Source organism: Neomonachus schauinslandi, chromosome 1, assembly GCF_002201575.2.
Source record: "Neomonachus schauinslandi chromosome 1, ASM220157v2, whole genome shotgun sequence".
NCBI classification, from domain to species: Eukaryota; Metazoa; Chordata; class Mammalia; order Carnivora; family Phocidae; genus Neomonachus; species Neomonachus schauinslandi.
Window position 1 is genome coordinate 105,521,038 of NC_058403.1, and position 71,492 is coordinate 105,592,529.

The window sequence follows — 71,492 nt, forward strand, 5'->3', positions numbered from 1 at the left end:
CAAAGCCCAGACCAAGGCAGAACTAGAACTTGGCAGGCCAAGTTCCGGTCCAGGGTGGTTTGTACTGAAATTCGGCCCTCCTCTCTTCTGCTGTCTCCCCGGATGGGGGGAGGAGAAGGGACTTTCTCCAGGGGGAGAAAGGAGACAGCAACTTTATTACCTATACTCTAGAGTAGTCGCAGTTTTCAGAAATCTCTAAACCCATGAGAATGTCAAGGTCCCCCCAGGTGCTCAACTACAGACAGAGATTTCACTGAATTTAATTTGTGATGCAACTTTTCTTTTTAATTGATTGAGTCATTTTTAAATCTTTTTGTTTGTTTTTGTTTTTGTTTTGACAGAGAGAGAGCACACCCACAAGCAGGGCTGGGGTGGGGAGGGGCAGAAGGAAAGAGAGAATCTTAAGCAGGCTCCATCCCCAGCACGGAGCCCAAATTGGGGCTCCATCTCACCATCCTGCGATCATGATCTGAGCCGAAATCAAGTTGGATACTTAATCGACTGAGACACCCAGGCCGCCCTAAAATCTTTCTGATGCATCCCCTAAATAATAACTGAGTTACAAAGCCACAAAGAGGAGAGAATTTATTTAAAAAATGTTGGTGGCCTCCTTTTAGAAATAATTCAGGGACAAGTAAATAAAAAGCCTTATTTCATCCACCTAATTGCATAAATCTCTCAATAGATCCTTCCATGACGCCAGTAACAAAAAACAATCTTCCATTTAATTTTTCAATGTGAAAAATAGTTTCTAAACAATACAGACCTTAAGAAATTATTTTAGCTTCAATCTAGCTTTAAAAAGAAAAAATGTTACATTGCTTCGTGATTTTGCAAATTCTTCTTAGAACACAGTCATAAATTAAAAGAATAGATTTTCATGGGTGGCAATACAAACATTTTAAAGGAAGAATAGTGGGCCTGTGTGTTCATTTCTTTATTACCTGACTTGCATGTGGATGATTCCCATTGTTTGCATGGGATAAGCTACTTCATTTTTTTTAAAGATTTTATTTATTTATTTAATTGACAGAGAGAGAGGGACAGCATGAGAGGGAACACAAACAGGGGGAGTGGGAGAGGGAGAAGCAGGCTTCTGGCCAAGCAGGGAGCCCGATGCGGGGCTCGATCCCAGGACCCTGGGATCATGACCTGAGCCGAAGGCAGTCGTTTAACCAACTGAGCCACTCAGGCGCCCCTAAGCTACTTCATTTTTATATCACATATAGAATTGCCAAATTACAAGGCTAAACAGCATGTGCATCCAAGTCTCTCACCTTGCAGATGAGAGAGAAGTGAGACACAGGGAGGTCCTGGGGCACACCCAAGGTCAAAGAGCTAATTAGCCTCAGAGTCAGAAACAGAACCCACATCTCCTGACTCCCCAGAATGTATGCTATCATTCTCACAGTTTATAAAGCCTCTTTTATTACCAGTTTCCATGAGTTTTCATTAGACATATGAAAATTATAATGGTATTATTTCTAACAAATGTTTTCTCCTCGTAGTTACATATTCAATGTATACATGTGTAACATCAGAATATATATACTTTGTCAATGACTGTCCCCGTGGGTCCTTAAAAGATCACGATTATTGTAGGGGAGGGGGGAAAGAATCCAGGTGTAGGACTCAGACGGGATGCAGTGTTCGAGCCCCAATTCTGTTGTGTATAAGATAGTAAAGTTGGTTAAGTTGTTTGATCTCCATTAGACTTTGAGACTCATCTAAAAATGGAACAATTAATGCCTACTTTAGTAACATTAATGCAAAGACCCTAAGATAGTATCTGGTTTTGGAGGCGCTGAGGAGAGAATTTCTTTTGACATTTGAAATCTACCGTATTTCCGGGCTGTCTAAATTTATTAATTCATTCATTCATAAAATACTTATTAGGCACCTTCTGTAACTAAACATTGTTCTAGATGCTGGAGATAAAAATAGTGAACCAGATGGACCATACCCTGGGGGCACCAGCCAGGATCTCTGAGGGGACACACAAGGAAGCCGGTTTTACATGTGTTAGAAACAGTGCAAAATGGACTCAGCTGCTACTAAGGGAATCACTGCTGCAAGAGTAAAGAAACTGCTGGGATGATGCTCTCCAAATCAGAAGGCAAGCAGAAAGAAAGTCCTTCTCCCGCCTCCGACCTCCAGGCTCCCTCTAGTGCCCCCTACCGACAGAGTCTTGCAGAGCGCCAGCTAGCAAAGCAGAAATGGGGTTTGCAGCCCGGACATGACAAAGCAAAGATCAAGGGTAGGTTTGGATCTTAAAGACAGTGTTTGAATAACTGACACAGATACATCGTGAGGATGCTGATCAGTTGTCTTCCTTTAATCACAGGGTAAGGTGACTGGGCCTCGGTCTTTCTCTGCAAACTTGAAAAGAACACTTGCCATCTACTGCTTAGAATTCTAAACCTCGGGGCGCCTGTGTGGCTCAGTCGTTAAGCAGCTGCCTTCGGCTCAGGTCATGATCCCAGGGTCCTGGAATCGAGCCCCGCATCGGGCTCCCTGCTCGGCGGAGAGCCTGCTTCTCCCTCTCCCTCTGTCTGCTGCTCTGCCTACTTGTGCTCTCTCTCTCTGTGTTAAACAAAATAAAATAAAAATCTTTAAAAAAAAAAAAAAGAATTCTAAACCTCAGGTTGTGAAACCAGTTACTCAAAACAGTGCACACCTGTGTGATTTCTTTTATTTCTTCCAAAGAAACATCTATGAGTTCGTTTATTTCAAAGTATTTTAATATTGCAATAAATTTAATCAAATGACATGTGGAAAAGGGGGAGGAAAGTGAAGAATTCAGAAGGTAAGAGAGACCTACAGGGAAAGAACTGGAAAAGGAATTTGGTTAAATGACAACCGAGAAAAACTTTGGCAGGAGAACTGAAGTCCCCATGGAGAATTATGGAGAATTTTTCTTCAGTTTTACCAAGTGGTGCAAACACTAGTCTAATCCATCCCCCTACAAAATCTACGATAAAATTTGCATCCCTCACAAGTGTTTGTGAACTTGGACTTTGGTGGTAGTAGTAGTAGTAGTAATATATACATTGGCACAAAAGACAAAAAGGATACAAGAGCACGTTGTAATAATTATGTCATCCTTACGTCCCTATCTCCCGACTGATAAAGAATAAGTATGATGGCAGATGTATTGGGGCTTATTTTCAGAAAACAAAATCCATCTAATTGGCACAAGGAGAATCAGTCTAGATATTATGTGCTGTACCAGATCCACTAAGAGAGTGAACAAAATGGATCCTAGGCTGAGTTTCCAGGAACACCTACTAAAACTTCAATCTAGAATTAGGCCCACCAATGGAGCAGCTGCCTCACAGAGTCAGCAAGTCACTAACTGCTTAATGCCCCACATTGGTCACAACCTACACCAGACTGTGTGACAGCCAGACCATGGCACCTCTGCTGAAATCGCTGCAGAAAAACCAAATGTGCGCTCCCCTGTGCTCATCAGCAGAGGTGGTGAAGAGTAGGCTCTAAAAGCAGTATTCCACTTTTCCTACATAATAAATTTCAAATTGAACTGCAACTGCAAGAGAATCTAGGCAATGTAGCCTTTAGCCCACTTTTGGAAAAGATTGGAATGGGAGTTGAGTCGAGCCTCTCCACAGGACTGCCTCAGTAGAATTCCTCTACACGAGAGAAAAACATATAAAAGTCTCTAGAAATAAAAATCATATGGTACTAGCAAAATTTTAGAAAAGTGGGGCAAAGGACAAAAATCGGAATCCAAAAAGACACTCATTGATATGTGAACATTTGCTGATATGAACATATTTAGTAAAAGATAAATATGGCATTTCAAAGTGATGGAGAAAATATAAGCTACTCAATTAACTGGGTATTGGAACAACTGGTTAACCATTTACACAACTATAAAGCTACATCCTTCAGACACCACACAGAAAGAAAAAATTCAGATGCATTAAAGAGCTAAGTGTTAAAGAGTATAACTATAGAAGTGTAAGAATCAATTATAAAATAATATCTGTATTGTCTTGGAATGGAAAATCTCTCTTAAGCGCGCTGTAAACTCAGAAATCATAAAAGGGAAAAAAGCCTGACACATTTTGACTCCATAACATTTAAAACTTCTATATCCCAAAGCCCACCATATTAAATTAAGATGAGCAACATCCTGGGAGAAAAAAATTATGATGTACACAAGATTAATAACCAGAATGTGTCAGAAGTATGTACAAATCAGAGAAGCTAAACAAGTGAAGGAAAAATTTACCAAGGATATATGCAGGGAATTCTCAAAGAAACACAAATAGTCAATAAATATATTAAAAGACATTCAACTTCACTAGTAAGCAGGGAATGCAAATTTTAAAAATGATACACCATGTCCATCTATACAGTAACAATAATTCAAAAGATTAAAAATATTCATATTGAGAATGCCTACTCTTACTACTCTATTGAACATTGTTCTGGAGGGTCGAGCCTGTGTGAAACAGCAAAAATGATGAAACAAAAGAAGATTGGAAATGAGGAAATAAAACTGTCTGCAAGGCAAGTCCCAGAGATTTACAAAAATGCTGACAGAATTATAAGTGGGTTTAACAAAGCTGCAAAATGCAAGGTCAGTATACAAAAGTCAATTGCATCTCTGTAAGTTAGCAATGAAAAATTGAAAACTGAAATCTTAAATAAAAAGTTGCCATTTAAAATAGCATCAAAAATCACAAAGTACTTAAGGATAAGTCTACCAATACATGTGTACAATTTGTATGTGAAAACTACAAAACAATGATAAGAGAGATCAAAAAAGACCTAAATAAATAGATGTTCTGTTTTCATAGATGGGAAGACTTGGCATTGTCAAACTATTAATTCTTCCCAATATGATCTATCAATTCAATGCAATCCCAATAAAAATTTCAGCCTGTTTATGGAAATTGACTAGTAGACTATTTATATTTATATAGAAAAGTAAAGGACTTGGAATAGCCAAAATAATTTTGGAGAAACAAAGTTAGAGGATTCACACTACCTGATTTCAAGACATCCTACAAAACTACAAGAATCAAGAGAGTATGGTATTGGCATAACAAAAGACATATAGATTCAGAGAACAGAAGAAAGTCCAGAAATGAACTTATACATATATGGCCAATTGTTTTTTTGACAAAGGTACCAGAGTAATACAATGGAGAAAGGACAGTCTTTTCAATAAATGGTGCTGGAACAATGGGTTCTCCGTGTGTGAAAATATAAGCCTTAACATACACCTTATAAAAAAAATTAACTCAAAATGGATCATACACCTAAATGTAAAACTAAAACCATAAAACTTCTGTAAGAAAACATAGAAAAAAATTATTTGCAATCTTGGGTTAGACAAAGATTTCTTAGGTATTACACAAAAATCACAAGCTGTATAAGAAAAAAAAAAACCAATAAACTGGACTTCAACAAAATTAAGAACTAGTGTTCTTTGAAAAACATTCCTAAAGTAAAAGAAAAGACAAACTACAGACTGGAAATAAATATTCACAAAACACACATGTGATAAAAGACTTGTATCCAAAATATATAAAGAGCTCTTTCAATTCAATAATAAAAAAAGTCAATTTTTTAACATCATTAAACTAAACATCATTAAAACATCTAAACATTATTAAAAATTAGAGAAGCACAAATTAAAGCCACAATGAGATCCTACTACATACCTACTAGAAAAGCTAAGATTTTTTTAAAAAGAAAAAGAGGGGCACCTGGGTGGCTCAGTCAGTTAAGCGTCCAACTCTTGATTTTGGCTCAAGGTCATGATCTCAGGGTCATGATGTCAAGCTCCATGTCAGGTTCCATGCTCAGCGTGGAGTCTGCTTGAGATTCTCTTTCTCCTTCTCCCTCTGCCCCTCCCCCCGTTCACACACTCTCTCTCTCAAATAAATAAATAAAATTAAAATCTTTAAAAAAATAAAAAATAATAAAAGAAAAATAGGAAAAGAAAAAGAAAGAAAGAAACCTGACAAACCCAGTGCTACTTCTGATGTGGAATAATTGGTACTCTCAAACATTGCTGGTGGTAATGCAAAATGGTACAGCCATTTTGGAAAACATTTTCTTTCTTTTTTTAAAGATTTTATTTATTTATTTATTTGAGAGAGAATATGAGAAAGAGAGTGAACATGAGACGGGGGCGGGGGGGGCGGGTAGGGCAGAAGGAGAGAGAGAAGCAGACTCCCCGCTGAGCAGGGAGCCAGAATTGGGTCTCAATCCCAGGACCCCGAGATCATGACCTGAGCCGAAGGCAGACACTTAACCAACTGAGCCACCAGGCGCCCGGAAAATATTTTCATATTTCTTTTAAAGTTAACCATACATGAATACTACCCAGAGACCCTACTCCTAGATATTTAATTAAGAGAAATGAAAATATATGTCCACAGAAAGAACTATATGTGAATGGCTATAGTAGCTTTGTTCATAATTGTCAAAAAACTAGAAACAACCTAAATGGTCAGCAGGCAAATGGATAAACAAATTATTGTATATCCATACAATGTAATGCTATCTAGTAATAAAAGATTGAACTACTGATAAACAACACAAATGAATCTCAAAAGCATTATGCTAAGTGAAAGAAGCCATTACATAGTATAATTTACATCACATTCTAGAAAAGGCAAAACTATAGATCGCATCAATGGCTGCCAAAGGCTGAAGGTTGGGGGGAAGAGACTGACTACAAAGGGACATGAAGAAACTGCTGGGAGTGAGCTGTGGTCTTGGTTACACGATTTTGTATGCCTTTGACAAAGACCATCAATGCACACCTAAAAAGGGTGAGTTTACTACCTATAAATTAGACTTCTGTAAACCTGACCTAAAAAAATCCATAGGGGGGCGCCTGGGTGGCTCAGTTGGTTAGGCGTCTGCCTTGGGCTCAGGTCATGATCTCGGGGTCCTGGGATTGAGCCCCGCATCGGGCTCCCCGCTCAGCTCACTCTACCAGTGAAATGGCCACTCGCCATCAATGGGCAAACAGAGGCACACTTTTTCACCACCCCTGTACTTTCTGTGGGAGTCCTGGGTAGATAAACTTGTCAGTTGGCACAGTTTTATATCATAGGTCCGAAGACTTTCTGAAGGGTCAGCTAGTCTCAGCAGTTCCCTCAGTATCGTGGTTACACTGACCCAAAACACCAGCCTCCATTTCAGCAGGCACTTGATACTGTATAGTGATAGGGACAGTGACATTATTAAGTGATCAGGCTTCTAAATCTGAGAAACATCACATGGCCCCACATCACCCTGCTTTTAAAATGCAACATTAATGTGTTAAGGTCAATGCAAGGTATCCATTTACTGACCTTTAAATTGAAGTCTAAAAGGAGGTTACAGTTTGGAAATAAATTGAGAATAATTGTTTTTTATGGATATTTTACTTCCTTTGAAGTAGCAAATAATGCAAAAAGATCATAAAAAAGGTCCCTCTTATTTTTTTTCATGCTCCAAGGCTTAGAAACATTTTCAGTTTGTGTCCTAATGGGTGGCATTAAAATACAGGCAAGAATATGACAGACATTTTCTGTGACCGCCATTGGAGTTCATGGTGAGCCGTCCATAAATGATTCACCCCATCTTCTCTGCAGAATTACCATATGTTATCCCTATGCTGTCCAGTCCAGCAGGCAAATACAGGAACAAAATACTGATATGGGACAGCAGCACCGAATATCCATTTTTACTGATTAAACCACAAAAATTATTTGAGCCCCTGTCACGTGCCAGTGCTGAATGGGAACATTTCTTCCCTACTCCTGACTCCTTTTGTATTGAGGAAGTTCAACTAGAGTAACATCCTTGGCATCTCTCCACTACTTACTCACTCCTGAGAGGAAATAGTGACATGGCTGAGCTCAGACACCTTATCTATCATTTTCTTTGGAAGTGAGATGCCCCTAGGGTGTGGGAATTTTTCCTTGTTTTCCCATGACCCCAGTCTTATCTAGGGAGTTCCTCATTCGGGGGGGCGGGGAGGGGGTTGCCTCAGTCCTGCATTGCCATTGACTAGAGGGGTCAGTCCACTTAATTTTGGGGATCAGATTTAGGAAACCCGCTTGACTCACAATAAGTTCATCCTCAATTCCGTGTTTATCCTAATAAAGATGGCATTTGGCCTCCCATTTGCTACTGTTTTAACTTATATTTTAATTTGTTATAAAACCAGAAAGGAGGATATAATTCGTTTGGTGCATTCTCGATGACTGCAACATTTCATGAACTGGGAAATGAAAATGCCCACACTAAAATTTAAGCAAAAGTATGGAATCAGGGAGGGCAATATACTCATGCAGAGAGGCTTTTGATAGAGTCAGGAAATTATGGTTGTGAGCCTTGAACTTTAGAGGGTAGGCAAGGGATTTTTATCTGAGTGCTTTAAAGAAGTTTATATTAAGGGGCACCTGGGTGGCTCAGTTGGTTAAGTGGCTGCCTTCGGCTCAGGTCATGATCCCAGGGTTCTGGGATGGAGCCCCGCATCGGGCTCCCTGCTCCACGGGAAGCTGGCTTCTCCCTCTCCCACTCCCCCTGCTTGTATTCCCTCTCTTATTGTCTCTCTCTGTCAAATAAATAAATAAAACCTTAAAAAAAAAAAAAGGAGTTTATATTAACCCCACGCTAGCTGCTGTGGCCCAGGCCAGCGGATGGAAGGCTCTAAACTGGCAGGATGCCCTGCTGACCTTGGCGGCTGACTATTGTGTACGGTGGCTTTGTCCCCAGGCTAAAGACTGTTTCTCCAGAGGCAAGTCATCTCAGATTCTGCAACGGGGTTTTAAGTACCCTTTAGCATGGCATTTAGTACAGAGCAGGGCCATGTTTGAGAAAGGGTTCATACAGCCACAAGAACAAACTACAATAGAATATAATCTGATGCCAGTGATGCTTAGGAACTTTAAAAATGAACAAAAACTTACAATGTGTAGTTCTGTCCGTATCTTGATTACACCGACACATGGAACGCTAGCTTCCCAGTGTAGCAGCCACCCAAGTAATATTCCTAAGGCATTTATTGAGCATCTATCCTGAGTCAGACACTCTACCGAGACCAAGAAATACAGAGGTTAGCAGTCCAGGTGTGGAGGTGTGCTACCAAGTGTGTGTGTGGAGTGCTACAAAGCCCTGAGAAGTTCCCTGATGCCAACTTAGAGGAGAGAGCCTGCTCAGAAAGCTCCCCCAGAGAAGTGATATGTTACCTGAAGCTTCATGGGCTGGAGAAAGATAGCTGGCAAAAGAAGAGACAGAGAAGGAAGGAATATTTGGAAAGAAGGAGTCACCTTTCCTCAGAGGGGATGAATTCAGGAAGTGTAAATAATCTAGCTAGAGGGAAGGGAAGTCCCAAAAGGTCAAGGAAGAAAGAGTTTCAGAAGACAGAAATAAATGGGGAACAAGAACATAATGGTGAAGGATTTTAGCCAGAAAGTGACGGAATTAAATACACATTTTAGAGGACTCTTGCTGCAGAGAGAAACAGGATAAGAGGGACAAAAAGTGCTCAGGCCACAAGTGTGTGATGGATGGGGTGAATAAAGAGGAAAGCACTGATCTGAGAGTCATAATGAGTTTGCCACTGACAGGAATTGGTGGATAATTGTACTGTATGTGGGACTTAGAAGGGGGATGGAGGAGGCAGTTGAAGGAAAAGAAAATGATCCCCAAGTTTCTGATTTCAGAAACTCTGTGGCCCAGAAGTGCCACTGACTCTCAAAGGAATTAGAACAGGGTGCACTGCCCCCACTGGAGTCTTAAATGCTCAGGGCATAGGGTGGGGACTAAGTGGACATCAGAGCCAACTAGCTAATAATAATATTACTATCAGTGAACAGTTCATAAAGTAACTTGTAGAACTAGCTGCTATAATCTGAATGTTTGTGACCCTCTCAAACTTCATAGGTTGAAATCCTAATCCCCAAGGTGATGGTACCAGGAGATGGGCCTTTGGGAGGTGATTAACTCATTAGGGATTAGTGCCTTTATAAAAGTGGCCCCAGAGAGATCCCTTCCACCAGGTAGAAGCAGACCTTCACCAGATACCGAATCTGCCAGTGCCATGATCCTGGGACTTCCCAGCCTCCAGAACTAGGAGAAAGAAATGGTTTTTGTTTATAAGCCACCCAGTCTGTGGCATTTTGTACAGCACCCTGACCAAACTAAGACACCAACAGTTATTGAGTGTTTACCATATGCCAGGCTTTATGCTTTGAGAAATAAAATAACTTACCTCGGATTAAACAGCAAGAAAGTGTACTATTGGTCCCAAGCCATTGTTACTCTAAACTCTTTGCTTTTAGTCATTTTGCTCTTCCATGTCCAACCAGTTCTGAGACTAGGGCACTAAAGTAAATCATGGTGTCTTTGTCTGCCCCAAGCAAGGCCTTCACTGACGAGGCTGGCTACTCTGTCAGTCTGATTAACACTGTGGGAAGACTTACTATGAAACTGAAGTTGATAGAGAAGACGAAAACAAAAACCTAAAAACAACTAATAAGAAAGTAGTAATTTGTACTTGGCCTGAGAAACCCTTATGCTTGACCTGTATATCAATAGACTCCAGCCCAAAAAAGTAGGGCACCATGGAGAGAAGATTCAAAGAGAAAGGTAGAAATCAAGTTTGGTGTCTTGGGGGAAGAGGAAAAAAGGCATCTGCTTGTTAGGCTGTAATTCTAAATTCTTTGTGTATCATCAGATGTATAAGTAACACAAAGAGATGATGTCACACATCATTTATACTAAGCGATGGTTCCATGTTGGCCCCCTTGTCTTAAGAAAACAGGAACAACGTCTGCATCTACTTTCATTCTCCTAATATCACCTAGAATACGGCTCTCTTCCCCAGCACACATGTGAAAGAATGACTATACAAAATAAAGAAGGAAAGGAGAAAACGTATGTGTTTACTCAGAGATATGTCAACTTTAAAATGGGAAAGAAGAAACAGGAAATTTTTCGTTCATGTTTTTCAATTACTAGGGAGCTCTGGCATCCAGTCTGAGAAAATAATTTTCTACCCAGGTGGCTTTATCAGCTTAAATGATTCCCTTATTAATTAGAATTGTAAAAGCCAGTACAAAATAATGGGATTATTTGGGGAATTGATGCTAAGTGCTTAAATTGTAGCCTTCTAATGTGTCCCCCTTTTCTTTTGAATATGCACTTTAAAGTGCAACTGTCAAATGTCTAAATTATATCAGGAAACTGGATGTGACAGTGTCCAACTAACCACAAATTGTTGGGAGCTCTGCTCTTGGTCCAAGCCATCATGATCTCTTGCCCAGATGACAGTAATCACTCCTAAATAGGTCTCCCGGCTCTCAAACATATCCCCCTACAGTCTTCTCCCCACAAAGCAGCCCATTCATTTTCATTGCTGCATAATATCCCTCTGTGTGAGTATATCTTGATTTATTTATCCATTCTACTGTTGATGGGCAATTGGGTGGTTTCTTGCTTGGGTAATCACAACTACCCAATTTATCTTTTTGGTAAGCATACAGACCTCATTTCATGTATACTCCTGGGAATGAATTTGCTGGGTCATAGGGTATGTATATATTCAGTTTCAGTAGATGTTGCAGATAGTTTTCTAAAGTGGTAATTAACATTGTGTTTTTGTTTTGTTCTACCCTTCTCCTTATTCCATTCAGCCTTTTACATATCTTGTTTTCCCCTTACATTTTTCTTTCAATGTTTAACAATAAATAAAAATTTTTAAAAATTATTCTGAAAAAGTAAAAATTCTTCATAAATGAGGCTATTCAAAACAATATGTTCCAAACTCCAAAGGCATTTCCATGAGGCACTCCAAAGTATTCTGAGTGATGGTGCATTGTTGGGAAAATGGGCAACCACATACCACATCATTTTGTAGCAAACACATGAAACAGCCCTGGAATGTTTATTGATACAATCAGTCATATGACAGTGATATCTTATGAGGAATTTGGGAAAATTTTTTCCATTGCTTCACCCCATTAGCAAAACTCACTATGATCATTATCCTAAAGCATCTAAAACCTCCGTTGTCGAAGAGGTTTTATATATATATATCTAATACGTATTATATATATATCTAATACATATTATATATATATCTAATACGTATTATATATATATATATATCTCAAGATGACACAGGTTTAAGTCAGATTTACTTTGATTATATGGATTTGAACATTTTCTTTCTTTGCCCCTGCTGTCCTTGTCCTGACCAGTTTGGCTCTTACTTCCAGTGTTTCCTCCTCAGTGAAGGCTTTGTCCTTGAGAGGGACTCTTGTTTCATAGTTTCAAGAGTTCCTAGGTTCCAGACCCCAGACTAGCCACCATCAGACCTTCCCATGGTCTGTTTACATTCATCCATGAATTAGAGCCTGCAAAGTACTCTTCCAGCTTGCACTAAAGATGGCATCTTAAAGCAAAATGAACTTGGATCACTGTATGAGTCAGGGTACCAGGAGGAAACGCTGATACACTCAGAAGAGAAGAGAGTTTAAAGTACAAAACAAACAAACATAGGGTGAAAAGAAAACAGAGAGAAGAAAAACCAAGAAACGGATTTTTAACTCTAGAGAACAAACTGATGATTACCAGAGGGGAGGTGGGTGGGGAGATGAGTTAAACAGGTGATGGGGATTAAGGAGGGCATGTGTGATGAGCACCAGGTGTTGTATGGATGTGTCGAATCATTAAATTGTACCCCTGAAACTAATATTACACTGTATGTTAACTAACTGGAATTTAAATAAAAATTTAAAAGAAAGAAAATAAAGGACTATTGACATGAGTGGGCAAAGTTAAAGGATCTAACAAAGGATGGGTGAACCCCCCCCGGGACTAGGAACAATGGAAAGTTGTTCTTACACTGAGGTCTGAAAGAAAAAGGGGCTAAATCAGCAAAGTGACACCTGGTGAGAATTGTAGTCTTAGAGAGGGGCCACAGAAGAAGAACGAGCCATGGCTGAAACAGCAAAGACCCTGACCTCTCCTCCCTCATTGTCTCCCATTGGTGCCTCTCATTGGCAAAAACTCGCTGGAAGCCACAGGACAAGGGAGTTTATGTGATGCAGACTATAGGAACAGAGCAGAGTGGGGAAGGCAGCGCATGGGTGTGGTGGGACAAATACACATGATCCGGCAGCATCCCTGAATCATCGCCTGGAAGGGGGCCGTCCAGGAAAGCAGTCTGACCAATAACACAGACATTAGTCTCAGTATGTGTAAAGTATTAACCTGTGAAACCACTAAGATTTAGGGGTTGTTGGCGGTACAGTTAACCTACCCTAACTACTGTATCTGGCGTATTTACATTTTACATTATGTCTTTTGTATCTGAATTGTTTTTCCAAAACTATCAGGAGAAATGTGTAACTAACCTCTCAAAATGGAAATGAGTAAATTTCACAAAGGTTTTTCACATAAATTGTTAATAATTCTATCTTGAGATTATAAATAATTACTCTGCCTTTAGATGTTCCAAACAGCTGCTTTACAATGACAGCTCAAAGGGGGAGAAATTGTAGGGGGGATAAAACAGCATTTCTTCAAAAATGAGACTATAAGGAGAAAATACCATGGGAAAATAGTCAAGTGAATACCATAGAAAAGTTCTTTTCAAGACCACCCACTCACATTTCAACTCACCTCCTTCCTTTCAGCATTGCTTTCCCTTCTCTTCCCCAGTGAAGTGCCTATTGCACTCAAACTGGCCCCTACTATTTAGAAACCCATCAGCTTTCCCCCAATAGCCTCTTTCCACCTCCTCTATCCATTCTATGCTCCAGGCCTCCTCAGTTTACCTGGAAACATCACTCCTGGGCCTTGTTACATGAGTGGTTAGCCATCAATGCTCCCGAGACCACAGCTTGATCACATGATAGGATAATTGTCAGTTTATTACCTTTCATCCCAAATGATGGCAAGTACTGGAAGTGGAGGACAATCCCTTGTCTTTGTACATCTTCTATACCTAACTCTAAGTCTGATGTACACCATCCCTTCAGTAATGGATGGATGGATGGATGGATGGATGAAGTACTATCAGAGCATTAGAGAAAAAAGGGAATAGTAAGAACAACATGAAATCAGGAAAATAGAAGGTAAGTTCCAGGAATTGCAAGCATCCAGTTGGATTGTTATAAGGATGTTGGTAGGAAGGTGGCAGGTGACAAATGTTGAAAATAGAAGATGAAAAACAGTTCACAGGGCCTTGAATGTCTGGCTAAGGCAGCTGGACTCACCCCTCAGAGAGTTGAGGAACCACAGGAACTGATGAACAGGGAAGAAATGAGATCAGATTTGTGTTTTAAGGCAATTAATCTGGCTGTTGGAATATCCTTTCCTTTTTGATAATATATTCACTTTCTATCAAGACTTTTCTTTGTCTTAACTCAAACAAATCAATCTTATGTTGTGGGTTTGAGCAGCCCCGATAAACATTTCTTTTTCCAAAACAGCTCACACCTGCTCTCTAGGTCAGTCTTGAGTGAAGTGTTGTTTTGCAATTTTTTTCTTTCAAACAATTAGTCTTTATGCTACTTCTCAAGCCACCAACTGCATTATTTTGATGCAACACCCTGAAATTAATTCTGAACTGCTCCCCAAGGCCCAGCACGTGGTTACCAGCAAATGCTCGCCCACAGCAGGGAGAGTCACGAGAGATTTCTATATGAGATTCTCTTACACGACAACATTTGCTGATAGAAATTCCAGTCATATTTTTTACTAGAAATAATTTTTAATGGCACATTTGAATGAAATCTTGCCATTTGCAATAACACGGAGAGAGCTACAGAGTATAATGCTAAGCAAAATAAGTCAATCGGAGAAAGACAAATACCATATGATTTCACTCATATGTGGAATTTAAGAAACAAAACACATGAGCAAAGAGGGAAGAAAGAGGAAAACCAAGAAATAGACAACTATAGAGAACAAACTGATGGCTACCAGAGTTAGTGGGGAGGAAGGGTGAAATAGGTGATGGGGATTAAGGAGTGCACTTGTCGTGATGAGCACCAGCTGATGTATGGAAGTGTTGAATCACAAAAATGTATACCTAAAACTAATATTACACTGTATGTTAACTAAATGGAAATTTAATTAAATAAATAAATACATAAATACATAACACATTTACTCAAGGAGAAAAATTATCTTTCAATGTTATAAGACCATTTTAATACTTGACAAGTAATTGGGGCGCCTGGGTGGCTCAGTCGTTAAGTGTCTGCCTTCGGCTCAGGTCATGACCCCAGGGTCCTGGGATCGAGCCCTGCGTTGGGCTCCCTGCTCCACGGGGAGCCTGCTTCTCCTCTCCCACTCCCCCTGCTTGTGTTCCTTCTCTCGCTGTGTCTCCCTCTGTCAAATAAATAAATAAAATCTTAAAAAAAAATACTTGACAAGTAATTGAATAGATCAATATTAAAAATTAGACCACCATCCTTTGACAATCACATATTATTTAATTTATCTGCCATAAGCCAGTCTTTGTAACAATGCATGTGGACCAAATCAACAAGTGATAACTTCAGACCATTTTAGATAAAAGTTGTATCTTAAAATTATAATGTTTTACAAGTAAACATTAAAGTTCAACATGCAAATTCAGTTGATACTTTGTTTTTAATAAACTAGAGAAATTTATTTTCTCTAGTTTCCCAAACCTATTGCTGATCAGAAAAATAAGTAATTACAAAGAACGCAAGTCCAATACAACAGTATTACGGAGCCATGTGGTATGAAAGGAGATAATGAAGGCTTTGATATTGCCCAGATGGACTTCTGGACTTACCTTTTTAGATACCTTATATTCGGTAATCAACACTTCAGAAAAGAAATGGATTACTCTGAGATTGAAATATTTCGAATATAAAAGTAAGGCAAATCACTAGACTTGAATGATCTTTCAGCATTTTTTTTTAAATTCCAAGATGGATCATTGAGAAGACTCAAGCCACATGCATAACTAAACAAGAAATCAGATTCTCATTTTCCTATTGCTTGATACTTTGACAAACCATCCTCTCTTTTCCAAAGTCCATTCCTGGGTCAAGTAGAGGGCAAAGAAAGCAATCTCCCCCCCTCTTCATGCTGTGATATAGGCTCTTCTCTAAGAATCCGAGGGCTGTGATGCAAAGCACTGTAGAAGTTTTGGGAGATGGGTGGGTGAATAGATACTGACCCAGAAAGCACTGGGTACCATTAGCCCTCCAAGAAATGAGCTCGTTTTTGAGATTTGCTGGACCTTGGTGTAAACTTCCTATTTAAATTATAGGAAACTCATCCCCTTCATCTGGTCTGGAATCATCTTTCTTTAAAAATCAATAAATAAATTCCTGACATATCTATCCTGCTAGTCATCATGGTTTCACTTTCTGCTCCAACAGCCTGTATGAATTTCTCTGCCCAATCTGATTAATTTATATTCACAAGGATTAATAAGTTCTCTTAAAAAGAGAGCTCTTTCTGATCTTGCTGGTTTCCTAAAGTCAAGTATGCACATGGGTATCTGGCTTATTAGCATTTCTACAAATTCTGTTTTTCCACACATTTAATTCATATACACATAAATACATGTAGATCATTTTTAAAGTTTTGTATCTGGAAGAAGATTGAAAATGTAACATTCCAGTTAACTCTGGATGATCAAAGAGTAAATATTTATCATTTAATGTATCCTAAAAAATTTTGCATCCTAATACCTGCTCTAGTTAAACATTTGTTTATTTCGCTTTTGGATATTTGCTATATAATCAACATAACAACTGCTTTGCTGATATCTTAATTCCCCTCATTTTTATTTTTTAAGCAGAAAAATGTTTTGAAATTCAAATATTTTACTACTATTATCTAGGAAAATCTGGAGGAGATGGGCCTTGCCTTCCCTCTGGAAGAAATTTTTCTATTCCCACTATGAATTCAAGAAGGAACTGAGCTTTGTTCACATCCTAGTTCCTTCGATATTATCTGTATGCAACAGAGTCCTTTGAAATACAAATTCTCTTACTAAATGCCCTGCTCCAAGGGAAAGTTTATGAGCTATAATTCTTACCTCAGTTGGAGAAAAGCTATCTATTCCATAGAGGCATTAACAAGATGTTTTTTAGTCCCCACAAGGTGACTTTGTTTGATGTAAATTTCTAGACCAGACACCCATGATATAAAAAGAAACATATTCAAGAGCCAGGTTTTTTATCCATCATTTTAGGTTACTTATGCCCTCTACTATACACTCCTCATACCAAAGTATTATGAAATGTTTAAATGAAGTTATTTATAATTTCAGTGGTAACAGGTACTCTAATTCATGCTAAATGGGATCTTAGAGATTTCATATCCCATGCTAGGACCATACTACTAGAACCCAAATCCTAAATATTACCCCAGAGCATGAGGCGGCAGCTGCAGGAGCAACCTGAAAGGAAATGTTGAAACATGTCACCATTGCAGCTTTGAAGGACACATGTAACTCACAACTCTATTCATCCAGAATAGTTGACACTGGAATTATTAAGCTTACTGCTCACAGAGGCTGAAATCAGTTGGATGCTCTATCTATGGTGGGGACTCTTTCACCAACAATTTCATCGGTGTTCCTTGTTGCCCTCAGCAAAATAATGAAACACTTGGGAGCAAATATACAACACAACAAACCATAGCTGGATGCCAAGATTGCAAATATTTCCACAGATACTTTGAAATTGCCTTTGATGCTCAAGTAAGCAGGGACAAAGGAGATCCAGACGATGAAAAAGACCAGCATTCCAAACGTGATTCTTCTTCCTTCATAGTAATTATCTGGCAATTGGTGAGTGACAAAGGTTGTTAGCATAGCAAGGCCAGGAAGACATGGATCCCAAGTATAGAGCATAAAAACTCTATAGAACCTTCATCACATTCCAAAATGATCTTTATATGTCAAGATTCTATGTTCTTGTACAATCTTGGGGGCTCCAATACTAAGTAGGCTGTGCATAAGCCAATCTCTACTAGAACAGAGATCAGCACAATGATTTTTTGATAAAGGGAGTGGATGGATATAAGTCAGGTTTTGAATTTAGAAATTGTGAAGGCTAAAAACAGTGAAATTGTTTTTCCAAGAATGCAAGACGGGCAAAGAGAAAAACCCATTGCCAAAGTGACCTGGCCGGTCACGCAAGACCAGTTGTATGGCTTGCCAATGAAAAGCATGGAAGACAGCAGTATGATGACAAGAGAAAGCTGAATGAGAAAGCTCAGCTCCTGGTCATTGGCGTTCACAAGTGGAGTATGCCTGTATATCACGTACACAACTGTGACTGCCAAGACCACAAGCACCCCAACGATTGTGAGAATGACAAGCACGAATCCCAGGGCCTCATCATAGGCAAGGAACTCCACCTATTTCAGCACACACTTGCTCTTTTATGCATTTGACCAATAGTCTTCACCACATTGTTCACACTCCCTTTGACCCAATGAACAAAGAACAGTGGATTGACTGCAAGAAAATCAATTGTCCCCTTCAGCTGCGAATAGCTCAGAACAGCCGAAGACCTAGTGTAGGACTCATTGAGATTCCTTTATACAGAATATACAATATCTAAAAAAAAAAAAGAAGAGAAAAAAGCAGCAATACAATGGTCTTAGAGTGTGCAACTAATACTAAAGGTTGAGAATTATTTTCAGTTGTAGGAATTCAGTCTGGCTTCTTGGTTTCTGCCTTTCCTGTATGGGCCTTTTCTGGTAAGATGCCTCTTTCTCTTCCAATTATCCAATTGAGAAGGGAGGTGTCTAGTCTATCCTCATAAACCAGAGAATAATCCACAAACAGTTTCGAATGTACGAGAAAATTAAAGCTACTAAGGTGAATCAAGAGGATTGTGATAAGGTTGATTAAAATACAAGTGGTTTTTTTTAGATTTTTATTTATTTATTTGAGAGAGAGAGAGATCACAAGCAGGGGGGAGGGGTAGAGGGAGAAGCAGACTCCCCGCTGAGCAAGGAGCCTGATGCAGGGACCCTGGATCCCAGGGCCCTGGGATCGTGACCTGAGCCGAAGGCAGATGCTTAACTGACTGAGCCAACCAGGCATCCAAAATGCAAGTATTTTCAACCTTCCATTCAACATTACTGCCACCTACTGAGGGGAATTTTGTCTTTCTCAGCTTTCTCCTCCCCATCCTCCAGATCCAGATTCCAGAGAATAGGCAGAGATGGACTGAGAATAAGAAGGGAAACAAAAATAGCAACCATGTTAACTAAAGTTGAGAAAAATTTGGGAGCCTTCAGCTGGGCAGATTCTCTAAGGGAGAATATTACAACGTAAGAAAAAACTATTTGAGATGCATTCATGGTAAATTATCAAGTGGATCTCTTTAATGTTCTCTGAAAGGTGCTAGGGAAGATCAGAATTCCCTTCCAATCACTTCGGACTGCCGGACTGGACTTCTCTTGACATAACTCAGTGACTGGGTCACGCGGGGTTCAGGCAGGTGTTCAGGTTACCTATTTTCCAATTGGGGAAAATTTTACATTTTTAAAAATCCTCCTTGAAATAAATTGTTATTGAGGGCCTTTTGGTAAAGGACAAGGACATATTATCTTTAAAGACAGAGATAAGCAGAAATAAAAGTACACCTGATCCAACATGCTTCATAAAGCTAAGCAAACCAAATCTCACTGAAATCCTGGTCATGAAGAGCAGCAGTGCAGCAGGTTGTAGAGAAGAATTCACAGAGCAGTTGTTACAGAATTCATCTGTAAAATTCATCCTGCAAACCTGAAGTAATTATGGCCTTAAGTCCATTGTCTTTAGGGATAGAATTCTTGATCTTATAATTCCAAATGAGAGATAATACAGTAGAATAGAGAACTGTAATTCACTTATTTTTCCAATTATTCACTATTTTTTACATAACTAATGTTTAATCTATTTTAGAAACTGAAATAATTTTAAGTACTTTTTATGAATCCATTTATTCACATTTCACATTTCATTTTTTAAAATTTTTTTCTCTTAAATTCACAGATGCAAATCCTTTTCCCAACTGTAGCAGCTTTAGAACTGAAACCCAATATTATGGTTTTTTTCACACTGCACAGAATATCCAACAGTTTGATGGATTATAATGATTTTTGTTATGAGTTGTTCACACCTATTTATAAAGATGGCTCCCAAAGCCCTCTTCACCGGAGCATGCTTAATCTAGTTGCATTTCAATATCATTGGAAAATATGACCATCTCTACCTGGTTCCCGTGACACGTGTCCATCAGCACATGGGATGCAGTCAAAGCAACATATCGGTTCCCCCTGACGAATCCCCTTCCGTGTCCCAGGATGACATAGATCAGTACACACCAAGTGAGGAAGCTAGCAAAGACAAATAGAATGCATGTAACAAAGCCTTTTGTCTCCACACACACAAAAAAAGTCGAGAGAGTTCACACCTGGATTTCCATGGGTTTTGTGATATCTTGGGAAACCCGGGATAGCTGGACAAGGATAACAAAGAGAATGAATGACACCTGGAGAGCCTAGAGAGGAATTTTGCTGAAGTCAGTCTTGTGGTTGATTCTAGAAATTTAGAGCTCATCTTCAAGTTAGGTCTTTCCAATTTGGGGGCCTCAGACCAGCCTCCATGCCCATGATACTCTGGAGAAGGGACAATTTGACAAATCTGTTCTTGCTTGTTGGGGGGGCAGTGACCCCAAGAATTGTCTTGAAAGCCTGAAAAAGATTTTTTCTCACAAGGTCATCCCAACAGTCTGAAAGTCAAAGATGTGTCATAAAGGCTCAGCGGAAAAGAAAAATAAAAGATCTTTTCCATGGGAAAAATTGGCAGGACAAAAAGGAAATGTGGACAAGGCATAACACTGGAATATTTTCTCACAAAAAAAAGAATTTTGAGAGCTCAATGGTAAATACAGGTCTCCCTTTACATTCTACAGGGATGTACACTTTGAAACCCAGTACAAATGCAGTGTTTGTAAATCAGTTTATATCTTAATGGAAATGAAGATTTCCATTTCCAAATGAAGATTATTTTAAAAGGCGATAAAATGTAGTTTCCATTAAGGAAATATTTATTTTGGAAAGTGAATAATCACATTTATATTTACTTTGGAAATCAGAATTTTCCTATATTGAGCTTTGTAGGTTAAATCTGAATTAGATAACAATGAAAAATATTAGAAATCTCTGAGATCAGTTATGGCATGTAACATTACTGAAGTGTGTATTGCTGTACACACCTTCTTCTTACAAGGTGTGTGCATGTGTGACCAAAGAATGAACTGGATTTCCTCTCTCCTGACCCAGTCTTCTGAAAAGAGCTCTCCATATATCTTTCTTTGAAAATCATCATAAACAATGAGCTGATGCCTCTTTGTTCCATTTCTCAGTATCCCTTCCCTTCTCAACACCAGTAACCTAGCTTCTAACCCACTCACCTCACTAAAATGTTTCCTGCAGTGTCTGCTAGCTTTTCCTCTAGCTACGTTCTCTTTTGTATCTCTTCAATATTTGGCACTCTTAATCAACCCCTCCTTGAAATGCAGGCTCCCTTGTCTTCCACTGGGCCTTTTATTTATTAATTGGTTCTACGTCCTCCACCTTCCTCACCACTGTGGGCATTTTCTTAGGTTTGGTCCTTAATCCTCTGCTTTTATCTCTTGATATAAAGCAGCTCATTCACTCTGTCTTTAAACAGCAGCTCTATTTAAGAACTCCCAAATCTTAATCTCTACCAACCTATCCCACCTGAACTCTAAGTCCATATTCTAAACTTCCAGTATGTCCCTACTTTGAGTATCTCATCTCAAATTCAACATGTCCAAAGCTATCCCCATTAACCCTATTCCTTCTCCCAAATTCCTCATTTCTGTCACAACATCACCATTCTCATCCATAACCTCCAACCTTATCTTGCATTACTTGCCTACGTATTCCCTCTCCTTCACTCAGGCCCATCTGCTCACCAACCTCCAGACTCAGTTTACCAACATGAGTTAAATCATGCCTTATACTGCCCACTAATTATTTAAGGCAGGACACTTCCAAGTCCAGTCTGTCAGCAAATCCACTGGCTTCTAACTGTAAGATATCCAGAATCTGACTATTATGTGCCACTTCCATCACATCTATCTTGGCTCAAGCACCTGAATCATTTTGGATTATTTTATTGGTCTTCTAATTGGTGTCCCTTTTTCTACTCTTATCCCCCCCCCGCCCCCACCAGCCCACCCCTTCAGTTTATTTGCAGCATGGCAAACAAATGATCCTTTAAAGATTTTATTTATTTATTTATTTATTTATTGAGAAAGAGATAGCCCAAGCAGGGGGAGGGGCAGAGGCAGAGGGAGAGAGAGAATCTCAAGCAGACTCCAAGCTGAGTCTGGAGCCCAGTGCAGGACTCAATTTCACTACCTTAAGATCATGACCTGAGCCGAAATCAAGAGTTGGTCGCTTAACTGACTGAGCCACCCAGGCACCCCAAGAGATGATCCTTTAAACCCTAAATCAGACTATTATTGTTCTCTCTCAAGGCTCTCCCGTGGCTCCCCTTTTCACTCAGTGTAAAAGCCAAAGTCCTGAAATAGCCAATAAGGCCCTATGTGATCTACCCTCTCTTGCCTTTCTTCCCTCCTCTCTCACTACTCTCCCACTCCCTCACTCTGTCCAGCCACATTGACCTCTTTGCTGTTCCTCCACATGCCAAGCACGCCCCTGCCTCAGGGCTTAGAAACTGCCATTCCTTCTGCCTGGAATGCTCCTCCCCCAGATGATGCATGGATTCACTTCCCTTTTTGTTCAAATGTCACCCTTCCCTGACCACATTATGTGAAGTTACAACACTCTCCCTATCACTCCCTATCTCAGGCCCTACTACTTTTTCCCTCCAGCACTATCACCCTTTAAGATAACATATAATTTAGCTATTTGTCTTGTTTATTGCCTATTTCCTCCCACTGAAATGTTAGCTCCATTAGTCAGGGATTTGTTCTGTTTTGTACAGTGACATATCCCCAGTTCCTAGGATGGTGTCTAGCATCAGTAATATTGTGCTCAATAAATATTGGCTCAATTAATTAATTAATTACATTGTAAGTGCTGTGAAGGCAGTGTTTTGGGGGTTGTGCGTGTGTGTGTGTTTTACTTCTTTCCCTTTATTTTGTAGTTTGTGAAATAACAGGTTGGTTCCAAAGAATCCTCCAAAGCTGGTTAATTTTGAAATAAGGAGAATGTCATTATGAACTTATGGATTTAAAAAATGTGTTTTCTTTTATTGCATTTATTTTCCTTATTGATGCTCAAGTTGTCCAATTTTTTTTTAAAGATTTTATTTATTTATTTGACAGAGACACAGCAAGAGAGGGAACACAAGCAGGGGGAGTGGGAGTGGGAGAAGCATGCTTCCTGCGGAGCAAGGAACCCAATGTGGGGCTTGATCCCAGGACGCTGGGATCATGACCTGAGCCGAAGGCAGACGCTTAATGACTGAGCCACCCAGGCACCCAAGTTGTCCAATTTTTGACCAGGGAAAACTTCTGCTTGGCTCCTGCATTCTTTTTTTTTTTTTTTTTAAGTATAGTTGACAAACTATGTGACATTAGTTTCAGATGTACAACATAGTGATTCTACAAGTCTATATGTTAACCAATGCTCACCACAAGTGTACCCACCATCTGTCACCATACAACACTACTACAGACCATTGACTGTATTCCCTATGCTGTACCTTTCATCTCCATGACTTATTCATTCCATAGCTGGAAGCCTGTACCTCCCACTCCCCTTCACCCATTTTGTCCATCCTCCCACCCCCGTTCCCTCTGACAATGATCAGTTTGTTCTATTTTTTTGGTTCATTTCTGCTTTTTGTTTATTTTGTTTTTTAGATTCCACATGTAAGTAAAATCATATGGTATTTGTCTTTCTCTCTCTGACTTATTTCACCTAGCATAATACCCTCTAGGTCAATTTATGTGGTTGTAAATGGCAAAATGTCATTCTTTTTTATGGCTGAGTAATACCCCATTATATAGATATACATACCCCTTTTCTTTATCCATTCATCTATGGATGGACACCTGGGTTGCTTCCATATCTTGGCTATTGAAATAATGCTTCAATAAACAGAGGGGAGCATATATCTTTTTGAATTACTGTTTTTGTTTTTGTTTTCTTTGGGTAAATATCCAGTAGTGGAATTATTGGAGCATATGGTATTTCTATTTTAATATTTTGAAGAAATTCCATACTATTTCCCACAGTGGCTGCACCAATTTACATTCTCACCACAAGGATTCTTCTTTCCCCAGATTCTCACCAACACTTGTTATTTCTTATCTTTTTGATTCTAATCATTCTGACAGATGTGAAGTGATATTTCACTACAGTTTTCATTTGCATTTCCTTGATGATGAATGATGTTGAGCATCTTTTCATGTGTCTGTTTCCCATCTATATATGTTTTCGGGGAAAAAAATTCTATTTAAGTCCTCTGCCCATTTTTTGTTGGATTATTTGGTTTTTGGTGTTAAGTTGTATAAATTCTGGATATTAATCCCTTATCAGATATGTCATTTGCAATATCTTCTCCTATTTAGTCAGTTGCCTTTTCATTTTGTTGATGGGTTCCTTTGTTGTGCAAAAGCTTTTTATTTTGATGAGGTCCCAATAGTTTATTTTTGCTTTTGTTTCCTTTGTCTGAGGAGACATATCTAGTAAAATGTTGCTAAGATTGATGTCAAAGAAATTACTGTCTATGTTGTCTTCTAGGAGTTTTATGGCTTCAGATCTCACATTTAGGTGTTTAATCAATTTTGAGTTGACTTTTGTATATGGTGTAAGCAAGTGGTCCAGTCTCATTCTTTTGCAGATAGCTGTCCAGTTTTCCTAGTACCATTTATTGAAGAGACTGTCTTTTCTCCATTGCATATTCTTGCCTCCTTTGTCATAGATTGTGTAGTGTGGGTTTATTTCTGGGCTCTCTATTCTGTTCCACTGATTCTATGTGTCTATTTTTGTGTCAATACAATACTGTTTTGATTAATACAGCTCTGGAGAATATCTTGAAATCTGGAATTGTAATACCTCCTGCTTTATTCTTCTTTCTCAAGATTGCTTTGGCTATTTAGGGTCTTTTGTGGTTCCATACAAATTTTAGTATTATTTGTTTTAGTTCTAAGAAAAAGGCTGATAGTATTTGGTAGGGATTGCATTGAATCTGTAGGTTGCTTTGGGTAGCATGGACATTTTAATGATATTAATTCTTCCAATCCATGAGCATGGAATATCTTTCCATTTGTTTGTGTTGTCTTCAATTTTTTTCAACAGTGTTTTATAGTTTTCAGAGTACAGGTCTTTCACCTGCTTGGTTAAGATTACTCCTAGATATTTAATTCTTTTTGATGCAATTGTAAATGGGACTGTTTTCTTACTTCTCTTTCTGCTGCTTTGTTATTCGTGTATAGAAACACAACCAATTTCTGTGTATTAATTTTGTATCCTGCAACTTTACCAAATTCTTTATTAGTTCTAATAGTTTTTGTTTTGTTTTGTTTTGTTTTGTAGTCCTCAGGGTTTTCTATGATTAGTAGCACAGCATCTGCAAATGGTAACAATTTAACTTCTTACCAGTTTGGATGCCTTTTATTTCTTTTTCTTTTCTGATGGTTGTGGCTAGAATTTCCCAGTACTATGCTGAATAAAAGCAATGAGAGTGGACATCCTTGTCTTGTTCCTGATCTTAGAAGGAAAGCTCTCAGTTATTCACCATTGAGTATGATGTTTGCTGTGGGTTTTTCATATAAGGCTTTTATTATATTGAGGTATGTTCCCTCTAAACCCACTTTGTTGAGAGTTTTTATCACAATGAATTTTGAGTTTTGTCAAATGCCATTTCTGCATCTATTGAGATGATCATATGATTTTTATCCTTCATTTTGTTGATCTGGTGTATCATGTTGACTGATTTGTGAATATTGAACCATCCTTGCATCCCCAGAATAAATCCCGCTTGATTGTGGGGAATGATCCTCTTAATGTATTGTTGACCATGGTTTGCTAATATTTTGTTGAAGATTTTTGCAAGAGATCTCTTAACCTATCCTCACTTTTAAAAATTCTTTTTTCTTTTTTCTTTTTTTAAGATTTTTTTATTTATTTGACAGAGAGAGACACAGCAAGAGCAGGAACACAAGCAGGGGGAGTGGAAGAGGGAGAAGCAGGCCTCCCGCAGAGCAGGGAGCCCAATGTGGGGCTCAATCCCAGGACTCTGGGATCATGACCTGAGCCAAAGGCAGACACTTAATGACTGAGCCACCCAGGTGCCCCCCTTTTTTCTGTTTTGCTTGGATGTTTCCATTACCCTGTCTTCCAGATGTCTAATCTGTCTTCTGCTTCTGCTAATCTACTGGTTGCTTCCCTCTAGTGTATTTTTCATTTCAGTTACTGTATTCTTCAATTCTGATTGGTTCTTTTTTACATTTTCTATCTCTTTGTTTAAGCTCTTACTGAGTTCTTCCACTTCTCTCTTCAGTCCCATGAGCATCTTTATGATCATTACTTCATACTCTTCATCAGGCATATTGCTTATCTCCATTTCCTTTAGTTCTTTTACTAAGGTTTTCTCTTATTCTTTCATTTGGAGCATAGTCCTGTCTCTCCATTTTGCTTGATTTTCTATGTTTGTTTCTATAAATTAGGTGGAACTGTGACTTCTACACTTGAAGGAATGGTCTTATGATGGCTGTCACCTATGTAGACTGTGCCTGGTGACTTTAACCATTTGGCTGGAGCTGTGTGGCCTGGGGGTCCCAAGGTCAGGGCTGGAGCTGCCCTGGTGAAATGGCCAGAGCTGAAATGGACATGGGCTGGGATGGCCCTGCGGCTCTCCATGGAGAAGGCACCCTGGCAGGACAGCTTAAACTGAAGTGAGTGCAAGGGGAGAGGCTGCTGAGCTCTCTGCACAGAGAGTGCCCTGGCAGGACAGCTGAACCTGAAGTGGGTATAAACCAGGGTGCCCTGGGGTGCTCGGCACAAGGGTTGTCCTGGCGGGGCAGCTGGGACAGAGATGGGGTGTGATCTGGGAGGTCCCAGGGTGCTCCATGCCCTGCTGGGGTGGTTAGAACTGAGGCAGGCTCAGGCCAGGTGTTCCCAGGGTGTTCTGCACAGGGGACACTTTGGCAGGGCAGCTGGAGCTAAGGCAGGCATAGCCAGGAAGTCCCAGAGTACTCTGTATCAGGGGTGCCCTAGCAAGCCATGTGGAGCTGAAGTGGGATGGGCCTGGAGTCTTCTGGGGTGCTCTGTTCCTGTGTCACCTTGGTGCAATAGCTGGAGCTGTAGTGGGCACTGCCCAGTGTACACCAAGGAGACTTGGTGGGATGGCTGGAGCTGGTGTGGGCTAGGGGCCCAGGAAATGCTGAGGCAGCAGGCCGGTAGGGTGCACAGACCCTGTTCCAATCCACTATCAAGGCAGAAGGGGAACATAAACACAGACACTCACTAGCCCCTCCAATCCAGAGAAAGTTCCAGCAACACCCTCCCTGTTTGGCAAGGTTCTAGGGCTAGTCCCTTCATATTCTAGTTGCTCTTTTAAATCTCAGCCTTTCTTTCTGTGCCCCAGGGCAAAGAAATCTGCTCAAGTTCATCTCAGGGTACTATCCCCCCCACTGCAGTTCTCAGTGTGTGTGTGGGGATGAGGGGTTCCCTTTGTTACCATGTCTCCATCTCTCTTGTCATTCTCAGAGTGGTCTCTCGATCTTTTGTTGTGTACAGGCTGTTCAGTCAGTCCTCAGTTCTTCTTTAGGAGGAAATTATCTATAAACAGGTGTAGATTTAGTGTGTCCATGAAGGAGGTGAGTTCAGTGTCTTCCTATGTCGCCATCTTGGACTGGAATTCAGGATAGTGGTTTTTTGCAGTGCTTAACAAGAGGTGTACTCAGAGATGCTTAGTAAATTTCTATCGAATTCATTTGAACCGATTTCATTGTACAAATATATCCCCGATTTTAATAAAGAAGATAAGAAAAATAAAATTACTATGCTCTTTTTTTTTTTAAAGATTCTATTTATTTATTTGACAGAGAGAGACACAGAGAGAGGGAACACAAGCAGGGGGAGTGGGAGGGGGAGAAACAGGCATGCTCTGATGAAACATCATTAAAATAGAAATCTACTATATCATTTTACTCTTCTTACATCAATTTTTAGTAGAACAGCATTCTATGAACCTTGTCTATACAAGCAATAACATCTTCTCTGTTTCATGCAAAACATTATATTGAGTACCTACTTTATGCCTAACAGTAGGAATACAAAGTGAAAAGTCTCAGGCCCCATTCATGGAGAGTTCTAGACCACAGAAGATAGTTTGTACTCTAGGCCTAGGGCAGCTCTGTCTTTCTGCAATGACAGAAGTGTTATACATCCAATATGGTGCTCCTAGCCCCAGGTGGATGTTGAACACTTGAAATGTGCCCCACTATGACTAAGGAACTGACTTTTTAATTTTATTTAATTTTAATTAATTTAAATTTTAAAAACTACATGTGAATAGGGGCTACCAATTTGGACAGAACAACTCTAGGTCAAAGAAATAAAATGCAGAAGAGAGCTGAGGCCCCTCCAGTGGCAAACACTGTAGCTTTTATTTTTATATCCTGTCATAGTGTATCCGAGTGCTGCCTAAGGATGGGCCAGGAAAGGAAGGAACTGCTATGTCTGTGTGTATGCTTTTGTGAGTTTGCATGAGTTTATATGTTTATTGCCACCCATGGAAAGTGGAGCGTAAAAAAAAGAAGAGAGATGAAAAGAGAGGTTAAAAAGAAAAAAATGGTCTTGGAGGTGTCTGGCACAGCATAGGAGCTCAGCAATCTTAATTTCCTTGTCACTTATTCTTAGATCTTTTCCCAATAGGATTTGGAAGACCGTTTGGAGATCTCAGATGTCAGATCTAAAGGGCCACACAGGAAGAGAGAAGATATAGGAATAAGAATCAAGATGAAAACAGACCCCACACCCCCCAAAAAAGTCTGCGGCAGCAGACATGATAGAATGACTTCTATCATTTTACTGTGACCTGTAGTAACCACTGAACTAGAATATCAAAGGCCCTCAAGTCCTACTCTCCTAGAACTAATATTTCATTAAGGGTAAAAAATTCAGCTGTCTGGGAAGTAATGGAGTTCCTTCGTGACTTCTGGTAAGTGATGAGGTTTCTCCTCAACTTTCTCCAATGCTTCTCCAAGTGCTGTCTTTATGTCATACCCAGGGGACCCAGTCTCTAGCTCACCAGCCACTTCTCAGTCCTGCATATCAAAGCCCTCCTGTTGCTATAGACGGAGGAGGAATAAAAATTGTAATAACAAGTAAAATAAGTAACAATAATTCTCTCTCAATAAATAATAATAATAAGGAAAATAATAGTTTTTATGTAGGATAAGTGGTTTACATCCAAAGAGAATGCAGTTAATCCTCAAATCTTATTTCTCCTACCTCTCAGAACAATTTTGAAAACAATACTTTGGAAAGAATTTTGAAGCTTATGAAACTCATCTTTCTCTCCTATAAAAGATTTCTTGAATATGGGACGCCTGGGTGGCTCAGTTGGTTAAGCAACTGCCTTCGGCTCAGGTCATGATCCTGGAGTCCCGGGATCGAGTCCCACATCGGGCTCCCTGCTCGGCAGGGAGTCTGCTTCTCCCTCTGACCCTCCCCCCTCTCATGCTCTCTCTCTCTCATTCTCTCTCTCAAATAAATAAATAAAAATATTTTAGGGGTGCCTGGGTGGCTCAGTCGTTGGGCGTCTGCCTTCGGCTCAGGTCATGATCCCAGGGTCCTGGGATCGAGTCCCACGTCGGGCTCCCTCCTTGGCGAGAAGCCTGCTCTCCCTCTCCCACTCCTGCTGCTTGTGTTCCTGCTCTCGCTGTCTCTGTCTCTGTCAAATAAATAAATAAATAAATCTAAAAAAATATATATATATATATATATTTTAAAAAGATTTCTTGAATAATAGATCAAAGCTTGTTGACATATATGTGCACCCACAAATATACTATACTGGTAGCTAGTGTTCTCTACTCCAAATTATATTATGAATTTGTAAATTCTCTCTATCATTCTTTGGCCCTGAGAACAAATAAGAAAAAAGGGAGGAACAAATGAAGCCCCTCTAGAACTACCATCAGAAAGGGAAGAAGGACTTCTGGGTTGCCCCAGGATAATGGTAGCTGCTAAATTGAGAATCTCTCCACACATCCTCTCAAAAAGACGACACAAATTTTAAAAGCAAAAAAAGTAAGTAAAACCACACATGACCCACGACGTTAGCATCATAAAGGGAATACTATAAACTTCAAAGTACTTGTATGTAGAGAAACAGCCATTAAATTCCAGCAAGGCCATCTCTAAAGTTCCTCCCTCATCCCTGGGTATGTGGAAAATGGACGGAAACTTGGAAAATTGTGCAGGAAAGAGTAAGAGGGAACTGAGAACTGAAGGCTGATGGAGAGCAGACAAATCATTCCTAGAAAGAAAATGTCCCAGCCTATGTTAAAAAAGGTCCCAAACCATGGAGAGACCGGACCAGCTCTAGGGAAAGGTCTTGAAAGCGGGACTCGAGGTGCCAGTCTCAGGATGGCACCATTTCACTGGGACTAGAAGGTATATGGAGAGGAGAAGTGCCTTTTTGAGATGTGGTAGAAAGGGAAAGAAGAGGGGAAAGTTAAGAATCCTGCAGAAACAAGAGTGAACCATAAAACCAAAAGACACATTAAGCTTTCCTTTACCACAAAAAGTCATGTCTTAAATGAACTACTACTCTTCACTCTACCTAAAGAAGAAGGCAGTCTTGAAATAGGGATCTGTAAAACACCAGAAACTCTCATCCCTGTCTATGAACAAAAATAGGTGTAAGTGCCTTGACGTAAGTTTACTATAAAAAGAAAACAGAAAATGAAAATCAAAACATTGCTGCAGATCCCATCAACACACACACACAACCACCATTACATGGAAGAATAATGTAACATAACATTTTAAATAAATATTCCAGCACAATTAAATACTCTCAGAAAAATACTTAGAGATGTGCAAAAATACTTGAGTCAGGCATTTAAAAATTAAAAACATAAATAAATATACAACTGGAAGAAATACAAAAATTCATTTTACTCAGAAAAAAAAACTAAAGATAAAATAAAGCCATTTCAGAAATTAAGATAAAAGTTACAAGACATTCAAAAACAAATATATTTTAAGTGAAACAAATATATTTTGAGTGAAAATTTAATAAGGAACATAGAATAAAGTCAGGAAAACAATGAAAAGAATAAGGATAAAATAAAGAAAAAGGCAAAAATGATCAGAGAAAGTAGATAAAACAGAAGACAGACAAAGGAAGTCAAACCCTTTGATTGGAGTATTTGAAGAAGAAAAACAAAATCATAAAACTAATATTTAAAACTATAGTCCAAAAAAAATACCAAAATATATCCAAAACAAAATACCCAAAACTGTATATAGAAAAAGTATGTACTATATTGAAAAAATTGACTTGGAATAGCCAAATCTAGATGTCTGATATTCTATAGTGCCTGAAATACAATTCTCTGTGTATATAAACGAATTTTCTGTGTACATAAATGAAACAAGATGTCCAAGTAACTAACCTTTGATGACTCAGTGTTCCAAAATATTGTCGCATTCTTTTTCATCACGAGTTCAAACTTAGAGTTTGTGAATATATATTCTCCAACCTTCACAAGGGCAATCTCTCCATTATCACCTAATTGCCAATTCAGAATATCATAGTACCCAGTCACATCTCCATTTCATCAATTTCTAGTCTCTCTCCATTATGGGTAGTAAACTTAAGTGTCTTCAAATTGTACATTAGCTAGAAAACAAGGAGAAAAAAAACAAGAGAATAAAAAAGCAATTTGTAAATACTTGATTGCCTAGAGAACAGAGCTTATGAAAAAAATAATCTCAAAACTCTTACCTATTCATGTGATTGGATTTTTTTTTTCCTTTTCCTCTATGCCTTTGTAGGTTTGCTCTACAACTTCTAGCCACATGTGACCATTGAAACTTGAAAGGTGGCTGGACAAATTGAGATGAGCTGTAAGTATAAAATATACACTGGATTGCAAAGACTTTGTTTAAAAAATGTAAACCATCATTAATAATCTTATATTATTATTTTATATTATATTATGATGATGACAACGTGTTAAAATGCTATTTCGGATCAAATAAAACAACTATATTTAATTTCATCTGTTTCTTTTTATTTTTAAATTTAGTTACTAGAAAATTTTAAATTACCTGTGTGGCTCATACATTTCTAACAAAAAGGATTGATTAGGCATAGTGGTGCTTAATATTTCCTAATACCTCCATATCTAGGGAAGAAAGGATCTTCTACCTCCCTCCTAGATTTCTTCCATATAGAGGTATGAGTCTACCTCCCCCACCATTCCCTTACCTACATGTCAAGTGGTAGAGATATGAAGATCAACCAATCCATTCCCTACCTTGCAAAGCTCACAATCCAGTGGAGAGCCTGAACAAATAAACAGGTACTAATAGTAAAATTCAGTGTACCTCTATGTTGCTGTTGTGGAAAGACTGTTGAAAAGGCATGGGTGAGGGAGTTAGCTAACTAATTGCCTTAGGAAAATTTAGGAGGTTTCCCCAGGAAGTAGCCATCTAGGCTGGGTTTTTAAAAATTTGTAGGAATTTGCCTGACAAATATGCGGGACAAGGAGATTCTAAGCCAAAGGAATAACATGTGGAACACAGGTCCCTCTCAAACCAGAGAGGCCAAACAACTTGGTAGAAAGAGTCTGAATTACAATGTCTGATGATCTGACATCATATTTTGGCTCTTTCAAACATCATGACCTTGGGCTAAGTCATATGTCTGAATAAGCACTAGTTTCCTGGTCTGTAAAACAAGGGGAATTATTCCTGCCCTATCTCTGTCATAGAGATTAATATAACTTGAAGCCTTTAGTAAGTCAATATCCCGAGTGTTCTGAAAATCACCATCCATCCTGGAGTAGGGCCACTCCAGGTCACCTGCCCTTTTGTCTCTCCTTCCTTTTACCATATGCTATTCTCAACCAACATAAAATCTGTATCAGAGTATACAACACGGTGACTTTTACTGGTGAGTCCATTGGGAAGAGGCATTCTTTCCCTTTCCATTCTTCAGAAGAGTTAAGAAAGGAAATTTTCAAAAGCTACCAGTCCCTGACCATTCTCTAGAACAACATTGCCATAATTCCATCTGTTTATCACCATTGGATGGTAGGACACAGTTCCCTACCACCCAGGTATACAAAAGAGTTTAGAGGTATGTCCAAATAAACCGTAAGAGTAAAAGGGCTTTACAAATATACATATTCTGATCAGATCTGCTAACAGGATAAGCTGAGAAGAATGAGTATGGAGTACATGGTCATTTTAGTTTTAAATAAATGAAAAATTTTACTTCAGTACATTTATGAAGCATTTTTTTTTAATGAAGCATTCTTAATGAACCTGTTAAACCTCTCGTGTGAGGTCCTGCTTTTCAGTTTTAACTTACTGATATCATACAGGGTATGTGTCAAGTACCAGGAATCCTGTCATGGACTATCCACCAACACTCACCATGACACTATGTGGTCCCTTGAACCTCACTAAAGTCTCTTCTCTGTAATTCTAATACATATTTGTTGCTCTTTGAGCAAATTTAAATTATAATATTGAAATATTCAAATAATGAATTAGGGAGTTGTTATTTACCATATAGGATCCTTTTTATTATTTAAAAATAAGTACCCAAAGGATTTCTTTTAAAATGAAGGAACTGTCCTATGACCTTTAAGAGGGGGGTGGGAGGGATGGGGAGGCTGGGTGATGGACACTGGGGAGGGTATGTGCTATGGTGAGTGCTGTGAATTGCATAAGACTGATGAATCACAGACCTGTACCCCTGAAACAAATAATATATTATATGTTATTAAAAAAATAAAATAAAATATAACAATTTCTCATTCTGAATTTACCACAACTTTTCCAGTACCAAGGAACACACCTTACACTCAGATCTTGGTTTACAAATTCCATTTTCCAGTAAATGGAAATAGGATTCCTTTGGAGAAATGGCTGACCATTTCTAGTGTGAAGTAAAGGAAGTATGAGATGAGCCCAGAACATCTTGGGATTCCAGAAAATAAGGAAGTGCTCACAAGTGATAAAGATGTGTCAAAAGGAAATGAAAACCAGCTCAAAGAGGCTCCCAACAGTCAAATCTGGGAAATTTTGAGCAACAGAATAAATAATGATAGTTGTGGATTATTCTACTCGAATAGAAATAAATATCCTTGAGTACATATTGATATAATTAAATCAGAGGGGGAGAGAAAAATTCTAGTTAATAAATGTAGAAGGAATGAGGAAAATAGAAAATCACCATTTTTTAAACAACATAATAATAGTTGTTTCAGGCAAGAATCATCATCAATGGATGCTAAAATTTGTGGCAAAGCCATAGATGAGAAATGTTATTTTCAGATCCTCAAAATATTGCCCTCACAAGATAATTGTTAATTACAAAGGGAAACATAGATACTTTTCAGCGAAAAAGCATGGTGACATCACTAAGTGATAAAAGTTAATGTCCACAATAATCATTCACAATGACATCATGTACCTCCTGATATGAGACATAAAAAGAATACATCACTTCTATGGTATTCTTGCCAAAAATGCATAATCTCAATGTAATCATGAGAAAAAAATAGAAAAACCCAAAACATTTAAAAATAACTGGCCAGTAAGTATAAAAAATATCAGTTGTGAAAAACGGGAAGAATGGAGAACTACCACAGATGGGAAGAGACTAACTAGACACAAAACTAAATGCATGGTGGGGTCCATTTGAAAATAAAAATAAAGCTGGGGTGGTTCTGACTACCGCAGACTCTATTGGGAGGGACAAGCAATTTGGTGTTGCTAGAGAAGAAAGCGCTGAGAGTCATGGAAGGAATGATTGAATCAAAGACGCTAACAGTGCCAGACCACAGACAGCATGCTTTATCCTCTGCGGATTAGAAGGGAGGTACTGAAGGATGTAAGCAAAGGAGCACTCTGGTTAGGTGTGAGATGTGCCCCTTGCTGAGATCATTTGGGCTACTGTGCCCCAATATGAGTTGCTGGGACATCAGAATTGAGACAGGAGATCAGAGAGCCATATCTCTAAGATGACCCCGTTAGTCTTCTCCTTCTGGCCCTCCCGCACTGCACAGAAGCTAAAGTTTCCCTCACTGCTAGGTATGACCATGTAACTAAATTCTGGCTAGTAGGATGTAAGGAAAATTGTATGTAATTTCCAGGAAATATCCAGAAATGGAGGGAGGTACACATCTTTGTCCTTTTTCCTTCCTGCTGGTTACAGTATGGACATGGTGGTTGAAGTTCAAGGAGCCATTTGAGATTATGAGATGAACCCACATATTGAGAACAATGAAACAAGGTAGAAGGAATCAGGATCCCTAAGCCATCTTTCAGTCCTAGAATGCTAATCTCTGAACTTCACTTATGTGAAGGGGAAAAAAAAACTATTTTGCATAAGGTACTGTTTTGGGGGAATTTTCTATTGTTCACAACAAACCTAAGAACTCTGTTAACAAATGGGAACTTAAAAATGTTCATTTAGGTCACAAAAGCAAGCTATTCTTTTAGGTAGGCGTGTGATAAAATCATATCTGTTAAATACAAAAGCAAGTCAAAGGTTTTATTAGTATGAATTCTTTTTTTTTTTTTTTTTTTTTTTTTTTTTTTTTTTAAGATTTTATTTATTTATTTGAGACAGAGAGAATGAGAGACAGAGATCATGAGAGGAAGGAGGGTCAGAGGGAGAAGCAGACTCCCTGCCGAGCAGGGAGCCCGATGTGGGACTCGATCCCAGGACTCCAGGATCATGACCTGAGCCGAAGGCAGTCGCTTAACCAACTGAGCCACCCAGGCGCCCGAGTATGAATTCTTTTAATGTCAAACTATATCATGAAGTAAAACAAACCAACAACTTACCTGCCAAGGCTCAAAGTCAGGGATATATGCCCACGTGTTTCCTGGAATGTATGGCACACGTCCTTCTTTGCATCTACTTAGACCATCCAAGCCATAGAATACACCAGCTTGTTTGACATTGTTTGTGATTCTTAGCTGAGACACATCCAGATACATATTTTTAAGATCTTCCAACTTCTCCTCTCCAGTACAGAATTTATCACACATGGCGTGGTATCTGTCATCCTTACCTGTTACATTCACTCTGTGGTCAGTGTTGTATGGAACACTGCTATTTGGCCAAGTACAGTTAGAAGCAGTTTGCCAGAATTCAATGGTCAGGACATTGTTTGTATCTTTGCCAGGATGTACATCATAAAGAAATTCTTTTAATCTTGGTATATCAGCCCTTGGTATTGTAAATCCAATGCTTCCACCAAAATATGGGAAATATTCAGGCTTTGCAATGAGTGCTGCTGTGATCCAGGCTTCACTTGCTATCCACGTTCTGTCTGTTATGTTATGGTGAACCATTTCCAACAAAAAGGACTGAGGTCAGTATCAGATGCATAAAGCACAACGACTCTGGCAGTGAAGTTCTTCATGGCATCAACAGCTTTGTGCATTTTCTCATTGGAATAGACTTTGGGAATGATTTCAGAGAATGCAATACAGAGGTTGGCACTCTCCATTCTTTCCCTAAGAGTTTTTACTCCATATTTTCCATAATCATCATCAGCTGCTATGATGCCTCTCCAGACCCAGCCAAAGTGTTGGATAAGTTGTACCATGGCATCCTACTGGATCTTATCACTGACTACTGTGCGAACATAAGATGGAAACTGGTGTTTGTCACTAAGAATTGAGAAGGTAGAGGCATAACCCATCTACAATTGAAAATATTCATGCAGTTATTAGGAAGTAATAGCCAAATCGCATATTACACAATCTCTGAATGCTTTTATCGGAGAGGGAGGGGACTTAACAGTTGTTCTCCCTTCATTCCCACATCCTTCCATAAAAGGACTTGCAGTCTGCTCCCTAGCCCATGGGTGGGGACTGTTGGAGGGAACACTTTGACCTCCCTATGTGCCCTTTTCCCACCCCACTCCAGGGGAGTCTGAGGAGCTAATTATTAAGATGATGACATTCAATGCAGCACTTTTCACAGCTGGGGTCACAGCACAGAAAAGGAGGTCATCTGCCTTTCATCTATGTTCCCGTGAGACTAGGTGTGGAAGTCAAGCCATCCAGGCGCTTTCTCAGCTCTAGCTTCTCATTCACAGGGATGATGGAGCTAGCAGACTCACAGTCTATTTGGCAGGCCAGTTCCCTCTTGTTCTTCCTCCCTCCCTCATTCCCTCGGCCCCTCCTCTGTGTGTGTTTGTGTGTCTTTCCACCACCACTCCTTTCCCTCTTTCTCTTCTCTTTCCCTGTTTCTCTCCACCAGGACTGCTGAGTGTTTAGGTCCTGAGACTCCCTGGAGGAGGGTGGTAGGAAGCTCCACTGCACCCGCAGGTCTAGCCACATTCTCCAACAAAGTTCTAGAAGCCCTCATTTTATAGGTGCTTGTGTAGAAAAATGAAAAGGTTTTTTTTTTTTTTTGCATTTTACCAGTGATTCTTGTGTGTATTTCCATCAGCACCATGAATTCTTGAGTCGTACATGCACTCCTGTTGTGCCTTACCTCTAGCCTCCCTGACTCTACAATGAGGAACATATGCTACATTCTTCCCTTACCCATTCCTTGTTATTAATATGTTACCATCAATGGGGCCTCCTATATTATAATTCCATAGCCCCATGACTGTCAATTCCTTTATAAGAGACAAAATATTCCTCTTTTCTCTTTTCTCTACCATTTGTTCTATTCTTTTTTTCTTTAAGATTTATTTATTTATTTATTTATTTAACAGAGAGAGAGAGCAAGAGAGGGAACACAAGCAGGGGGAGTGGGAGAGGGAGAAGCAAGCTCCCCACTGAGCAGGGAGCCCGATGTGGGCTCAATCCCAGGATCCTGGGATCATGACCTGAGCCGAAGGCAGACCCTTAACGACTGAGCCACCCAGGCGCCCCACCACTTGTCCTATCTTACTCTACTGGCTGAAGTTTACATTCTGCTTTTGAAACTTGCTAGCAGCAGCATCATGGAGGTCATATGTAGGAAAGAATCTCATTTAGGAAACAGAGATGCCTGGTTTTTAATTCTGGCTCCATAATTAGTGTAAGACTGTAGACAAGTTACTTAAACCCTCTGAACCTGTTTCCCCATGAGTAAAATCAGGGTAATGACATCTACATCTTAAGTACATTAAACACACCTACTATATACTCAGTATATTATAATGAATAATATACACATTATATTAATATATATGTTATAATATATAATAATTTAATATAATCAGTATATTAAGTGAAACAACCAATGTGAAAGCATCACATAGATTTCTTTTCCTTCTTTGCAAGGATTTAAACGAGAAAATCAACCTAGAGTTTTCTAGCCAGTGTCTGGACCACCGTTGGTTTTCGGTGGAAGATAGAGCTCATGGCAAGCTTTCAAATGAGCTGCATGAAACCCACGCCTAAGATGTCAGCCGTGTCACCCAACCCCTCCTCCTGGTTCAGTTTCTCAGTATTTTCCTATTCCTCCCACATTTGTATTTGCAGCTTTATAATAGAAATATGATGTAAAGTCTACTTCTTACAATTAATTCAAATTCTCCCATTACTTTAGTAACAGAAATAGGCTGAATCATCATTCACATTAATAAATCCTCACTATACTTTAATGACCCATCCTTAGAAATAATTATAGAGTTTTATTTATATTTTCTTAATAATCCATTCTTCCTAATATCATCTGTTCTTAAAGATTTTATTTATTTATTTGAGAGAGAGAATGAGATAGAGAGAGCACGAGAGGGGAGAGGGTCAGAGGGAGAAGCAGACTCCCTGCTGAGCAGGGAGCCCGATGCGGGACTCGATCCCGGGACTCCAGGATCATGACCTGAGCCGAAGGCAGTGGCTTAACCAACTGAGCCACCCAGGCGCCCCATATCATCTGTTCTTAAGTTGAAACATGTCACAAGGCTCTGAATTTAAAATAATCTGATGGTCACCGGGGGGAGGTGGGTGGGAGGATGTGTGAAATCGATGATGGGGATTAAGCAGTGCACTTGTGATGAGCACAGGGTGATGTACGGAACTGTTAAATTACTATATTATATACCCGGACCTAATATAACACTGTATGTTTACTAACTGGAATTAAAAATATTAGCGTCCCAAAATTCTAGCTATCTTGTGAAAATCGCAGGCTCATTTCAGTAGGTTAGTGTATGGAACAAAAACTCATGAGTAATAAGTTTTAATATAGGCAAAAAAAATGAGTTCCTTTTACCACCTAGCACCAACCAACCAACCAGCCAGCCAACCAACCACCCAGTATTTTTCCATCACCTCCTCTGTGCCTCACCCAGTGCTATCAAGTGTCGTGCCTAGTGAGGTGCTAACTTACAAATCAGTAACTCACAACCTCAAGGCAAAAATTAAAACAGGATCCTAAGGGATATAGGAGAGCCTGAAATGAGGGCCTGGGTAGCTCAGCTGATTAAACCTCCGACTCTTGATTTCAGCTCAGGTCATGAACACAGGGTCCTGAGATGGAGCCCATTACAGGGCTCAGCGGGCAGTCTGAGATTCTTTCCCTCTGCCCCTCCCCTCCCCAGCTCACCCGTGCTCTCTCTCTTGAATAAATAAAATTATTTTTTCTTTTTTAAAAAAGAGGCTGAAATCACCTGCAGGTAGGCATCAAGTGACACTTGCTGAGCCTAGACTGAACAGAGGAATTAGGGGCAGCAGCTTCACCATCGTCCCTGTTTGTCTCTGCATCTTATCTCAGCCTCACCTGAGCACCTTACTATCTACTGCATTTAACCCAAACATAGCTTGTGTTTCTTTACAAGCTAGCACCCAGCACACTATTCTGAGATACCTGAGTATTACCTGTGGTAAATAATATAACCCTAGAATTCTTGATACAGCAACTGATGAGGACGACCCACCTGCTCCAACAATTCCTGCCAGAAATGCTCCAGTGCTGTTTCTAAAATTGGGCTTGTTTTCTTCCTGCCCTGTAAGAAATACCACAGCCGGTTCCACAGACTTGGAGGTGGTGGAACAGGTATCAAAAATCTGATAGCCTAAAGTGATATTGGGCAAAATGTCCTTCCTCTTGTTAATCTCCTTGATTATGTGGATCATGGTTTTCATCCAGCAGAATCCCCAAAAGTTGAACCTGAAAAAGAAACAGATTTGTACGGCTTTAGTCAGGATCTTTGGGGTGGGGGAGAGCAACTGTTAGCTGGGGGTGGTGCCGAGAGTATTTTGAGAGAGTATCAGCAGGCACCTCACTGGTACTGTTTTTCATAAACAATACTGCAAACTTCAAGGGTTCACCTATGCATCATATTCATTGTTGATTGGTTTGGGCAGGGAAGCACCTTTTTGTACATTTTCTTGCTCTAAATATCTTTCATATGATATAATCTCCCAAACTGCTGATTATGTCTTTTCACAAAAATATCTTTATATTCTCTACCCTCTCTACCACACAGGGTACTAAAGAACCCCTCAATACATTTTTTCCATTCATTGGAAGTCCTTGATGCCATATGACTCTCCCTCCTTACTTTCCTATGGGTTTCTCTCGTGTTCTTCTGGACATTAATTATAATAAAAATTATGTAAATATATGAAAATACAATCAAAGTATATCAAAACAAAATACAAAATTTCTATATACTATGTAAACATGACTCCAATTTAATCATTTTTCCTGCCATTATTTAATTGTTAATATTGAGAGAATTTTTTAAATTTTTTTTTTAAGATTTTATTTATTTCTTTGACAGAGAGAGACACAGTGAGAGAAGGAACACAAGCAGGGGGAGTGGGAGAGGGAGAAGCAGACTTCCTGCGGAGCAGGGAGCCTGATGCGGGACTCTATCCCAGGACCCCGGGATCATGACCCGAGTCGAAGGCAGACGCTTAACCAACTGAGCCACCCAGGCGCCCCGAATTTTTTAAATTTTTAGTTTAAATTCAATTTAGTTAACATATAGTATATTATTAGTTTCAGGGGTAGAATTTAGCGATCCATCAGTTGCATATAACACCTAATGCTCATTCCATCAAGTGCCCTTCTTAATGTCCATCACCCAGTTACCCCATCCCCCTACCCACCTCCCCTCCAGCAACCCATGTTGAGAGATTTTTTAATTGAGAAATGTCTCCTTCCTACCATTTTCACATATAACCATGATTAAGATGCCTCCCCCTTTCCATCCCCCAGCCATTAAAGGGAAAAATATTTCTCTTATAATCCATCACCACATTTTTTTTTCAATTTATTCTCCATTGAAAAATAACTATTCTATTCCCAACTCTCGTTCCTCCCAGTTTTAACTAAGCTTTAATATATGTAAAAGCAAGGGTGGCTCAGTCAGTTAAGCATCTGACTCTTGAGCTCAGCTCAGGTCTTGATCTTAGGGTCGTGAGTTCAAGCCCCACATTGTGCTCCACGTTGGGTGTGGAGCCTACTTTAAAAAATTTTTTTTAATTAAAAAAAAATAAGGGGGCGGAGCAAGATGGCGGAGGAGTAGGAGACCTGGATTTCGTCTCCTCTCAGGAATTCAGCTGGATAGGGATCAAACCATTCTGAACACCTACAAACCCAACAGGAGATCGAAGAAAGGAATAGCAACAACTCTCTGAACAGAAAAGCGACCACTTTCTGGAAGGTAGGACGTGCGGAGAAGTGAATCCGAGGCGATATTCGGGAGGATAGACGGCGGGGGAGGGGCCTCCGGTGGCCGCTTCTGGCAAGTGATAGAACCACGGAGCACAAAATCGGAACTTTTAGAAGTCAGCTCCGCTGAGGGACGTCACTCTGGTGGCTAAGCAGGGGGTGGAACCCTCCGGAACAGTGTGGTCTCAGGACCCTCGGGGTCACAGAAAGACCGGGGGTGCCTGAGTGTGGCAGAGCTCCCAGGTATCGGAGCAGGGAAGCCGGCTGCAGAGGCGGAGCCCAGGCGCGGGCTCTCAGCTCGGGGTTGCCATAAACCGTGATCCGCGGCACAGTCGGGCCACTGCTCCTCCAGCAGGGACCCAACAAGCGGCAGATCCGGGGAGACTCACCTTCCTCCCCCGGGAGGAGCCGCGCGGGAGTGCACCGCAGGGATCTGCTGGGTTTGGAGACTCCACCCGGGGTCGGGTGCCAGAGATGGAAACGCCGGTCACAGGCCGGGTGAGCACGGACTGCGGCTGGAGACCGGGGAGACGGGAGTAACTGACTGCTTTTCTCTGGGGGCTTACTGAGAAGCAGGGCCCCGAGTTCTCGGCTCCTCCACGGCAGAGATTGGGAGGCCGCCATTTTCACTCTCCGCCTCCAAAGCTGTACGGAAAGCTCGCAGGGAACAAAAGCTCCGGAGAGCAAACCCAAGCAGATTACTTAGCCAGGAGGGGGCAAGGGTGGGGCAATCCACCTCCGGCAAAGACATTTGGAAACCACGGCAACAGGCCCCTCCCCCAGAAGATCAGCGAGAACAGCCAGCCAAGAACATGTTTACCGATCAGCGAGAACAGCCAGCCAAGACCAAGTTTACTGATCAATGAGAACGGCTGAACTCCAGCGCTAGGGGAATACTGCACATAGAATTCATGGCTTTTTTACCATGATTCTTTAGTCTTTCAAAGTTAATTTTTTTTTTAACTGTCTTTTTTTCTCTTTTTTTCTTTTTGAATTTTTCTTTTTCCCTTTTTCAACCAACATCTTATCAATCCCTTTTTTTAAAAAAAAATTTTTTATTTTTCATTTTTAGAGTCATATTCTATCCCTTCATAGTAGTAACCCATATTTTTGGCTTATATATATAAGTTGTTCTCTCTTTAAAATTTTGAGATAGTTTCTTCTAACAGATTAAAATATACCCTAAATCTCTAGTATATGGTGTTTTCTATTCCCCTGCCTGATCACATCCTCTCCCCCCCCTTTTTTTTCTCTTTTTTTTAAAATCCTCTTCTTTCTTTTTTCAAACAACTTCTTATCAATTCCTTTTATAAAATTTTTTATAATTTCCATCTTTACAGTCATATTCCATCCCTTCATCATATCAACCCTTATTTTTGTACATATATAAGTTTTTCTTTCTTTAAAATTTTGGGGGGCACTTTCTTCTAAAAGACCAAAATACACCCCAAATCTAGTGTGTGGCACTGATCTATATACCAGCCTGATCATATTTGATCACATTCTGTCTTTTTTGTTGTTGTTGTTGTTGTTTTGTTTTGTTTGTTTTTGTTTTTATCTTTATCTTTTTCTTTTTTTTCTTTCTCTTTTTTCTCTCTTTCCCTTTCTTTTCCCACTGCTTCAGGTCTTTTCTGATTTGTTTAGAGTATATTTTCTGGGGACGTTGTTACTCTGCTAGCATTTTGTTCTCTCATTAATCTATTCTCCTCTGCACAAAATGACAAGACGGAAAAAATCACCTCAACAAAAAGAACAAGAGGTAGTACCGACTGCCAGGGACCTACTCAATATGGACATTAGTACGATGTCAGATCTAGAGTTCAGAATCATCACTTTAAAGATACTAGCTGGGCTTGAAAAAAATATGGAAGTTATTAGAGAAACCCTTTCTGGAGAAGTAAAAGAACTAAAATCCAACCAAGTAGAAATCAAAAAGGCTATTAATGAGGTGCAATCAAAAATGGGGGCGCTAACCGCTAGAATAAATGAGGCAGAAGAGAGAATCAGTAATATAGAAGATGAAATGATGGAAAATAAAGAAGCTGAGAAAAAGAGAGATAAACAACTACTGGATCATGAGGGCAGAATTCGAGAGATAAGCGATACCATAAGATGAAACATTAGAATAATTGGGATCCCAGAAGAAGAAGAAAGAGAGAGGGGGGCAGAAGGTATAATGGAGCAAATTATAGCAGAGAACTTCCCTAATTTGGGGAAGGAAACAGGCATCAAAATCCAGGAAGCACAGAGAACCCCTCTCAAAATCAATAAAAATAGGTCAACACCCCGACATCTAATAGTAAAACTTACGAGTCTCATAGACAAAGAGAAAATCCTGAAAGCAGCTCGGGAGAAGAGATATGTAACCCACAAGGGTAGAAACATTAGATTGGCAACAGACCTATCCACAGAGACCTGGCAGGCCAGAAAGGACTGGCAGGATATATTCAGAGCACTAAATGAGAAAAATATGCAGCCAAGAATACTCTATCCAGCTAGGCTGTCATTGAAAAATTGAAGGAGAGATAAAAAGCTTCCAGGACAAACAAAAACTAAAGGAATTTGCAAACACAAAACCAGCCCTACAGGAAATCTTGAAAGAGGTCCTCTAAGCAAAGAGAGACCCTAAAAGCAACATAGACCAGAAAGGAACACAGACAATATACGGTAACAGTCACCTTACAGGCAATACAATGGCACTAAATTCCTATCTTTCAATAGTTACCCTGAATGTAAATGGGCTAAATGCCCCAATCAAAAGACACAGGCTATCAGACTGGATTAAAAAACAAGACCCATCGATATGCTGTCTGTAAGAGACTCATTTTAGAACCAAAGACACCCCCAGATTGAAAGTGAGGGGGTGGAAAACCATTTACCATGCTAATGGACACCAAAAGAAAGCTGGGGTGGCAATCCTTATATCAGACAAATTAGATTTTAAACCAAAGACTGTAATAAGAGATGAGGAAGGACACTATATCCTACTTAAAGGGTCTATCCAACAAGAAGATCTAACAATTGTAAATATCTATGCCCCTAACATGGGAGCAGCCAATTATATAAGGCAATTAGTAACAAAAGCAAAGAAACACATCGACAACAATACAATAATAGTGGGGGACTTTAACACCCCCCTCACTGAAATGGACAGATCGTCTAAGCAAAAGATCAACAAGGAAATAAAGACTTTAAATGACACACTGGACCAAATGGACTTCACAGATATATTCAGAACATTCCACCCCAAAGCAACGGAATACACATTCTTCTCTAGTGCCCATGGAACATTCTCCAGAATAGATCACATCCTAGGTCATAAATCAGGTCTCAACCGGTACCAAAAGATTGGGATCATTCCCTGCCTATTTTCAGAACACAATGCTTTGAAACTAGAACTCAATCACAAGAGGAAAGTCGGAAAGAACTCAAATACATGGAGGCTAAAGAGCATCCTACTGAAGAATGAATGGGTCAACCAGGAAATTAAAGAAGAATTTAAAAAATACATGGAAACCAATGAAAATGAAAACACAACTATTCAAAATCTTTGGGATGCAGCAAAGGCAGTCCTAAGAGGAAAGTATATAGCAATACAAGCCTTTCTCAAGAAACAAGAAAGGTCTCAAGTACACAACCTAACCCTACACCTAAAGGAGCTGGAGAAAAAACAGCAAATAAAGCCTAAACCCAGCAGGAGAAGAGAAATAATAAAGATCAGAGCAGAAATCAATGAAATAGAAACTAAAAGAACGGTAGAACAGATCAACGAAACTAGGAGCTGGTTCTTTGAAAGAATTAACAAGATTGATAAACCCCTGGCCAGACTTATCAAAAAGAGAAGAGAAATGACCCAAATCAACAAAATCATGAATGAAAGAGGAGAGGTCACAACCAACACCAAAGAAATACAAACAATTTTAAGAACATATTATGAGCAACTCTATGCCAGCAAATTAGATAACCTGGAAGAAATGGAGGCATTCCTAGAGATGTATCAACTACCAAAACTGAACCAGGATGAAATAGAAAACCTGAACAGACCTATAACCACTAAGGAAATTGAAGCAGTCATCAAAAATCTCCCAAAAAACAAAAGCCCAGGGCCAGATGGCTTCCCAGGGAAATTCTACCAAACATTTCAAGAAGAATTAATACCTCTTCTTCTGAAACTGTTCCAAAAAATAGAAATGGAAGGAAAACTTCCAAACTCATTTTATGAGGCCAGCATTACCTTGATCCCAAAACCAGACAAAGACCCCATCAAAAAGGAGAATTACAGACCAATATCCCTGATGAACATGGATGCAAAAATTCTCACCAAAATACTAGCCAATAGGATCCAACAGTACATTAAAAGGATTATTCACCATGACCAAGTGGGATTTATCCCTGGGCTGCAAGGTTGGTTCAACATCTGCAAATCAATCAACGTGATACAATACATTAACAAAAGAAAGAACAAGAATCATATGATCCTCTCAATAGATGCAGAAAAAGCTTTTGACAAAGTACAGCATCCTTTCTTGATCAAAACTCTTCAGAGTATAGGGATCGAGGGTACATACCTCAATATCATAAAAGCCATCTATGAAAAACCTACAGCGAATATCATTCTCAATGGGGAAAAACTGAGAGCTTTCCCCCTAAGGTCAGGAACGCGGCAGGGATGTCCACTATCACCACTGCTATTCAACATAGTATTGGAAGTCCTAGCCACAGCAATCAGACAACAAAAAGAAATCAAAGGCATCCAAATCGGCAAAGAAGAAGTCAAACTCTCACTCTTTGCAGATGATATGATACTTTATGTGGAAAACCCCAAAGACTCCACCCCAAAACTGCTAGAACTCATAGAGGAATTCAGTAAAGTGGCAGGATATAAAATCAATGCACAGAAGTCAGTGGCATTCCTATACACCAACAACAAGACAGAAGAAAGAGAAATTAAGGAGTCGATCCCATTTACAATTGCACCCAAAACCATAAGATACCTAGGAATAAATCTAACCAAAGAGACAAAGGGTCTTTACTCAGAAAACTATAAAATACTCATGAAAGAAATTGAGGAAGACACAAGGAAATGGAAAAACGTTCCATGCTCATGGATTGGAAGAACAAATATTGTGAAGATGTCAATGCTACCTAGAGCAATCTACACATTCAATGCAATCCCCATCAAAATACCATCCACTTTTTTCAAAGAAATGGAACAAATAATCCTAAAATTTGTATGGAACCAGAAAAGACCCCGAATAGCCAGAGGAATGTTCAAAAAGAAAAGCAAAGCTGGCGGCATCACAATTCCGGACTTCCAGCTCTATTACAAAGCTGTCATCATCAAGACAGTATGGTACTGGCACAAAAACAGACACATAGATCAATGGAACAGAATAGAGAGCCCAGAAATGGACCCTCAACTCTATGGTCAACTCATCTTTGACAAAGCAGGAAAGAATGTCCAATGGAACAAAGACAGTCTCTTCAACAAATGGTGTTGGGAAAATTGGACAGCCACATGCAGAAGAATGAAACTGGACCATTTCCTTACACCACACACAAAAATAGACTCAAAATGGTTGAAAGACCTCAATGTGAGACAGGAGTCCATCAAAATCCTAAAGGAGAACACAGGCAGCAACCTCTTTGACCTCAGCCGAAGCAACTTCTTCCTAGAAACATCGCCAAAGGCAAGGGAAGCAAGGGCAAAAATGAACTCTTGGGACTTCATCAAGATAAAAAGCTTTTGCAAAGCAAAGGCAACCGTCAACAAAACCAAAAGACAACCAACAGAATGGGAGAAGATATTTGCAAATGACATATCAGATAAAGGGCTAGTATCCAAAATCTATAAAGAACTCATCAAACTCAACACCCAAAGAACAAAGAATCCAATCAAGAAATGGGCAGAAGACATGAACAGACATTTTTACAAAGAAGACATCCAAATGGCCAACAGACACATGAACAAGTGCTCAATATCGCTCGGCATCAGGGAAATCCAAATCAAAACCTCAATGAGATACCACCTCACACCAGTCAGAATGGCTAAAATTAACGAGTCAGGAAACGACAGATGTTGGCGGGGATGCGGAGAAAGGGGAACCCTCCTACACTGTTGGTGGGAAGGCAAGCTGGTGCAGCCACTCTGGAAAACTGTATGGATGTTCCTCAAAAAGTTGAAAATAGAGCTACCCTATGATCCAGCAATTGCACTACTGGGTATTTACCCCAAAGATACAAAAGTAGGGATCCGAAGGGGTACGTGCACCCCGATGTTTATAGCAGCAATGTCCACAATAGCCAAACTGTGGAAAGAGCCAAGATGTCCATCGACAGATGAATGGATAAAGAAGATGTGGTATATATATACAATGGAATATTATGCAGCCATCAAAAGGAATGAGATCTTGCCATTTGCAACGACATGGATGGAACTGGAGGGTATTATGTTGAGTGAAATAAGTCAAACAGAGAAAGACATGTATCATATGATCTCACTGATATGAGGAATTCTTAATCGCAGGAAACAAACTGAGGGTTGCTGGAGTGGGGGGTGGGGTGGCAGGGATGGGGTGACTGGGTGATAGACACTGGGGAGGGTATGTGCTCTGGTAAGCGCTGTGAATTGTGCAAGACTTTTGAATCTCAGATCTGTACCTCTGAAACAAATAATGCAATATATGTTAAGGGAAAAAAAAGAAGAAGAAGAAGGTAGCGGGAGGGGAAGAATGAAGCGGGGGAAATTGGAAGGGTAGACGAACCATGCGAGACGATGGACTCTGAAAAACAAACTGAGGGTTCTAGAGGGGAGGGGGGTGGGAGGATGGGTTAGCCTGGTGGTGGGTATTGAGGAGGGCACATTCTGCATGGAGCACTGGGTGTTATGCACAAACAATGAATCATGGAACACTTCATCTAAAACTAATGATGTAATGTATGGGGATTAACATAAGAATAAAAAATAAAATAAATAAATAAATAAAATAAAAGCAAGGATCTCAAGAATTTTTGTCTTAATATTTTCTGTAGCTATAGTATCTAACTCTCTATCTTCTACTCAATAAATGTTTTTTATTAAACGTCTAATAGCAAATAACCCTGCCAGGAGATTAGATTTCTCCTCCATGTTTCTTTGGTTTGTTTGTTTTTTAGTTTAGTTTAGCTTTGTTTTTTATTTAATAAATAGTTACTGAGTTCTACTAGTGCTAGACATTATAAGTACAACACAGAACAAGATAGGCACTGTAGGATACAGGTGAAGAAACAGAAAAATAGCCAAGCAGTGCACCAAATCATAAAAAGAGTGATAGGGATGAAAGTAGGGGCCATGAAATAGAAAGGACGGACCACACTCTGGAGGACAGAACAGCCAAGCTGAGGCTTGAAGGATGCAATCCCCATCAAATCCCCATCCCACATAGTATTGAAGTATTGAACGTTTTTCTTGCTCTTGAAATATATTGCTATATTACCTTAAAAAAGATATTGCTGTATTTATTTCAAAACCATATATGCCTATTTATATTGCTCCCTGAGTAAATTTGGAAACGAGCTATCTTAGGATGATGAAGCCCTTCATGTTCTGGCACCTTCTGGTTCTCCAGTCTCCATTTCCCTGTGCCACACCCACTCCAACTTCATCCTCCCAAAGTACTGATCTGTCCATTCCTAGAATGTTTCATGTTCTCTTTTTGAGAATGTGCCTTCACACATACTGTTCCCTTTGTCTGCAGCCTATCTTGTTCTGTGTTGGAGAACAAGACTTCTCCAAACCCAACTTGAATTTCTAGATCAGGTCTAGCTAGGTTAATGGTGCCAAAATGAAAGTACTACCAGAGTAGAACCAGTTTGGCCCCTGAGCACATCCTAAGCTAGGCCAGTCCCAATGGGACGCTCCAAACAGGAGGGAAATTTGCATCACAGGGAGGAGCACTGAGGGTCTTGGAGAACACTGGGGATGAGATGGGAGAAACTTGCTGACAGGATGGGTGAAAATGAATTATAAGTTTGAAGACCATATATCAATTTTTTAAATGGAATATTAATATCCAAAATGTATAGATACATTCAAGGTGGATTAAGGTGCTGGGGCAAGTTTTAGCCTGGAATAGCATAAACATGAACAATTTGGGTTTCAGGCAAACAAGGTTCAGAGACAAGTGGAACACCCACCATGATACCTTGCATTCCTGAGCCACATTGAGAACAAGGAACTGGCTTTTTAGATGCCCTAGACTCCATGAAACAAGCTTCACACACAACATCATGAATCAGCAGCAACACTGAAAGTCAGAAGATGCTGAAGAAATCCTTTTAAAGACTCCTCGGGGTTCATATTAAAGTTAAGATGGAATAAATACACACCTTATCTCTCCCACTGATCACAATTGAAATCGCTGGACAGAACATGTAAATCAACTATCAGACTACTCTGCAAATTAAATAAGAACAGGTGGACTAGGTAGGAAAATCAAAATATCCCTGACACAGTGAATAATTTTTTAAATACTTACTTCTCATGCACATGCATGCATGCGCACGCCCCCACACATACACACACAAATTTTAGCTATGAAAAGAATGCCAAGATTTCAACCACAGTGGAAATCATTTCTTTTAGTGAAAGGGGTGGATTTTTATTAAAAACTTATCTGTTGGCTTTTTTCCGGTTAGCCTTGCTAGGAAGATAACCTTCAGAAATTCTGATGGAAGGTGAGGAACAAATTAAGTGTATTTACAAAATGTAAGTGTACTATGATAAACTCTAGTGTTCATTCTATATTTCAGAGACTGAATGTGTAAACTTCTGTGATAAATAATGAACTGACCCTAGAACAGTGTAGCTGTGAGCAAAAGCCCTTCTCATCTCTCTTTCTTTTGCTTCCCTGTAAGAATGGAAAAGAATCAGGAGGTCCAGGAAAGAGGTCAGTGAGACTGATTGGAATCCTTTCATTTTGCCAACAACATTACTGTTTATCCATCCCTCTAATGATATTTCAAATATGTGGCATGAGATAAGACCAAAGGAAAAGAGTTGTGATCAGTAAAGATTTAATTGTATAATAAGTTGCTAAGGAGCACCTGGGTAGCTCAGTAAGTTAAGCATCTGCCTTTAGCTCAGGTCATGATCTTGGGGTCCTGGGATGGAGCCCCAGGTAGGGCTCTCTGCTTGGTGGGAAGTCGGCTTCTCCCTCTCCTTCTATATGCTCTCTCTCTCTCACTCTCTCAAATAAATAAATAAATCTTTAAAAAAAAAAGGAAGTTGCTAAAATTCACAGCATGCATTTTTTTTTAAAGATTTTATTTATTTATTTGACAGAGAGAGAGACAGTGAGAGAGGGAACACAAGCAGGGGAGAGTGGGAGAGGGGAAGCAGGCTTCCCGCGGAGCAGGAAGCCCGATGTGGGGCTCGATCCCAGGACCCTGGGATCATGACCTGAGCCGAAGGCAGACAGCCAATGACTGAGCCACCCAGGTGCCCCTCACAGCATGCATTTATAATCATAATTACCATGAAGCATCATAGAAATGCTTACTATATAATGTAAAATGCCCAATATAAAACTGTGTCCATACTGTGTTCACAGCTATGCAAAAATTATGGTTGCACTTATATACAGGGCTGAGAAAATAAAGGGAAAAGAGCTGCTTTGTTATGGTAGTAAAGTAGTGGATAGTTGTTTTCCTTTGTTTTAATTTCTGGCATTCTTTGTAGCTAAAGTGTGTGTGTGTGCGCGCCCAGGACCATGCTCGCACACACAAATCTAAGCCTTGTTTACCTTTCTTAAAATGCGTTGTTAGTAAATTCAGATTATCAGTCATGGATCCCATGTCCTCACGTGACAATTTTGGCATGAGCAGGGCAGAAACCTTCCAGGGGAAGGAATCTTACTATGAATATTAGCTCAGAAATAAATGGGCATCCCCACACCTTGTATTTTCACTTGAGGAGAGCTTAGTGTAATTAACAATTCACAATAAAGCTGCAACACTGCATAATTCTACATTGGTGCTTCTCAAACTTTAATGTACACATGAATTACAGGGAGGTCTTATCAAAATGCTGATTCTGGTTCAGCAGATGTGGGAAGCAGCCTGAGATTCCACATTTTTAACAAGCTTTTAGGTGCTGCTGATGCTGCTGGTCCAGAGACCACCGTCTGAAGGGCACTGTGCTCTATTGTACAAAACCTGTCTTTTTTCTTTCTGAGGTACAAAAGTGGGAAAGGACCCACCTGAGACCAAGCTTTTCTCGCTTCTAAGCAATCCTAGAGTGTCTGCCTTGGAGAAACCGAGGCTCAGAAACAGGAAGTACCTTTCCTACATCAAATAACTAGTGTCAGAGTCAGTGTCATGGCCCCAGTTCCAGACTCTGACTCCCACACCCCATACTCTTTCATCCCCACCACTTGGGCCTGATGTAAAAAGAAGACAAGAAGAGCAGCTTACCCTTCGCATTTTGCAAATACTGGCTCCAAAACAGACTCATTTGCTGGGATGGTCCTGTAGTGAACAGGAAACAGTCCTCCAATAACAAGTGAGTGATTTTTGGCATCTACATACCCGTTCAGATCAAACTGGCCCAGCAAATGACAGGTGTGTTCTTTCGCTTCTTTGCCTTCAATGCCAAATTCAGCCCATAGAAAAGCAAGAAATCCTAGAACCAAGCATTTCTTTCTGCGAGCCATCTTAATAAGGTAAGTTCAGGAAAAATGACCAAGTGTTATCAAGGCACCCCGATAGAGTGTTACAGTGAGTGTGTGCATGCTACCTCCCAGTGGAGTTGGCTTGCCATGACCTGCTGCATAATTGTCATGCCTCAATCAAAGAGCCTCACACTCACCTGCAATTTATGAATCTGGGCTAGAAGCTGAGTAATCCTTTTGAAAAGAGCCTCATAAAAATCTTTTTTATGCTTCGCAATAATATATAAATGACAAAATAGTGGGTTCTGAGTTTAAAAGAGTCATTTCATTTTGTAGAAATGTCCTTTCTTTTTATTATATTATATATTTTTATTTTTTATTTTTATAACATTTTTATATTATATATTATATATATATTTTTTATTATATGTCAGCCTCATTCATTCTCATGTCAGCCTCCCTTGTGGAAGCCGCTCCTGCCCCAAAGGTGAGGAGGGGCATTCTGCTTCATCACAAAGTATCGAAAAAAGATGACATCAGGCCAACCTCTTTATTTTGGGGTATAGAAAAAGTCAAGTGGAAAACCATGGGGTATTTGGAAGACATCATTTTGAATCTGTATTCCAGACTTGCATTAGTGTGATGGTGGGAAAGTCACCTAACTTCTGTGCCTCACGTCCTCCTCAGTGACTAGGATCATCATAAGCTACCCTAGAGTCATTTTGTAAAGCCCGTAAGAGTTCAAGGAACATTTTTCACATACATCATTTTCTTTCACCTCCTCTTCACGATGAAGTGCTACCCTCAGTTCCCTTTGCTGACTTTGTCACTGGTGCATTGAACAGACTTAGAAATAATCTTCTTTCCTCCTCCTCCTGCTCTTCCTCCTCCTCCTCCTTCTGCTTCTTCTTCTGCTGCTTCTTCTGCTTCTCCTTCTCTTTCCTCTTCTTCTTCTTCTTCCTCTTCCCCTTCTTCTCCTCCTCCTCTTCTTCTCCTTCTCCTCCTCCTCTTTCTCCTTTTCTTTCTTCTTCTCCTCCTCCTCCTCCTTCTTCTTCTTCTCTTTCCTCTTCCTCGTCCCCTTCTTCTTCTTCCTCTTCTTCTTCTTTCTTCTTTCTTCTTCTTCTTCTTCTGGCACAAATGCCTGAGAATTTCTGGGTTCTTTCCTAAGAATCCCCTCTCCTCGCCTTCTTGCTAGGCTCTTCTCGGAGATGTCTCCCAATCTCTTTCTCCAGGTCCCTCTTTGATGCTTCTCAAACATCTCCCCCTGAAGTATAAATTCATAGAGTATTTTCAGAGAAAATCCAATAATATGTATCAGGAGCATGAAAAATGTGTATACCCTTTTAATCATGTGATCTTACTTTGAAATAATTATCTCAAGGAAGCCATAGAGATCCATACCCACATTATATATAAGGATATTAAGTATGGTCTTATTTATAATAGTAAAGATGGAAATAAATGAACACAACAGAGAATTTCTAAGATCAGTTATAATCTATTCACATGATGAAATACAAAGGAGTTATTTAAATCATATTTTAGAAAAATACAAGGGAAAAGCTCACAATATGCATAAAGTGAAGATAACAGAACAAAGCAGCATATACAGTTACGTTCTAAATTTATAAAATTTACCAATATGTTATAGTTCTCTTTCATCCATATATTTCTATTAAAAGCACTAGAAAAAACCACTGAAATCCAAAAAAGGAAAAAAGACCAAAAAATCCCTTTCCCCACTATTTTAACAAACCAATAGTCATATTTCCGTGTTCATTTCCAGTCCAGGTCAACACCCATAAAAGTACTTTTAATTACTTTTTGGTGGTAGATTGTGGGTGATTTTAATTTTCTTCTTTATACTTTTCTATATTTTCCCATATGTTCAACAATATTCTTGTATTTCTTTTATAAACAGAAAAAAAATGAGACTGCAAAAAAAATCTTACTTCTTTTTTACAACTCCTCCATACATGCACATTCAACTCCCCTACCAGCCCCGCCACACACACATCACCATCATATCATTAGCACTGTCAGTCACCTGGGTCCCACCAACTTCCACACAGAAGTCACTTCCTTCACCTTGACCCACTAAAGGATTCCAGCACACATTTGTTGGTTAAGTGTCATCTCTGACCCTGGGGAACCCCAAAAGAGAGTCTCTCCCATTATTACTACTTCCCATGGCTCAGTCTCCCCACAGCCAATGAGGCCTTCACAAGTGAGCATACCCCTGGCCTTTGGGTGAGTGACACTTCCATCTGTTGAACATCTGACTAGTCTTAGTTTTCTAAAATGTGGATGGCCCCCAGGTTCTACCCTCAGACTTTCAAAGTGATACTGAAAAGATTTAAGGAAAAAGAGAGATTTCCAGAGGATTCTCTTCCCTGATAATGCTTCAGAATCTGGCTTCAGCCAAACCAATTGGCCCTCTGGGTGACAGACCACTCCTCACCAACAGCCTGCGAATACCTCTCTTGAGCTGTAAAGGCTGGCCTTTCTCAGAACTATTTGGAACTATTCTTCACTCGTGTTTGCTCTATTTCCTCCCAGAAGGCAGCTGTTTCTAAGCAATTACCCCTCTTGTTGCCAAGGGCTACCCTTGCACAAAAATATGTTTATCACCAAAGCTGATCTGTCTTAATCCTCTGGGCAAGAGCTCTGCTAGGGACCACTAAAAAAAAAAAATCATGAAAATAGATTGTTACATGAGTAACAAAACCTAGCATTTTTATAGCATTTTACATTTTGCAGATTGTTTCCACATACATTATTCTTCCTCTAGGTCAGGAACAAGACTCAATGTTGATGAGGCTTCCGATTTGTGTGGCAGCATCTGGTATCCAATGTTTTTGTAATTCCCAGGATGACAGTATATTTTACCAGGGCCACAATGACTACATTTTCCAAATGTAGTAGAATTCATCAAAGATGAGGCAAAACATAGGAAAACAACATCAGGGTTCTTGTGCAGAGGGTTTTTATTAAAGGCAGTGATGGATGCTCAACACCTCATTTTTCCCTTATAGCATCCTACGTGACTGGTTTTCTTTTGTTCATTTTACAAATGAAGAGATGTGAGTTCACACAGCGAGTACATGCTAACATGCAGATAACACAACCCATGTGGTAGAGAGATAAGACACAGACCATGTCCCTAAGGCTGGGTCCTAGATCCGGCTTCTTCACTATCCAGCCCTCTCTTTGTCTCTCTGGACTGCCAGCCCCTCACCCTCAAACTGGGGGCTTTGGAAGAAATGGCCTTTTTCAGAGTCCAGGTGTCCTAAGGAGTCAGTGGTGCTCAAGTTCTGGGTGAACCTTTCCAAGGCTCATATTCAATGACAGTTTAACCATATGCTGTCAGGACAAACAGTAGCAAGTTGTTTTGTTAACTATCAAGATGAGATTCTTCTTTCAGTAATACTTTGAACCTAATTACCATTTCCATAGGACTGATTTCAGGTACTCTTGGTCAAGGCAAAAGACACCAGATGAATGTTAGTGCAAATGGTCATGAATATTTAGTCCCATGTGTCCGCACCCAGACTCCTGTATCTGAGTCTGTACGTTTTCACCCCCCTCCCCCAAACCTGTTTGATCCTAGCTGTTCTCCAAGGGCCTTGGCGAAGGTCAGGCTCCCTTCCAGGAGCAATAACATATTCCGTCCAGACTTGTCTCTGGCTTCAAGTAAAGGAAAACACCTGAGCCTCTAAAGGTTATGAGAACCATCTTATTAACAAAGGTTAAAAGAGTATTTAAAGGCTGTTCTATGATTTACAAGAAAAGCTCCAACTCCAAATCAACTGCAGATGACACTTCTGTGTGCTTCTGAAAAGCCCAAGCTTTAGAGCCATCAATGAACTCATGGCTGGCTGACCGTCACTTGGTCAGACACAGCTTGTCGGATGTTATTTGACATTTATATTCCTCTGTGTCATCCCTTTAGCTTTATAATCATTTATAATCAGGGAATATCCATGCCACACCATCAGATGAATGGAAACACTAATCTACCTTATTTTCTCATTTCTCATGCAGAGTTGTCCTTCTAAACCAGTCAAGAAATGAATAGGACACCTAGTTACATATGTTTAAATTGCTGTTTTTGCTTTACAAAATATATACTAGGTTTTTTTTTTAAATGTATGTATGTCTCCAACTGTTAAAGGATTGCTACTTGTATTGAATTTTGTGACATTATGACATTATGGCTTGCCTGTATCTTTATCATGAGAAGAAAGGAAGATGAAAAATAAATCGATTTTCATAAGGATGTTATTAGTTGAAGTGCAAATTATTGATGAGTGCCCTGGGATACATTAAAAAGCAGGCTTTGGGATTGTTTCTTTTTAAACATGTCAACAGTAGCAACTTGTTAGAGAGAGCCTCCTGTACATCTAAATGGAGAAAGCCGTCGATTACAGTCAAGGAGAGAGAGCCTCAGACACTGCAGGCATACAGAATTTTAACCAGCCGCCTTGTTGAACTGAGAAAGCCACAGGTTACCATCTCTTGTGCTGCATCTATTTTCAGGGGAACAATCTGACAGCCTGATTAATCCCCTGTCTCTAACTCAGCTGACGTACTAAGCAGCAAACTCTTACCATATAAAACCTAAAGCATCCTTTCTCCCTGGCTGTGTCACATGTTACAGAGCTACGGTGTGCTGTGGCTATAACAAAGATTGTGAAGTTGGTCAGCAGTTGACTAGAACAGGGAAACTGCTATCATCAGACTTCTAGAGAATAAGCATCTATTTTTAATAAAATTTGGAATTAAAACAACCTGGCCAGCTTTAACTCATGCCTGAAATATTTAACCTGCCTGCCTGCAACCAATTTTTACCCCTTCTATTTCCATTCCCACACTGATGGAAACTATGTCAATCCCCAGTACATTCTTTAAAAATGTATACATCTTTATTGAGATGTAACTTGCATACCATAAAATTCACCTATTTAGAGTGTGCAATTCAAGTTTTTAGCATATTTGCAGACTTGTGTAACCATCACCACAACCTAATTTTAGAACATTTTCATCACCCCACAAAGAAGCCCATACCCATTAGTAATCATTCCCCACTCTCCGTCACCTCTACCCTCAAACCTAGACAATCACTAATCTACTTTTCTGCTGCCAAAGCTTTCCCTATTCTGGATATTTATATAAATGGAATCATACAATATGTGATCATTCTTACTGGCTTCTTTCACTTCGCATGATGTTTCCAAGGGCCATCTGTGTTTTAGCATGTATCAGTACTTCACTCCTTTTTATTATACCCTTTTTTTTGCCCATAACATTCCACTGTATGGATAGACCACATCTTATTTATCCATTCATCAGTTGATGTACATTTGGGTTCTTTCCACTCTTTGGCTGTTATGAGCAGTGCTGCTGGACATATTCTTGTACAAGGCTTGGTGTGGACATATGTTTTCAATCCTCTTCGGTAGATACCCGCGTGGAGTTGCTGAGTCATAGGGTAACTACATGTTTAACATTTTGAGAAAGTGCCAAACTCTTTTCTAAAGTAACTGTACCATTCCCTCAGCAACGTATGACAGTCCCAGGATCTCCACATCTTTGCCACTATTTGCTATTATTAGTCTTCTTTTATCATAGCCACTATGGGTGTTATAAGGTGGATATGAAGGGCTATCTCCCTGTGGTTTTGATTTGCATGTCCCTAATAGCTAATGACTCAAAGAAAGCTTTATGTTTTCTTCTAGACACTTTCAAATTTTAACTCTTAAATGTAGGTTTACCAGACATTTTGGTTGACTTTTATGGATGATATCAGATAAGATCTAAGTTCATGCTGTTGCTGTTCAAATTGTAAGTAACCAACTATCCCGACACCATTCGTTGGGAAGATTATTGTGTCCCCATTGAATTATCTTGGCTCCCTTGTCAAAAATCAATTGGCTGCAAATGTAAGGACTTTTATTCCATTCGTCTCTATGTCTGGAAGCCACTATTGTGCTATTTCATGACTCTAGTTTTGACGTAAGTTCTAAAATCAGGAAATTTAAGTCCTCCAAACTTTTTATTCTTTTTTGAGATTGTTTTAACAATTCTGGGCCCTTTCCATTCATTTTAGGATCATCAGCTCATTAATTTTTAGGAAAAAAAAAAAAGGAGGAATCTCGACAGGGATTGTGTGAAAGATAGAGATCAATGTGGGGGGGCGCCTGGCTGGCTCAGTTGGTAGAGCACATGACTCTTGATCGCAGGGTCATGAGTTCAGGCTCCACACTGGGCACAGAGCTTACTTAAGGAAAGAGAAAGAGAGACTAATATAGGTCAATGTGGGGAGTGTTGCCATATTAGCAATATTAAGTTCACGTAGCAGAAGACCCAGGTCATTTTCAAGGGCTCTGCAAGTGCCTTAGGATGAAACCTATACACAACAGGCCTTCCAAGGTCCACCTTGACCCAGCTCCTAGGTAACTAACCAGCTTCCTCTATTGCAGCATCCCCCTCCCAGTGCCAACCCAAAATACACTACCAGCCACATAAACCTGCCGTCAGTTCCTGAAACACAGGATACTCTCTTTTATCTGCAGGTCTTTCCTTACTCACATATGCACATTCCCTGTGTCAGGACCTTTCTCCCTTAGGCCCCATCACCTGACCCACTGCTTTTCCTTTATCTCTCTACTTTTCACTCCCTCTGAGAATCATATCCTGAAACACACAACCCCCCACAGCCTACCTTATTTACTTTTCTTTGTCCTTACATAGTGGACTTCAGGGAATTTGCAGAAACAGGCTGGTCAAGACCTCAAGCTGGTTGAAATGTCTTGGTTAAAATGGACACCACTGGCCCCTATTTTGGGCAGTATTAGAAGTTTTGGCGGTTTTACAACGGCTCAGATGTCTTTAAACATTGTTAGCACATTTCATAACATTTTCAGGATTTTTTTACCTAGATTATTTTACCTGTTCACATTGTTTATACTGATTGTTATTGGCTGGAAGAATAGCGGCCCCTCAAGATGTGCATATTTTAATCCCTGGAACCTAGAAATATGTTACATTATATGGCAAAAGGGCCTTTGCAGATGTGATTAAGGGCCTTGAGATGGAGAGAGTACCTGCATTACCCAGGTGGGCCCAATGATATAATCACAGGTGTCCTCATAACAGGAAAGTAGGGGGAGATACCATACAAAAGAGAAGGCAATGTGACAAAAGCAGAGATTAGAACGCTGGCAGCCTCTAGAAGCTGGAAAAGGCAAGGGAATGAATTGTCCACTCACAGCCTCCAGAAGGAACCGGCCCTGCTGACATCCGACTTTAGCCCAGTGAAACTGATTCAGATTTCTGATGTCCAGAACTGTAAGAGAATAACTTAGTGTTGTTTTAAGCTACTAAATTTGTAGTAATATGTTACAGTAGCAGTAAGTAATACAACAGTAATGAGTTGGAAATAACCTAATATCCAACAGTTGGAGAGGCTCCTAGGTGGCTCAGTCAGTTAAGTGTCCAACTTCGGCTCAGGTCATGATCTCAGGGTCCTGGGATCGAGCCCCATGTGGAGCCCCAGCTAGGCTCTGAGCTCAGTGGGGAGTCTGCTTCTCCCTTTCCCTCTCCCTCTGCCCCTCCACCCATTCATGCTCTCTCTCCCTCAAATAACCAAATAAAATCCTTAAAAAAAAGGGGGGGGGGCGACCAGTTGGAAACAACCTCAATATCCAATAAATGAGTTAGTTGGAAACAACCTAAATGTCCACGGGATGGAATCAGTTATATAGCTTCTGATAATTTTCAAAAGAATAGGTGTGGCTTGATCGCTTTTAAAAAGTATTAAAAATTATTTGGAAGGCCATCTATCAAGTTATTAAAGTACACAGAATAATCAGTATTCATATGTTAATCTTTTTATTTGTTTTTATTTGTTTTATCTGCAATGAGCCTAAGGCTGCATTGTTCTTGTTATAAGGGAGAAAAGGCAATAAAATAAACTTACGCAATGAAAGAAATGAGAAAATAAAGGAAAAGGATTTGGAATTTTTGAAAGCTTTTATAGATTTGATTTCTTAATTTCTAATTTATATTAATCCAGCTTTTCCTGTATTATTTGTTCAGCATTGCTTTCAAGAACTTTTCTATCTTGTAAATTGGTTGAAAATGAGTATTTCTTTTTTTTTTTTTTTTAAAGATCTTATTTATTTATTTGACAGAGAAAGACACAGCGAGAGAGGGAACACAAACGGGGAGTGGGAGAGGGAGAAGCAGGCTTCCCTCCAAGCAGGGAGCCCGATGCGGGACTCGGTCCAGGGACTCCAGGATCATGACCTGAGCCGAAGGCAGTCGCTTAACCAACTGAGCCACCCAGGCGCCCTGAAAATGAGTATTTCTGATCCCCAGTTCACATTTTTTAAACTTTTGGAAGTACTATACATATCGTCTTAGAACCTCTACTATTTATGCACCATAAGACACAGTGCCTGCCTAGAAATGATCATTTAGATGGAGAGAATCAACAAAACTAAGTGATATAGAAAATCAGGCAATATGCACTAACATGTTAAGGTATACAGCTTGGATTTTAAAAGAATGTTGATGTGGTGTTTCATAAAACCATACACATAGGTTTGCATGTGCTTAGATTATTTAAGATTATCTCCCAAATGTTAGTTCAAAATAACAACAGTAATGGCAATGGTAATAGTATTAACAATAATAATAGTGTTATATTCCATAGTATATTTGTCTAACCAAAAAAATTGTCTCACTCTTCATCCACCCTTACAAAAACTATATGCAGCAAATGCTATTTTACTATTAGTTCCACTTTATACATGAAGAACCCAAAGCTCAGAAAGGTGAAGCGATATTTTCAAGGTCATAAAGGTCCTTAGTGGCTTGGATGAGTTTTCTAGCCAATGACCTGCCCATGCGAGTACACATATCCCAGCTGCCCATCTCTCTGTAAAGACAAAAAGTAGGAAACCTCACCAGTTGGTCCCCCACTCCACTGGGATTTCCAGTGAAGAGGAAAAAGGAGCCAGAAATTGCTGACTGACATCTGCTCAAGGCTCAAGGAATTGCTAGTGCCTAAGGGGTCATGCTGGTCAGTTTGTTTTTAAAAGAAGTTACTGCTCAACTTGCCAGAAGTGACTTCCAATATTATCGTACACATCAATAGGATATAGCAGAATCAGAATTTAGAATGATTCAAATGTGTACTAAATGGAACTTTATTTTCCACCACTGTTCTCATCGTGCTCCAGCTTGCTCTGTCTCTATTTCTGATGTCCATGGAGGTAGAGTTGGAAGGATATTGGGAAGGAATCGTGACTCTCCAGTGGCCACGGTACAGGCCACAGGGAATAAGGACACTATTTTAGGGCTATCCATAGAAACACCTCTCCCTGACATTACTTCTAAACTATCCCCGTGCAATGGCACTGTGTTGAACAAGGTGCCATAACAAACTCAGAGCTTCCTTCAACAGCTGATAGTCTCCCCAGCCTGGACGCTCCCTGACAGCCCCAAACCTGTGTACATGTTTAACCATACCCACCCCCTGTTCAACCCTAAGGACATGGGGAGCCAAGAAACTCCTCTCTTTCTCAACTCTTTTCTGCCCAGAGCACCAGAAGGACTTTCTATTTAACTTTTCCTTCCAGGAGGAACTCTATGTCATAGCCTCCTTCTTCCCTATCCAATGAGCTTTTCCTTTTTTTCTCATTAAGCAAAAGTTTTTATTGAAGTATAATTAACATACAATGTTATATTAATTTCAGGTGTACAACATATTGATTTGACAATTCTCTAATACATTACTCAACCTATGAGCTTCTTTTCTACAGGTGGATATCTTTTCCCTTCCTTAGCACAAAAAGCCTCATGATCTGGCCCTAATGGTGGAAAGATTACAGGAAAAAAAATTTTTTTAACGACCAAAAGGCAAGTACATGAGGAATTATTTCAAAATATTCATCTCTTTACAATAGCAGTGATTAAGTGTGAGGCTCTGTCTCCAGGATTTGGAACCCCAGCTGTACCACTTACCAACGGCATGACCTTGGACAAGTCACTTAATTATTCTACACTTCAGTTTCCTGATATGTAAAAATAGAGACAATACTAAGCTCGTTGTGAGGATTAAGCATGACTATGAAACAGCAGGTATAGGGGTGCCTGGGTGGCTCAGTTGATTAAGCGACTGCCTTGGGCTCAGGTCATGATCCCGGGGTCCTGGGATCGGCCCCGCATCAGGCTCCCTCCTTGGCAGGGGGACTGTTTCTCACTCTCCCTCTGCCACTCTCCTGCTCTCTCTCTGCCAAATAAATAAATAAAATCTTAAAAAAAAAAGAAAGAAAGAAAGAAACAGCAGGTATAGCACTCAACATAGTCACTGGCACACAACGAAGTATCTAGCTAACATTAGAGACTGAATGTTTCTTTGTCCCTTAGCTACCAAAGTAGTCATTCACTCACGTTGTTGAATTTCATATGCAGAAAGGGAACACTCAATGAAGGATATCCATCATTTTCTTTCCCTACAATAACAATAAAACTCTACCTCCAGTGTTTTAGACCTCCTTGCAGAAGGTCATTGCTGAGATGCCTGACTAACCCTGGATAGCAATGTTGCACTAAGTAGAATTCATATATTAGACCTGGGAAAGTGCATTCTGGCTTTCTGAGAAAAGGGCAGAGTTCAAATCAACAAAAATCTTGAGAGGCACCTGGGTGGCTCAGTTGGTTGAGCATCCGACTCTTGATTTTGGCTCAGGTCGTGATCTCGAGGTCCTGGGATCAAGCCCCACATGGGGCTCTGTGCTGGGTTTGGAGCCCACTTAAGATTCTCTCTCTCCCTCTCCCTCTGCCACCACTCTCCCTCTCTATTAAAAAAAAAAATCTTGACAAAAATCTTAGGTGAAAATGTAGGGTGTATTACACACATGCACATTAAAACCAACCAGAAAATATATCTAAAAAAGGTATAAGCACATTTTAAATGATCTATTTAATACTATATCTTTTTTTAAAAAAGATTTTACTTATTTACTTGAGAGAGAGAACATGCATAGAGGGAGGGGGAGAGGGAGAGGGAGAAGCAGACTCCCCACTGAGCAGGGAGCCCAACATGGGGCTCGGCTTCATCCCAGGACCATGACATCATGACCTGAGCCAAAGGCAGACACTTAACCGACTGAGCCACCCAGGTGCCCCAATACTATATGTTTTATTAGCACTGAAAAGTGTCTCTTTTTATACTACTTAGTAAGTGCTATTATCAGTATATAGTGTTCTGTGTACAATTGTCAAGTGTTTAGTAATATCTGATTACTCTGGCTTTATTGTCCAAGTCATTTCTGAATGGATCAGAAGCACTCTGAAACCTGGCTAAAACAATTTATCTCATGGTGAAAATGCAGTTCAATGAAACAAGCTAATAAATTTCCTTGGCTCACAGTCACGCACTCTCAATCAAAGTTTCTTGAATAGCAAAAGGTTATCGTACAGCTGCCTTGAACCAAATGCAATTCTTTAGAAATCACCATTATGGGGGTACCTGGGGTGGCTCAGTGTGTTAAACATCTGCCTTTGGCTCAGGTCATGATCCCAGGGTGCTGGGATCCAGCCCTTTGTTGGGCTCCCTGCTCAGTGGGGAGTCTGTTTCTCCCACTCCCTCTGCCCCTCCCCCTGCTTGTGCTCTCTCTCTGTCTCAAAAAGAAATCACTATTGTGGAGATATTTGGGGCATAAAATAAATTTTATTTAATTTAGTGAGATACATATAATAACTCAAATCAGGCTATGATATTCCTTTGTTCATTAGTTCCTTCAAACTATGTTGAGAGAGAGATCTTCAAAATAAGCCAGATTTGCAATTTCAATAGCCCACACCAGAATGTACAATTTCCCCATTTTCCTCTTAGAACCTAGCAGTCTAAATAATAAATATGTGTTTAATTTAACTAAATATTTTAATGATATTTCTTAGATGCCTGGGATATAGTTACTCTTACAAATATAAATCACACCCACCCCAGACACTACAAGAATCTTATTTATAGTATTAATTTTCACCATCTATGAAGAAAGGGTTTGTAGAGCAAACTTCAGACTAGTCCCTGTGGAATTTAAACTATGTGGAACTTGAACTAGGAGACTTTATAGCATTTAGAACCGGAGCCAGAGCTGTTCCCCTGGAGGGTATCCGCCTTCAGAAATAATACTGTCTACTTCTTTTGCTTAGCAGAGTCTCCATTTAAGGAAGTGTGAACGGTATTCTAATAAACAAGTGTTTTCTAAAATTTGGGGGGTAGGTCTTTCAAAGCAAAAGAGAGGACTTTAAAAAAACTTTACTGCCCCACCTTGAGGGGCACCCTACAGGGACACGTGGATGCATACTGCTCCCAGGGAAACAGAGAGGAAGAATTGGACTGATGCTACCTCCAATATGTCCTTCTTACTGCAAGTTTCCAAAAGCAAATGGCTCTTGTCTGGACACTGCAAATGAATTTCGTCAGGTCAAGGTGCAAATTGGTATTCTTCTCTCTCCAAGAAGCCAGGTTTACATTTATTAAGCAAATTCGTTTCACCATTCCTGGCTGTCTATATGCATGTCTGCCTTTTGAATTCTCTTGAACTGGTTATACATCTCACTGTTTCTACACTAATTAGTGAATCAAATAAAATCATGGCCATTTTTCATTGTATATTTGTATGAGAGTCATGATTTTTAGCTTTTTATTAAAATTATCTTTTAAACAGATCCTGACATCCCCTTGACAAAAGGGAATTTCGAATTTCCCTTCCAAAAAAAAGGAAATATTAATTCTAAAATCACCCCTCAGAAAGCATCACCAGTGGCAAATCACACATGCCACCATCGCTGCTATTTTTATTGTTTTCTTTTTGTTTTTGACAACTTAATTAAAAAATAAATTAACTCAGAAAATTTAAATACTAAATAAGTGTATAAAGCAAAAAGTGACAACTTCTTCTTAAACCCTTAGGTATCACTTCCCAGAAGTAACCCAGAAGTTAACAGTTTACCACTCCAATTTTTATCTAGATAAAATAAAGATTAAAATGAAGACTATGTACATAGATCTAGACTATATAGAGAAGGATCACAGGAAGGTAACAGGGAGGAAAAAGGGATAAATTTTGCCTTGGTGTTGGGGAGGAAGTCTGGTCACTGGATTTAAAGTCAGGAAACAGGTTGGGGCATCTGGGTGGCTCATCTGTTGAGCGTCTGGCTCTTGGTTTCGCTAAGGTCCTGGTCTCGGGGTTGTGATCTCAGGGTCGTGGGGTTGAGTCCTGGGTCCAGTCCTGAGAGGGCCTCTATACTCAATGCAGAGACTGCTTGAGATTCTTTCCCTCTCCCTCCCCCTCTGCTCCTCCCCTGGCTCACAAGGGGCACACAAGTGTGTGTGTGTGTGTGCCAAATAAACAAATAAATAACATCTAAAAAAAATTATAAAGTCAGGAAATGGGAATCCTGTACTGCTTCTGTGGACTCCTCACATGTACCTGTGAAGAGACAGGTGCCCAAGGAGAAGAAGCTGCCCTCGGGCTCTGGAATTGCTTCAGGCCCGCACCCCGTTTCATTCACCCTCCCTGATAGGCTCCACTCCTGGGGTTTTGGTGGTGGTGCTTGTTCCCCCTTTTGTTTCTGTAACTTAATTCTTTTTCTTTATACAGGCTCCAAAACCCAGTTAGGGACCATCTGCCTAGTGCTCAGCCTTGGCACTCCCTAGAATATGATTGCCTTCTTTGCCCTCTGGGAAAAGAGGTGAATAAAGAGACCCCAAACCAGGTGAGAAGGTAGCCCTGCTGGCAGCGAGGCCATGCTGTTCCCAACTCAAGCCACACTCACAGGATAGAAACAATGTCTAAACAGGGCCACTCCCTTACCATATTTGGAAGGAGACCGCGAGGTCACTCTGCAAGCACAAAAATGATGAAACAGCCCCCTCTTCTGTCTAACAGAAGCGACTGCCACTACCTTTGCTTTACCAACGAGAACACCCACCCCACTGTGGTCCTCCTATCTGATCAGGAAACCCTGTTAAGATACACAATCACAAAATTGCTCCTGCTTCCTGAAACCTCCAGTCCAGAACTGGCCTCCACTCCCTTAAACTCACCTTGCATCATCCAACACACACCCGTATTCTGTAAGAAGCTTCTCCCAACTCCTCATGGTTCTTTTGGAGTGCTCTCAGTTTGGTTACCGCAAGAAAAATAAACCTAATTTCTTTTCACTACAATAAGTGTGTTCCTGATGATCTTTTGTTGGTGGGCTTTAATAGGGAATAACTTACTTGAAAGGAATATTACATTTCATTCTGATCTTACAGCAACCCTTAAAAATGCTTCTCTCTGCCTGCTTTGTATTCTTCCATTTCTAATGAAGATCTTACTAAAATACATATGCATTTTCTTACTGTAACCTAGCATCCAACATGTAAAGCAAATAAAATAAGTCTTTTTGTCCCCAACAGCCACTGAGGGTGAGACTTGGGCAAGTTCATTCGGGGAGTTATGAAAAATGCCATGTGGAAACCTGAATTCTCCATCCTGAGAATACTCTAACATGAAAAGAGTAGTCAAGGAAAGGGCCAAGTCCTTTAAATTTATCACCTCAAAAAATACCCTGGGGGTTGGGCGCCTGGGTGGCTCAGTTGGTTAAGCGACTGCCTTTGGCTCAGGTAATGATCCTGGAGTCCTGGGATCGAGTCCCGCATCGGGCTCCCTGCTCGGCGGGGAGTCTGCTTCTCCCTCTGACCCTCACCCCTCTCATGCTCTCTCTCTCATTCTTTCTCTCAAATAAATAAATAAAATCTTTTTAAAAAAAAATACCCCGGGGGCTTCAGGAGCTCCTCGAGAGGCACTCCAATCCAACTGTGCAGGGGTTCAGGAAGTGTGGCCACTGACACCTGCTCAATGGACAATCAGCACAGAGGGCAAGGCTAGCCAAATAAGCTACTTCTCTTTCCCCTAGGGCCCTAAGGAAATCATCTCATTAGGGATGGTCAGACTGGAGAGAAGGTCAGAACCAGAGGAAGAACAAGACCTGCATTCCACTCCCAACTCTGCTGTTAATTAATTTATTCATTGCTTCTCCAAGGAGAGGAGTGGTTAGAACTTCTCCATCCCTAACTCCTTTAAATACTCTATCAGTATTTAAATCCCCTTCTCTGATTATCACACACACCTGGAATCACCTTATTTCCAACCCTCTACCTTCCCACTTCCACACGCCCCACCCCCAACTTCACTGATGGAGTTGAAGCCCATAAGCGCCTTCTCAACACTTCAGACTGGCACAACCTTCCCCAGAAGGGGATCACCAAAGAATCTTCAGCAACACTGCCCCTGTGTGTGACACCAGCAACGTTGTAGATGTCAAGTCAGCAGATGCATAGCTGGTCATTAAGACTTCCTCCGAAGCATTGCTAAGCTCACCACCAAAGAATAAGTCTTGACATCCCAACTTCAGACACAAGCTGTGTCCAGAACTATCTCATTCCCCAAGAGAACTGAGGTACTGGCAGGGGTTAGGGGTCACCCTCCTAGTAAATGCCCCTTAGGGAAATCTCAAGTGGCCTTTCTTACACTGCTCCCATTGGGGATGATTTCAATCATCAGAGATGTTTTAATAACAGTTACCATGAGAAGGGGAAAGTATCAACCCTTGATCCCAGATGGTTCCACGTCCCCTATGCAAATGGGACTACCACCATCCCAGCAAATATTGAACACTTCATTCTAAAGGATATAGATCAGAACCCACATCTCATTAGCTTCAAAGCCCTTGCTTTTTCCCCTGAAAATAACTGCTTCATAAAGGGGCCCCTGCTAGAGATCATGCCCACATTAACCTAGCACTAGCAAAGGACACATTCAAACTCTGCCGTCATGACCTGCACCTCAAATAGCAAGAAGGCATGTAAATGTTAGGAAGATTTTCAATTCTTTTAATATATAATGTGGCAAAGGAAATAGCTTTTCAGGGTATACATATTAAATAAACTCTCTTCAAGCCGATTTCTATTTAGATAATTATTTGCAAACACTAGAAATAACATGTTTTATGAGCTGTCACTAGATGGATCAAACACACAATTTTCAACCAAATGTCAACCTTAAGTCACTAATATTCATATAAAATTCCAGCATTTCACTGCTCCAAGAAGAAGGGTTGTTGGTTTATAGAAAGCCTTCTGGACGTCAAATATAAACACATTTTAAAAGAAAAGTCAGGACGCCTGGGTGGCTCAGTTGGTTGGGCGGCTGCCTTCGGCTCAGGTCATGATCCTGGGGCCCCAGGATCAAGTGCCGCATCGGGCTCCCTACTCAGCAGGGAGTCTGCTTCTCCCTCTGACCCTCCCCCCTCTCATGCTCTCTCTGTCTCATTTTCTCTCTCAAATAAATAAATAAAATAAAATAAAATAAAAGTCAGCCATTCGCTTCCAGAATTGGCGGTACTGATGGGGAAGAGTAAGTTAACTCATGCTATTTAAGTTTTTTCTCAGAGGCACTTTCTCTGGTGATTTTTACATAGGGTCTATGTCTCATCCCCCTAACTAGACCATGAGTTCCTGAGGACTAGGACTGGGCTTCCTACCCACTATATATTCCTCTTAAAATGCCATAGGAGAAACTGACATTTAATGAGCATCTACCATGTGCTGAGAACAAATAGACCTCACTTAATTTTTTTTCAAAAACTCCAATTACAAACAGTCATATAATTTTAAGTAAACTGAGGCCCAGTATCCACCATACCAAACCATACTACACCACACCATACTATACCACACCACACCATACCACACCACACCATAACATACCACGCCACACGATACTATACCACACCATATTATGCCTCACTCTAGCATAGCATGAAAGCAGGTGATATTTACTAAAAGCTAGTGGTAAAGCTTACTGCTGAATGAAAATTTAAGTCAGAGTTATAAGACACCCATATTTCTTCCTTCTATTTCCAAGAACATCAACTCTCTATTTAAGAGTTTGAAAGGCATGTAGCAAATTGACAAGAAACTGGCAACTTAATTTCCAGCATTTATTTACCTCACAGAACTATGATCAGATCAGCCCAATAACCACAATACAAATCTCATCACCAGAGATGGAGGACAACCTAACAATTACCTGGCTAGAGTTAGAGCCACATACCTGACACATATGTTCAAAAAACACTGAATGAATGAATGACTCAAAACTAAAGAACAAAATCTTGCTTTGTTAAGCATTGTGAAATCGCTTCAGTTACTCCTAAACTAGAAACAGTAACACAAAGCCTAAGATAATGAAAAAACTGACGTATAAGATATACTGATTCAATTGTTTATCACAAAAATTTCAGCACTGGGTGTGATGTCCCTTTGGCTGGGGAGGTGAGGCAGGACACTTAAGCAGATGTTGCTTTGCACCCACATTGGAAAAAGCTCAGCAATGGTTCTTGGACCCCGGGGGACTAAGCCTATAAGCCTATAGTGTTTTATTACAATTTGGCTGAATTTCTGAGCTTTAAAGTTGAACTAGTAAAAAGTATTTGGAAATCCAAGTGGCGAAAGGGAACAGAAAATCCAGTAAATCCAGCCTGCCAGGAGGCCCTCTGCTGAGAAGACTGGCAAGCCCTGCCCCCCCATGCTGCATGTGTGTTCTCTCTAAATATCACAGTTGCTGCAGAACCTTAATATGGGGGCGCCTGGGTGGCTCAGTCCGTGAAGCGTCTGCCTTCGGCTCAGGTCATGATCCCAGGGTCGGGATTGAGCCCCACATCGGGCTCCCTCCTCAGCGGGGAGCCCGCTTCTCCCTCTCCTGCCCCCCCTGCTTATGCTCTCTCTCTGAAATAAATAAATAAATAAATCTTTAAAAAAAAAAAAAAAAGAACCTTAATATGGGAAAGGCCAGAAGGGGCTCCCCAGACTCTGCAAAAGAAAGGCAGTATGACCCTTTAGAGACCCAGCTTTGGGCTTATCATTAACACAGCTCCTTGGAGGGTTCTTCGCACACCTCGCCAGATCTGCACAGAGAAGATTAATGTAAAAACAGGCAGAAAATGAAGGAAGAGGGCAAAGGGGTCTTGTAAAATCCAACCACCATCTGCCACTTCAAATCCAGCAGCATTAAGGTGGTTTAGTTTGCAAGAATTTTCCCTCTGGTTTCTACAAAAGCACTGCTTAGGCAAAAGTGGTGTAGGTCGTCTGGCAGTTATGTGCAGGAGGACTTTATTGAGTGCAAATAAATGAACACACTGAAAGCAACAAAACAGGAAGACCACAGATGTATGCCTGGGCAACAGGGAACTGCAGCAACCCAGTTAGTGTGTGGTTACAGAGCTGCTCGAGTCACACCAAAGCATGAATCCGTTCCACCCCCACAAGTTAAAAACAAAAGAAAAAAGATTAAAAGGGTTATCTTTGACCAAAATATAAAGAAATAGTAACTTTTTTGTTGATGTTTTTTGTAACTCCAGGTTTACAGAATGGAATGGATCATATTCTTCAGGTCATAGGCTGCTACCGTTGGTGGCACCTGCAAAGTTCTTATATTCTATTTCGTTTTATTTTAATTCCCTTTATTCCCAATCCCAATCTTGCCCCAAGTATAGACACCCACTGTGGTATATTTAGAGTCTGACCTTTCACACATATTCATTTACAAACATGTCTATGTGTATTGTGATATGTAAATCTTATTTCTATCAAGCTTCTGCCTGCTGTATAGTAATCTATGAAGATGCATTGCCACAGTCTACTTATACATTTCCCTAAAGATAGACACCTATATTATTTCTGACCTTTTGTCTGTCAGAACATGTAATATTGCCATGAACATTCTCATATGTCTTTCCGCGGTCTTTTTTTTTTTTTTTTTTTTTTTTAAAAACTTTTTTCTTTAGATAAAAATTTGTGTTGGGTTTAAAAGCCCCACTTTTTCTCT

General features: G+C 40.0%; 1 pseudogene; it reads right to left on the reverse strand.

Moving 5' to 3' along the window:
- Window positions 1-17,507: 17,507 nt before the first annotated feature.
- On the reverse strand, window positions 17,508-52,578 carry LOC110591692 (annotated as a pseudogene).
- Window positions 52,579-71,492: the final 18,914 nt, after the last annotated feature.